The sequence below is a fragment of the Rhinoraja longicauda genome, chromosome 1 (assembly GCF_053455715.1).
Source record: "Rhinoraja longicauda isolate Sanriku21f chromosome 1, sRhiLon1.1, whole genome shotgun sequence".
In the NCBI taxonomy this organism is placed as follows: Eukaryota; Metazoa; Chordata; class Chondrichthyes; order Rajiformes; family Arhynchobatidae; genus Rhinoraja; species Rhinoraja longicauda.
Genome location: NC_135953.1, coordinates 140,863,450 through 140,924,805, shown reverse-complemented (window position 1 = coordinate 140,924,805; position 61,356 = coordinate 140,863,450). Strand labels below are relative to the sequence as shown.

The 61,356-nt window shown below is 51.8% G+C and overlaps 1 protein-coding gene across 1 annotated transcript; it reads left to right on the top strand.

Annotated features, from left to right (window-relative positions):
* Positions 1–40,739: 40,739 nt before the first annotated feature.
* Positions 40,740–60,782, top strand: LOC144601010 (uncharacterized). Its single transcript, XM_078412919.1, has 11 exons — positions 40,740–40,793; positions 43,980–44,018; positions 44,964–45,599; positions 48,715–48,780; positions 49,003–49,303; positions 51,748–51,869; positions 53,999–54,116; positions 55,587–55,723; positions 58,101–58,249; positions 59,482–59,630; positions 60,754–60,782. The coding sequence occupies exons 1-11, from the start codon at positions 40,740–40,742 to the stop codon at positions 60,780–60,782; spliced, it is 1,800 nt and encodes a 599-aa protein (XP_078269045.1).
* The last annotated feature ends 574 nt before the right edge of the window (positions 60,783–61,356 follow it).

Here is a 61,356-nt window from a genome sequence, read left to right as displayed (position 1 = left end):
CCTCCATCCCCCACCCCCTCCCCCTCCACAACCCCCTCCCCTCTCCCTACCCCTCCCCCTCCACAATCTCCCCACCCCCCCCCCAACCCCCACACTCCCCCTACCCCTCTCCCCATTCAACCCCCTAGCCTCCCCCTCCACAACCTCCCCTACTCCCCCTCTGCTCCCCAAACCTCCCTCCACCCTACCCCCCTCCTTCACCTCTACCCCTCCTAACCTCCCCACCCCTCCCCTCTCCCCCTCAACCCCCAACCTCCCTACCCTCCACCCTATCCCTACCCCCCTCCTCCTCCCTCCACCCTCTCCCTACCCCTCCCCCTCCATCCCCCACCCCCTCCCCCACTACAACCTCCCCCTCTGCTCCCCCAACCCCTCTCAACCCCTAGCCCCCTCCCCCATTCCCCCCATCCCCATTCCCCCATCCCCCTCCCCATAAACCCTCCCCCACCCTCTCCCTAACCCCCCTCCACCCACCCTCTCCCTACCCCCCTCCCCATATCCCTCCCCCACCCTCCACAACCTCCCCACCCATCCCCTCCCCCTCACCCCCCAACCACTCTCCCTACCCCTCCCTCCACCCTCCCCCCACCCTCTCCCTACCCCCTCCCCTCCCCACCCCCTCCCCTCACCTCACCCTCTCCCCACCCCCTCCCCTTGATTGCCACCATCTATTCCTCTCATGATTATAAGACTGTATGATCACCCCTCATCCTCCTGCGCCCCAAAGAATAGAGTCCTAGTCGGCCCAACCTCTCCCTGTAGCTCAGGCCCTCGAATCTTGGCAACATCCTCGTAAATCATCTCTGCGCCTAATCCAGCCTAACCTCCTTCCAATAGCGGGGGTGAGCAGAGCTGAGCACCGGGGCACAGTGGCACAGCAGGTAAAGCCACTGCCTCATCGCACTAGGGACCCCGGTCCTATTCCAAATTACGGGTGCTGTTTGTACGGAGTTTGCACGTTCTCCCTGAGACTACTTGGGCTTTCTCTGGGTGCTCCGGTTTCCACCCACATCCCAAAGACCTGCGGGTTTGTGGGATCATGAGCTCTCCGTACCTTGCCCCCTGTGTGTAGGGAGTGGATGAGAACTAGTGTGGATGGGCAATGAATGGTCGGCATGGACTCGGTGGGCCGAAGGGCCTGTTCCCACGCTGTATCTCTAAACGAAACTAAACCGCAAGTACTATCATAATGTTTAAGCGACGTTTTGACAAGTATACGGGTAGGACTGGTTAAGTGGGATATGGGCCAACCCAGGGCAGGTGGGATTAATGTAGATGGGGCATGTTGGCCGGTGTGGGTGAGTTGGGCTGAAGGGCCTGTTTCCACACTGTATCACTCTGTGACTCTAGTGTAGCTGGGACATGTGGGCCGGTGTGGGTGAGCTGGGCTGAAGGGCCTGTTTCCACATTGTGTGACTCTAAACTAAAGTGAACAGTACTATAAATCTGGCCTCACCAACGTCTTGCACAACTGTAATGTAACCTCCCGTAATGTAACCTCCCGTCTTGTACATTGTACCAAAGGCCTTCTTGCCCACCCTGTCCAGCTGTGATGGCACTTGCAGTGAGCTGTGTGAACCTACGGAGGTGGCGCGGGCTCGCTTCACGTCGATGATGCAGGGATCCGTCGTGGAATTCCAGAGGTGTACGAGGGTGGGGACTGGAGCAAGGTGGTGGGGGCCATTACTCTGTCTGAAAACTGATTAGGCAATAGTCTGGTTCTGCCGTCTGAAGTTTCAGACACTGGGGGAAGAAGAAACACAGCGCCAAAGTGTCAGGGAGCAAGGGTGAAGGCATCCGGAACCTTCCGTCCAACTCAATGAACAGCTGGAAAGGGTGCAGGGGAGATTTATGAGGGTCTTGCCGGGACTCAGGAGGGGTTGGACAGGCGAGGACTCTATTGGGAGCGCAGGACGCTGAGGGGTGGTCTCATAGAGGTGTCTAAAATCACCATTGTATGTTCGTTCTTAGTACCTGAACTGACGTACAGCACTTTGGTCAACGTGGGTTGTGTTTAAATGTGCTGTACAAATAAAATTGACTTGACTTGACGATGGGAATAGATTAGTTTAGTTTACTTCAGTTTAGTCCAGTTTAGTTTAATTTAATTTATTGTCACTTATACCAACATAGAAACATGGAGACATAGAAACATAGAAAATAGGTGCAGGAGGAGGCCATTTGGCCCTTCGAGCCAGCACCGCCATTCACTGTGATCATGGCTGATCATCCACAATCAGTAACCCGTGCCTGCCTTCTCCCCATATCCCTTGATTCCACTAGCCCCTAGAACTCTATCTAACTCCCTTTTAAATTCATCCAGTGAATTGGCCTCCAGTGCCTTCTGTGGCAGAGAATTCCACAAATTCTCTGGGCGAAAAGGTTTTTTCTCACTAACAAGGTACAATGAAAAGCTTTTTTGTAGTGTGTTATCCAGTCAGCAGAAGACTATCCATGATTACAATCAGGCTGTCCACAGTTTACAGATACAGGATAAAGGGAATAACGTTTAGTGCAAGATAGAGTCCAGTAAAGTGCACTTAAAGATAGTCCGAGGGTCTCCAATGAGGTAGATGGGAGGTCAGGACCGCTCTCTAGTTGGGGATAGGATGGTTCAGTTGCCTGATAACAGCCGGGAAAAAACTGTCCCTGAATCTGGAGGTGTGCGTTTCCACACTTCTGTACCTCTTGCCTGATGGATAGGGTAAATGAAAAGATATGGTGCATGCACAGAGTCTTTTACCCAGGATAGGGGAATCAAGAAGCAGAGGGTTTAAGGTGAGAGGAGAAATATTTAACAGGAACTCAAGGGGGCAGCTTTTTCCCCACATAGAGAGGCTGGTGGGGGTATGAAACGAGCTGCCAGAGGAGGTAGTTGAGGCATTTACAATACATTTGGACAAGTATGTGTGGATAGGATAGGTTTATACGGGCTAAAGGCTGGCAAAATGGAACTAGCTTAGAAGGGTTATTTTGGTCAGCAGGGGCGAGTTGGGCCGAAGGGCCTGCTTCCGTGCTGTATGACTGTCCTCGCATCAGCAACACAGAGGAAGCAAAAGTGGTTTCTTGTGCTCAAGGTGGAAATAGAAAAAAACACAAAAATCAGACTGATTGTTAACTGCAGGTAATTAAATACCAAGGTTTTCGAGATGGGCAGAATTGTTGAGAAGTTGGGAGTGTTCGTTCTCAAAATTGAGAGGCGATATCAGGTTTAATGTGAGAAGGGGAAAGATTTAATCAGATCGGATCTAATCCCCTCTAAGCTGGTGATGAGTGAATCTACCAATGCAAGAGGTTACAGATGTGAAATCTGTGCAGTCAGCAAAACTGAAATTAATTAAACCCCCACTGACTAATCAACAGTCACCAGCCAGACATCCTGTGGCTTCTGAACGCAGGACACAGACATGTTTACAGAGAGTGGTTTGTGAACAATTCACCAGATTGTTATAGCTTAGACAGACAGAGAGAGACCACAGCTCGGATCAAGAGTTGGAGATGGACTGAGGAAGGTAGAACAGTACAGCACAGGGCCACAATATCTGTGCCGAAGCAGATGCCAAGACCAACTCTTATCTGCCTGCCCGTGATCCATATCCCCCATTGCCTGCATATCCATGTGCCTCTCTAAACGCCTCTTCAATTTAGTTTAGTTTAGTTTAGAGAAACAGGCCCTTCGGCCTGCTGAGTCCGCATCGACCAGCGATCCCCGCACATTAACACTATCCTACACACACTAGGGCCTATTTACAATTAACCTACAAACCTGCACTTTTTTGGAGTGTGGGAGGAAACCGAAGATCTCGGAGAAAACCCACACAGGTCACGGGGAGAACGTACAAACTCCGTACAGACAGCGCCCGTCGTGAGGATTGAATTCAGGGTGTCTCTGGTGCTGTAAGGCAGCAACTCTACCGCTGCGCCACTGTGCCGCCCATTGTATCTGCCACCATCACCAACCTGGCTGTTAGGGCTGCCAACTATCTCACTCCCAAAAAAGGGACAAGGTGACGTCACCACGTGACCTCACCCAGCCAGTGGCCACGTGCTCCCGCTCCACCAATGGTGGCCGCCCAGGCCAGGAGGCGGGCTGCTACGCAACCTCCGATAGGCAGCGCCCGGGCCTCCGGGCCTACATTGTCCTGGCCTACGCTGTCCGGGCCTACGCTGTCCGGGCCTACACTGTCCGGGCCTACAGTGTCCGGATCTACACTGTCCGGACCTACACTGTCCGGGCCTACACTGTCCGGACCTACACTGTCCGGGCCTACACTGTCCGGGCCTACACTGTCCGGACCTACACTGTCCGGGCCTACACTGTCCGGACCTACACTGTCCGGTCCTACACTGTCCGGGCCTACAGTGTCCGGGCCTGCACTGTCCGGGCCTACACTGTCCGGGCCTACACTGTCCGAGCCTACACTGTCCGGTCCTACACTGTCCGGACCTGCACTGTCCGGGCCTGCACTGTCCGGGCCTGCACTGTCCGGGCCTACACTGTCCGAGCCTACACTGTCCGGTCCTACACTGTCCGGACCTGCACTGTCCGGGCCTGCACTGTCCGGGCCTGCACTGTCCGGGCCTACACTGTACGGGCCTACACTGTCCGGGCCTACATTGTCCGGACCTACACTGTCCGGGCCTGCACTGTCCGGACCTACAGCATCCGGGACTACAGCGCCCCCTGGGCCTAATACCCCCCAAGGGCGGTCCCTTTCGGGACAAACCAATTTAGCCCAAAATACGGGATGTCCCGGCTAATACGGGACAGTTGGCAACCCTAATTCCAACACACAAATTGTCTTAGAGTCATAGAGCTGAACGGTATGGAAACAGGCCCTTCGGCCCTCCTTGTTCATGCTGACTGAGTTTGCATTCTGGGTTTGTCCCATTTCCCTGCCTTTGGCCCATTTCTAAACCCTTCCTATCCATTTAACTGTCCAAATATCTTTCAAATGTTGTCATTGTATTCACTTCAACAGCTTCCTCTGGCAGCTCGTTCCAGATACGGATTGCCCTCTGAATGAAAAAGTTGCTCCTGAGGTCCACTCTTAAATCTCTCCCCTCTCACCTGAAGCCTGTGCCCTCTAGTTTTAGAATCCTCTATCCTGGGGGAAAAAGACTGTGAGTGTTCACTTTATCCGTGCCCCTCATGATCTTGTACACCTCAATAAGGTCACCCCTCAGCCTCCTACACTCCAAAGAAAAAGTGTCCTGGTCTAACCACATTATCCTTATAACTCAAGCCCACAAGCCCAGGTATCATCCTGGTGAACTCTCCTGCACCCTTTCCAACTTGATGACACCCTATAGCTGTGCAACCAGACCACCGTGGTGCAGCGGTAGAGTTCCTGCCTTACAGCGAATGCAGCGCCGGAGACCCGGGTCCCATCCCGACTACGGGTGCTGTCTGTACGCAGTTTGTACGTTCTCCCCGTGACCTGCGTGGGTTTTCTCCGAGATCTTCGGTTTCCTCCCTCACTCCAAAGACGTGCAGGTTTGTAGGTCAATTGGCTGGGTAAATGTAAAAATTGTCCCTTGTGGGTGTAGGATAGTGTTAGTGTGCGGGGATCGCTGGTCGGCACGGACCCGGTGGGCCGAAGGGCCTGTTACAGCGCTGTATCTCTAAACTAAATATCATCATGAGGCCCCAGCCTTTGTACTCAGTGCCTTTCCCAATGAAGCCAAACACCTTCTTCACCACCCTGTCCACCTGACTCGTCACTCTCAGGGAACCGTGCACCTGTAATCTTGGATCTCTCTGTTCTGCAATACTCTCCAGGGTTCACCAGAGCATTCACAGTGTGAGTGCAGATCTGTAGACGCAAGGAACTGCAGACGCTGGGATCTTCAGCAAAACACAGAAGTGCTGGAGGGACTCAGTGGGTCAGGCAGCGTCTGTGGAGGGACTGGGCAGACGGCGTTTTGGATCGGGACTCTGAATTACTGTTAAAGTCATTGTGCCATAACACCAGGATAAGTGCTCAAACAAGAAAAAACCAAGCCCAATGCCAAAGTAACATAGAAACATAGAAAATAGGCGCAGGTGGAGGCCATTCGGCCCTTCGAGCCAGCGCCACCATTCATTGTGATCATGGCTGATCATCCACAATCAGTAACCCGTGCCTGCCTTCTCCCCATATCCCTTGATTCCACTAGCCCCTAGCCACTAACTCCCTTTTAAATTCATCCAGTGAATTGGCCTCCACTGCCCTTTGTGGCAGAGAATTCCACAAATTCACAACTCTCTCGGTGAAAAAGTTTCTTCTCACCTCAGTTTTAAATGGCCTCCCCTTTATTCTGAGACTGTGGCCCCTGGTTCTGGACTCCCCCAACATTGGGAACATTTTTCCTGCATCTAGCTTGTCCAGTCCTTTTATAATTTGATGCGTCTCTATAAGATCCCCTCTCATCCTTCTAAACTCCAGTGAATACAATCCCAGTCTTTCCAATCTTTCCTCATATGACAGTCCCGCCATCCCAGGGATTAACCTGGTGAATCTACGCTGCACTGCCTCAATAGCAAGAATGTCCTTCCTCAAATTAGGAGACCAAAACTACGCACAATACTCTAGATGTGGTCTCACCAGGGCCCTGTACAACTGCAGAAGGACCTCTTTACACCTGCACTCAAACCCTTTCGTTATAAAGGCCAACATGCCATTAGCTTTCTTCATTGCCTGCTGTACCTGCCTGTTTACTTTCAGTGACTGGTGTACAAGGACACTCAGGTCTCGTTACACTTCCCTTTTACCTAATCTGACACCATTGAGATAATAATCTGCAAAGTAGCATCAAACCATACACACTTATGCTATAAGACAATAACTAACTTCACATTCAATGGTAGCCTTTCTACATGTTAAACACACAAGCTAAATGTTTAACCAAGTAACCCAATCCCAATGCCACATGAGATCTAAATGCCTTTATACAGTTAAACTATGGGACGAGTTTAGTTGAGTTTAGCTGCAGCATGGAAACAGGCCCTTCAGCCCACCGAGACCATCGCTCGCCCAGACACTAGATCTATGCTACACACCAGGACAATTTGCAGAAGCCAATTAACCGACAAACCTGCACGTCTTGGGAGCGCGAGAGGAAACTGGAGCACCCGGAGAAAACCCACGTGGTCACAGGGAGAGCGTAAAAGCTCCATACAGACAGCAGCCGTAGTCAGAATCTAACCCGGGCCTCCGGCGCTGCGAGGCGGCATCTCTATCGCTGCGCCACCGTGCCAACTCTTCTGGAGACTGACCTGGTTTGATGAGTCAAAGTGCAACGCGTCAGAGTTAGAGTTTGTCAGAGTTAAATTCCATTTGCCATTCCTTGGCCCACCTTCCCAAATGATCTGGATCCTGTTGTAAAGTAAGATATCCTTCCTCGCCCTCCGCGATACCACCAATTGTTCTGCCACATTATCAAACGTTTTCCCCAAGACTTGGCAACTATAACAGTGGCGCAGCGAGTAGAGCTACACCCTAACGGCGCCAGAGACCCCGGGTTCGATCCTGACCTCGGGTACTGTCTGCGCGGAGTTTGCACGTTCTCCCTGTGACTGCGTGGGTTTTCTCCGGGTGCTCCGGTTTCCCACATCTCAAAGACGTGCATGTTCGTAGCTTAATTGGCCCTCTGTAAAGTGCTCCTACTGCGAAGTGGATACGAAAACTGGATAATGAACTAGTGTGAATGGGTGAACAATGGTCAGCACAGACACAGTGCTGTATCCATGCTGTATCCATGCTGTATCCATGCTGTATCCATGCTGTATCCATGCTGTATCCATGTTGTATCCATGCTGTATCCATGCTGTATCCATGCTGTATCCATGCTGTATCCATGCTGTATCCATGCTGTATCCATGCTGTATCCATGCTGTATCCATGCTGTATCCATGATGTATCCATGCTGTATCCATGCTGTATCCATGATGTATCCATGATGTATCCATGCTGTATCCATGCTGTATCCATGATGTATCCATGCTGTATCCATGCTGTATCCATGCTGTATCCATGCTGTATCCATGCTGTATCCATGCTGTATCCATGCTGTATCCATGCTGTATCCATGCTGTATCCATGCTGTATCTCTAAACAAATCAATTCTGAGCAACATTTTGGTGCATCCTTCTGCATTCTATTGATCATCATAATCACAACCACAATCACACTTTATTGGCCAAGTATGTTTTGCAACATACGAGGAACTTCATTTCCCACACAGTCATACCAATAAAAAGCAACAGGACACACAAAATACATTTCAACATGAACATCCACCACAGTGACTCCTCCACATTCCTCACTGTGATGGAAGGCGAAAAACAAATCAATCTCTTCCCTTCTTTGTCCTCCCGCGGTCGGGGGCCTCGAGCCTTCCGTTGACGGGACGATCTTGACTCCCGTAGCCGGTGGTCGGGCCCTCACGTCGGGGCGATCAAACTCCTGCATCGGGGGGGATCTCAGCTCCCCCACGCTGGGCGATCTACCCCGGGTCGGGGCTGGTCGAACCTCGTGCGGCTTTTGGAGCTTCCCGACCTCGGTCTCTACCCGAGACTGCGAGCTCCACAATGTTGAAGTCCGCAGGCCGCGGTTGGAGCGTTGATCCCAGGCGAGGGATCGTGAGCTCTGATGGTAAGTCCACGCCCCGCGGTGGGGCTCAGAGTCAGTCCCGGGCAAGGCCGCCAGCTCCACGATGTTAGGCCGCAGAGCGACCGGAGATACGACCCGCAAAACAATCGCATCTCCGGCAAGGTAACAGATTGAAACAAGGTTTCCCCGACCCTCTCCTCCTCCCCCCCCCCCCCCCACATAAAATAAACCAGAGAACATGAACACCAACTTTTAAAACTCACTAAAAATAACAAAAGAGACGAAAAGACAGACAGACCGTTGGCGAGGCTGCCATCGCTGATGGCGCCACCCAGTGGAAACGACAACCCAGTGCAAAGATACCACATCTTTGTTGTATTGAGGTGACCAGAACTGTGCACAATACTCCAAATATGGCGCGATCGATGGTAAGCCCCAAATTACCTCGACCTACAAATTTAATATAGAGAAACGTGAAGTGTTGCATTTTTGAGAAGATTAACATGGGCAGGGCCTACACAGTGAATGGTAGGGCTCTGGGGAGTGTTGTAGAGCAGAGGGATCTAGGAGTGCAGGTACATGGTTCCTTGAAGGTGGAGTCGCAGGTAAATCGGGTGGTCAAAAAAAGGCTTGTGGCACAACGGCCTTCATCATTTGCAGTTTTGGTCTCCTAATTTGAGGAAGAACATCCTTGCTATTGAGGGAGTGCAGTGTAGGTTCACCAGGTTAATCCCTGGGAAGGCGGGACTGAATATGATGAAAGAATGGAACGACTGGGCTTGTATTCACTGGACTTTAGAAGCTTGAGAGGGGATCTTATAGTTGGGCCGAAGGGGCCTGTTTCCGCGCTGTATCTCTAAACTAAACTAAACTTTACCATCATCCAGGACAAAGCAGCCGCACGATCGCACCCCCCACCCCCCTTAAACACGTCCTCCCTTCACCACCGACCCACAGTGGCTGCAGTGTGCACTGTCACTTGCCAAGCTCCTCCTTTCTTTCAGCTTTCTCCCCCCCCCCCCCGCTACATTCAGTCTGAAGAAGGCTCCTGATCCAAAACGCCACCTATCCATGTTCTCCAGAGATGCTGCCTGACCCGCTGAGTTACTCCAGCACTCTGTGTCCATGTTCTCCACAGATGCTGCCTGACCCGCTGAGATACTCCAGCACTCTGTGTCCATGTTCTCCACAGATGCTGCCTGACCCGCTGAGTTACTCCAGCACTCTGTGTCCATGTTCTCCACAGATGCTGCCTGACCCGCTGAGTTACTCCAGCACTCTGTGTCCATGTTCTCCACAGATGCTGCCTGACCCGCTGAGTTACTCCAGCACTCTGTGTCCATGTTCTCCACAGATGCTGCCTGACCCGCTGAGTTACTCCAGCACTCTGTGTCCATGTTCTCCAGAGATGCTGCCTGACCCGCTGAGTTACTCCAGCACTCTGTGTCCATGTTCTCCAGAGATGCTGCCTGACCCGCTGAGTTACTCCAGCACTCTGTGTCCATGTTCTCCAGAGATGCTGCCTGACCCACTGAGTTACTCCAACACTCTGTGTCCATGTTCTCCAGAGATGCTGCCTGACTTGCTGAGTTACTCCAGCACTCCGTGTCTTTTTTCTGTAAATCAGCATCTGCAGTTCCTTGCTTCTACCGCCATCTGCAGGCTCCCTTGTGAATTGCATGCCATCCTGACTGAAACATATCACTGGTCTGTTATTGTCACTGGGGTCTAAGTTGTGGGAACACCTTCACTAGAAGGACTGCAGCAATTCAAGAAGGCAGCTCTCCCCCACATTAACCAGTGGATTAAAGACGGGCAGTAAATACTGGCCTCATCAGTGAGAAAGTCATAAGGTCATAAGGAATAGCCATTCGGCCCATCAGGTCTACTCCGCCATTCAATCATGGCTGATCGATCTCTCCCTCCTAACCCCATTCACCTGCCTTCTCCCCATAACCCCTGACACCCGTACTAATCAAGAATCTACTGTATCTGTCTCTGCCTTAAAAATATCCACTGACTTTCTGTGGCGAAGAATTCCACAGATTCACCACTACGGTTGCCAACTATCTCACTCCCAAATAAGGGACAAGGCGACGCCACCGCCCCACGCCCCACGTGACCTCACCCAGCCAGCGGCCACATGCTCCCTCTCCACCAATGGCGGCCGCCCGGGCCGGGAGGCGGGTTGCTACGCAACCTCCGTGAGGCGGCGCCCGGGCCTCCGGACCAACACTGTCCAGACCTACAGTGTCCGGACCTACAGCGTCCAGACCTACAGTGTCCGGGCCTACAGTTCTCCCTGTGACCGTGTGGGTTCTCTCCAGGTGCTCCAGTTTCCTCCCACACTCCAAAGGCACGCAGGTTTGTAGGTTAATTAATTGTAAGTTTGCTATGGTTCTGTAATTTCCCATCGTCTGCAGTGTCAGCAATAATCTCTGTGTTTCTCAATCATTTTATTTACCTGTGCTGCCACCTGCAGGAGTTCCTGGACTGTGTAGAAAGGAACTGCAGTTTCAGGTCGACACCCTTCTTCAGACTGAGAGTCAAGGAAGAGGGAGTCTCGTGATATGGAAGGGTAAGGTGTGAAAACAACAGATCAAAGCAGACGCTGGCCAAGGAAATGTAGAATGGTTCATTGTTAGCTGAGGGGAATGTGACAAGGAGGCAGACTATCAGTAAAACTAGACGGAGAACTAGGGTGGGGGAGGGATGGAGAGAGGGGGAAAGCAAAGGCTACTTGAAGTTAGAGATGTCAATGTTCATACCGCTGGGGTGGGCCTGTTCCACTTTAGGCGATTTTAAGGCGACTGCCGGCGACTGTCAAAGTCGTAGCAGATCACTGAACTTTTATTTTACCCGACGACAATGACCGTGACAGTGACCGCGACAGTGACCACGGCAATGACCACGGCAATGACCACGGCAATGACCACGACAGTGACCACGACAATGACCACGACAATGACCGTGACAATGACCACGACAGTGACCACGACAGTGACCGCGACAGTGACCACGGCAATGACCATGACAATGACCACGACAGTGACTACGACAATGACCACGACAATGACCGCGACAATGACCACGACAGTGACCGCGACAATGACCACGACAATGACCACGACAGTGACCGCGACAGTGACCACGACAGTGACCGCGACAGTGACCACGACAATGACCACGACAATGACCACGACAGTGACCGCGACAGTGACCACGACAATGACCACGACAATGACCACGACAGTGACCGCGACAATGACCGCGACAATGACCACGACAAAGACCACGACAATGACCACAACAATGACCACAACAATGCCGAGTCAGGTCGAGATTACACCGTCTTCGGAAACATCGTGAAATTCCCACGCTGTCAATGCTTCTGCGGTGTCCTAATTTTCGCTGAAATCACTGACAAGTCGGTAAGTACTTGAGAGTTTTGAACTATAACATCTTGTATCAGTTACTTAAAAACCAAGCTTCACTGTAACAAGGAATAAACTGGATTTACTTCCAGTTTACTAATAGCTGTAATAAAAAAATAATTTAAAAAGTGGTTAAGTGGATTTTTGTGAAAAGTGTGTGGGTATTCTTTGAAAATGTACGGGATATCTGGTTTCGGGGTTGCATATCTGGGTTGGGAGCCCACTTTAAATGTAATGGCTGATGGCCATAAACATCGCGAAATTCCCACGCTTACCTGACTGTCAAACTGTCACCTCCAATCTACCTGTCAAATGTCCTGATGGTAAATAAATTGGTTAAACACAAGCAGTTTTTGGTATTTTGAAATGACTTTACTTATTTTAATATAATGTGCTTCTAAATGCATCTAAGGCAACCTCGCAAACCTGGGGACACCATGCGACAGCGCCCGCAATAAGCAACGATACCTGGCGACAAGCCAGCTGTGGTCGAGAAATTTCACTCCGGATGATTTCTCCGCGACGCGCTGAGATTCACTACAAACCACTACGATCTTTGGAAGACTCCTCACGATCATGCCCGCGACACCCCGGCGAACTCTCGGCGACAGCCTAGTCACCAGCAGTCGCCTCAAAATCACCTAAAGTGGGACAGGCCCTTAAACTACCCAAGCTAAATGTGAGGTGCTGTTCCTCCAATTTGCGCTGGGCCTCACTGTGACAATGGAGAAGGCCCAGGACAGAAAGGTCAGGTTGGGAATGGGAGGGGGAGCTAAAGTGTTTAGCAACTAGCAGATCAGGTGGGTTTAGGAGGAGTGAGTGGAGGTGTTTAGTTTAGTTTAGTTTAGTTTAGTTTAGTTTAGTTTAGTTTAGAGATACAGCGCAGAAGCAGTCCCTTCGGCCCACCGGGTCCACGCCGACCAGCGATCCCCGCACATTAACACTATCCTACACCCACTAGGGACAATTTACACATACACCAAGCCAATTAACCTATAAACCTGGTATTTATTCACAAAATGCTAGAGAAACTCAGCAGGTCAGGCAGCATCTCAGGAGAGAAGGAATGGGTGACGTTTCGGGTCGAGACCCTTCTTCAGACTGCAAACCTACAAACCTGTAAGTCTTTGAAGTGTGGGAGGAAACCGAAGATCTCGGAGAAAATCCACGCAGGTCACGGGGAGAACGTACAAACTCCGTACAGACAGCACCCGTAGTCGGGATGGAACCCGGGTCTCCGGCGCTGCATTCTCTGTAAGGCGGCAACTCTACCGCTGCGCCACCGTGTTCCTGAAAATACTGTTGGTGTCCTTGGACGGAGTCGAGGGAGGAGGTACAGGGACAGGGGTTGCATCTCCTGCAACCCCCCGGTTCTGTGCGAGCGGCCGTATGGGACGAGGGGACTTCTGCCGCTCGGGGGGGGGGGGGGGGGGGGGGTCGTCGGTAGCAGCCAGACATTACAGGGGAATGCTTCAGTGTTGGAAACCCTCTGTGGCTCCAACACCCAGACCCAGACCCAGACCCAGACCCAGGCCACTGAGAGACAGCAACAGGAGGGGACATCGAGGATCGACAAGCAGCACCAAAGACTTCAACCACTTCAAAGGGCAGCGCAGCGGTAGAGTTGCTGCCTCACAGCGAACGCAGCGCCGGAGACACGGGTTCCATCCCGACTACGGGCGCTGTCTGTACGGAATTTGTACGTTCTCCCCGTGACCTGCATGAGTTTTCTCCGAGATCTTCGGTTTCCTCCCACACTCCAAAGACGTGCAGGTTTGTAGGTTAATTGGCTTGGTAAATGTAAAAATTGTCCCTTAGTGGGCATAGGACTGTGTTAATGTGCGGGGATCGCTGGTCGGCGTGGACCCGGTGGGCCGAAGGGGCCTGTTTCCGCGCTGTATCTCTAAAAAAAACGAAACTAAACCAAAAAGTCCTCCATAACTATCTTGACCAGATCTCTGGTCACTCCTGAAGTTGGTTCCAGTCACCAAGTATTGATTATGTAGGAAGGAACTGTAAGTAAATAACTGCAGATGCTGGTACAAATCGAAGGTATTTATTTCACAAAACGCTGGAGTAACTCAGCAGGTCAGGCAGCATCTCAGGAGAGAAGGAATGGGTGACGTTTCGGGTCGAGACCCTTCTTCAGACTGATGTCAGGGGGGCGGAACAAAGGAAGGATATAGGTGGAGACAGGAAGATAGAGGGAGAACTGGGAAGGAGGAGGGGAAGAGAGGGACAGAGGAACTATCTAAAGTTGGAGAAGTCGATGTTCATACCGCTGGGCTGCAAGCTGCCCAGGCGAAATATGAGGTGCTGTTCCTCCAATTTCCGGTGGGCCTCACTATGGCACTGGAGGAGGCCCATGACAGAAAGGTCAGACTGGGAGTGGGAGGGGGAGTTGAAGTGCTGAGCCACCGGGAGATCAGGTGGGTAGGCTTTTCCCTTTGAGAGTGGGGAAGATTCCAACAAGGGGACATAGCTTCAGAATTGAGGGACAAAGGTTTAGGGGTAACATGAGGGGGAACTTCTTTACTCAGAGGGTTGTGGCTGTATGGAATGGGCTTCCGGTGGAAGTGGTGGAGGCTGGCTCGATTTTATTATTTAAGAGTAAATTGGATAGGTATATGGATAGGAGGGGATTGGAGGGTTATGGTCTGAGTGCAGGTAGATGAGACTAGGTCAGGGAAAATGGTCGGCGTGGACTGGTAGGGCCGGACAGGCCTGTTTCCATGCTGTAGTTGTTATATGTTATATATATGTTATATGTTAAGGCGGACTGAGCAAAGGTGTTGAGCGAAACGATCGCCGAACCTGCGTTTGGTTTCGCCGATGTAAAGAAGTTGACATCTGGAACAGCGGATACAATAGATGAGGTTGGAGGAGGTGCAGGTGAACCTCTGTCTCACCTGGAAAGACTGTTTGGGTCCTTGGATGGAGTTGAGGGGGGAGGTAAAGGGACAAGTGTTGCATCTCGTGCGGTTGCAGGGGAAAGTGCCCGGGGATGGGGTGGTTTGGGTAGGAAGGGACGAGTGCACTAGGGAGTTACGGAGGGAACGGTCTCTGCGGAACGCAGAAAGGGGAGGGGATGGGAAGATACGGCCAGTGGTGGGGTCCCGTGGTAAGTGACGGAAATGTTGGAGGATGATTTGTTGGATCCGCTGGCTGGTGGGGTGGAAGGTGAGAACGAGGGGGATTCTGTCCTTGTTGCGAGTGGGGGGAGGGGGAGCAAGAGCGGAGCTGCGGGATGTAGAAGAGACCCTAGTGAGAGCCTCATCTATAATGGAAGAGGGGAAGCCCCGTTTGCTGAAGAATGAGGACATCTCTCACACCCTGGTGTGAAACACCTCATCCCGGGCGCAGATGCGGCATAGACGGAGGAATTGGGAGTAGGGGATAGACGTTTTGCAGGGTACCGGGTGGGAAGAAGTGTAGTCCAGATAGCTGTGCGAGTCAGTGGGTTTATAGTAGATGTCAGTCACTAGTCTGTTTCCTGTGATGGAGATGGTGAGGTCCAGAAACGGGAGGGAGATGTCAGAGATAGTCCAGGTATATTTAAGGGCAGGATGGAAATTGGAGGTGAAGTGTATAAAGTCAGTGAGTTCTGCATGGGTGCAAGAGGTAGCACCAATGCAGTCGTCGATGTAGCGGAGGTAGAGTTCGGGGATGGGGCCGGTCTGGAACAGGGATTGTTCGACGTACCCGACAAAGAGGCAGGCGTAGCTAGGGCCCATGCGAGTGACCATAGCTACGCCTCTGGTTTGGAGGAAGTGGGAGGAGTCAAAGGAGAAGTTGTTGAGGGTAAGAACCAGCTCTGCTAGGCGGAGGAGAGTGTTGGTAGATGGGGATTGGCGGGTTCTACGGTCGAGGAAGAAATGGAGGGCTTCGAGACCATCCTTGTGGGGGATGGAAGTGTAGAGTGACTGGACATCCATGGTAAAGATGAGGGAGTGGGGGCCTGGGAACCGGAAGTTATCGAGGAGATGGAGAGCATGTCAGGTGTCTTGGACGTAGGTGGGGAGGGACTTAACCAGGGGGGATAGGATGGCGTTGAGGTAGGTGGAAATAAGTTCGGTGGGACATGAGCAGGCAGAGACAATGGGTCTGCCATTATACAAGGAACTGCAGATGTTGGTTTAAACCGAAGATAGGCAGAAAATGCTGGAGTAACTCAGTGGGTCAGGCAGCATCTCTGGAGAACATGGACACAGATTTTCAGTTTCCTCCCACACTCCAAAGACGTGCAGGTTTGTAGGTTAATTGGCTTGGTAAATGTAAAAATTGTCCCTAGTGGGTGTAGGATGGTGTTAATGTGCGGGGATCGCTGGTCGGCGCCGACCCGATGGGCCGAAGGGCCTGTTTCCGCGCTGTATCTCTAAAGTGAACTACACTAAACTAAACTAAACTACTCCGAGACCAGAACACAAGGTGTGAGACACCCCATGGATTGTGAGCATGGATACCGGGATCAAGTTGTGGAGATGCCCTGGATCCTGTTCCCTCCAGGTGGCAGTGTCCCATAAGAAATGGAGGAACGTTCCAGAACAATTGAAAGGGGACGGAAAGAAATCGCTGCCTCCGTGGAATGTGAAACTTGTCAGGTAGACACAGAGTGCTGGAGTAACTCAGTGGGTCAGGCAGCATCTGTGGAGAACATGGGCACAGAGTGCTGGAGTAACTCAGCGGGTCAGGCAGCATCTCTGGAGAACATGGACACAGAGTGCTGGAGTAACTCAGCGGGTCAGGCAGCATCTCTGGAGAGAGGAATAGGTGATGTTTTGGGTCGAGACCAACATCACCCGTTCCTTTTCTCCAGAGATGCTGAGTTACTCCAGCATTTTGTGTCTATCTTTGTTTTAAACCAGCATCTGCAGTTCCCTTCTACACACCTCAGCCAGGTAGTTAGTTTAGTTTAGCTCAGTTTATTGTCACATGTACTGAGGTACAGTGAAAAGCTTTTGTTGCGTGCTAACCAGTCAGCAGAAAGACAATATATGATTACAATCGAGCCGTCCACAGTGCACAGATACATGATAAAGGGAATAACATTTAGTGCAAGATAAAGTCCGATAGTAGTTCAGGACCGCTCTCTAGTTGGTGATAGGAAGGTTGAGTTGCCTGATAACAGCTGGGGAGAAACTGTCCCTGAATCTGGAGGTGTGCGTTTCCACACTTCTGTACCTTTTGCCCGATGGGAGAGGGGAGAAGGAGAGACCGGGGTGAGACTGGTCCTTGATGACAAAATGGCGGCACTGCCCTAGCAGCTGCCGCTCACCTGCGGTCCATTTGTCTTTGTGTTTTTGTTGTTTTTTTTTGTCTTAATTGTAGTTGTGATGTGGTGTTTTTGTGTTTGTGTACTATGTGTGTATGTGGGGGGGAGGGGGAAACTAACACTGTAAATATGTGTCCCTTCAGAACGGAGACCCGACCTTTGTTTTCTGGGCCGTGTCTCCGTTCCATCTGCGGCCTACCATCAGCCCAACTCCTGGAGCTGTCGGCCTCCAGGGCTCTGGTTCGCTGAGCCCGCGGATCGGACTTACCACCACCGGAGCCGGCCGTCTTCGGAGGCTGCGGGAGCGGCTGCGACTCGCCTTAGGCTCGGGCCGCGTGGATGCCGACATCGGGAGCTCCGGCAGCGGCAGCGTGTTCGCCCGCCCCGGATCGCGGGGCTTGGGTCGCGGACATTTCACCGTCCGGCGCGGCCTAGGATGGCCGCGGGATATTTCTCTGCTGGGCGGGGGCTTCAATGTCGGGAGCCACGACCGCCCCGACGTGCAACAACAGCCGCAGCAGCAGCGTGTTCGCCCGCCCCGGATCGGACTTATCATCGGCGGAGCCGGCCGTCTTCGGAGGCTGCGGGAGCGGCTGCGACGCGACGCGCCTTGGGCTCGGCCCGCTGTGGACCGTCCGGTGCGGCCTGCAACCACAACAACCTGACTGCGGGCGAGGACAGCGGGAGAAGGGAAAGACATTGTGGCCTTCCATCACAGTGAGGAGAGAGAGGACTGGAGGAGACTCACTGTGATGGATGTTTCTTTGATGGATGTTTCTTTTTTTGTGTGTTTTTGGGGTTGGGTGGTTTGAGTGCCTGTTTGATGCTTTTATTGTTGGACTGTGTTTTTGGGGGTTTTGGGGTGTGTGATTTGAATGCCTATTTAATGCTTTTATTGTTGGACTGTGTTTTGGGGGTTTTTTGGGGTTGGGTAATTTTGGGTGCCTGTTTAGTGCTTTTATTGTTGGACTGTGGGTGATTGAATTAACATTTTGTTCAAGATGGCCGCGCCGTTGTGTTTGGCTGCCTGCCACTGTATGTTTCTTTTTTTTCCTGGTCAGATGTGCAGCACTTTGGTCAACGTGGGTTGTTTTTAAATGTGCTATACAAATAAATTGACTTGACTTGACTTGACTTGATTGTGCTGCTGGCCTTGCCGAGGCAGCGTGAGGTGTAGATGGAGTCAATGGAAGGGAGGTTGGTTTGTGTGATGGTCTGGGCTGCGTCCGCAATTCTCTGCGCGTTCTTGCGGTCGTGGATGGAGCTGTTCCCAAACCAAGCTGTGGTGCATCCCTGGGTGGCAGGCTCACTCTGAGCTGTCGTCTCCCCATCCCACCTGAACATCCCACAAAGCCCACAACATCACGGCAGACCTCTGCTGCATGCCTCTAGGCTCAACCACGGTGGTGCAGCGGTAGAGTTGCTGCCTTACAGCAAATGCAGCGCCGGAGACCCGGGTTCCATCCCGACTACGGGTGCTGTCTGTACGGAGTTTGTACGTTCTCCCCGTGGGTGACCTGCGTGGGTTTTCTCCGAGATCTTCGGTTTCCTCCCACACTCCAAAGACGTGCAGGTTTGTAGGTTAATTGTCTTGGTAAATATAAACATTGTCCCTAGTGTGTGTAGGATAGTGTTAATGTGCGGGGATCGCTGGGCGGCACGGACCCGGTGGGCCGAAGGGCCTGTTTCTGCGCTGTATCTCTAAATCTAAATCTAAAATCTAAAAACTAGTTAGTGTGGTTAACTAGTTAGTGGTTTGAGCTACAGTGGTTAGTGGAAAGGTTGTTAACTAGTTGCTGGTTAACTAGTTTTAATCGGTAATGCTGTCAACCAGTTAAAGTGGTTAACTGATTAATAGTGGTAAAGTGGTTAACTGGTTAGTGGTTAACTAGTTAGAGTGTTAAGGTTGCCAATTAGTTGCCAACAGGGGCGGCACAGTGGCGCAGCGGTAGAGTTGCTGCCTCACAGCACCAGAGATCCGGGTTCCATCCCGACTACGGGTGCTGTCTGTTCGGAGTTTGTACGTTCTCCCCGTGACCTGCGTGTGTTTTCTCCGGGTGCTCCGGTTTCCTCCCACTCTCCAAAGATGTGCAGGTGTGTCGGCGAATTGGCTTGCTAAAAGATCAAATTGTCCCTCATGTGTGGGATAGTGCTGGTGTGCAGGGATCGGTGGTCGGCATGGAGTTGGTGGGCCGAAGGGCCTGTTTCCACACTGTATCTCTAAACTGAAACTGAACTAAACTAGTCAGAATAGTAAAAACGGCATTCATTTGCTTGCATTCGTTGGCTGGGGCATTGAGCACAACAGTCAGGAAGTCATGATGCTGCTTTGGAGGACTTTGGTTAGGCTGCATTTAGAGAATTGACATAATATCAAGATGAACTAATCTCCACAACCTGCATATGATGCATATCCCATTATTTCCTGCATGTCCATGTGCCTATCCAAAAGCCTCTCAAAAGCCACTATCGTATCTGCCTCCACCACCACCCCTGGCAGCGCGTTCCAGTAGGGTGGCCAACTTTCTCACTCCCAAATCAGGGACAAAAGGTGACGTCACTGCCCCGCGCCCCACGTGACCTCACCTAGCCAGCGGCCACGTGCTCCCGCTCCACCAATGGCGGCCGCCCGGACTGGGAGACGGGTTGCCTCGCAACCTCCGTTAGGCGGCGCCCCGGCCTCCGGGCCTACACTGTCCGGGCCTACAGTGTCAGGGTCTACAGTGTCCGGGCCTACAGTGTCCGGGCCTACAGTGTCCGGGCCTACAGTGTCCGGGCCTACAGTGTCCGGGCCTACAGTGTCCGGGCCTACAGTGTCCGGGCCTACAGTGTCCGAGCCTACAGTGTCCGGGCCTACAGCGCCCCCCCAGGCCTAATAAGGGACAAGGGACAAACCAATTTAGCTCAAAATACGGGATGTCCCGGCCTATACGGGACAGTTGGCAACTCTACGTTCCAGGCACCCACCACCCTCTGTGTAAAACCTTGCCCCACACATCTCCTTTAAACTTTGCCCCTCTTGCCTTAAAGCTCTGCCCTCTAGGGTTGGGCATTTCCACCCTGAGAGAAAGGTTCTGACTGTCTACCATATCTATGCCTCTCAGTGTGCAGTTCTGGTCTGCCTGTTACAGGAAGGATGTGGAGGCTTTGGGGAGGGTGGCGAGGAGGTTTAACCAGAATGATGCCTGGCATAGTTGGTATTAGCTACAGGGAGAGGTTAGGCAGTCTTGGATAGTTTTCTCATGAAACGCCAGAGGTTGCAGGGAGACCTATATATAAAATTATGACAGGCATAGATAGGGCAGAAAGTTTAGTTTAGTTTAGAGATACAGCGTGGAAACAGGCCTTTCGGCCCACCGGGTCCGCGCCGACCAGCGATCCCCGCACATTAACACTATCCTACACCCACTAGGGACAATTTTTACATTTACCAAGCCAATTAACCTACAAACCTGCACGTCTTTGGAGTGTGGGAGGAAACCGAAGATCTCGGAGAAAACCCACACAGGTCACGGGGAGAACGTACAAACTCCGTACAGACGGCGCCCGTAGTCGGGATGGAACCTAGGTCTCCGGCGCTGTATAAGGCGGCAACTCTACCGCTGCGCCACCGTGACCGACCGTTAGAAAGTCAGAATGGAAAAATCAAATAGTTGAGGGCCCAGCTTGAAGGTGAGAGGTGCAAAGTTTAAAGCAGGTGAATGGGGCAGGCTTTTTTATACAGGAAATCTATATATTAAAACTCTCGTTTGTTTGTTTGTTTGTTCCTGAACTACAGCCAGTGTGTAAGATAGAAAGAACTAGTGCACAGGCGATTGTTTGTCAGCGAAGACTGAGTGGGCTGAAGGGCCTGTTTCCGCACTGTATCTCTGAACCAAAGGCAAGGCGTTTACTTATTGCACATTTCAGCAACAAGGCAATTCAAAGTGCTTTACATCTATATACTAAAACTCTCGTTTGTATGTTTGCTCCTACATCCAAAACGGTACACGATAGCGCGACCATTTTAGGCCCACCTGACTCACCGTCGTCCCTTTGGTGCTAATGGAAGAAGTTTCATTGAAATCGGTGTTACATTTTTAAAGTTATTCACATTTTAAAGTTTACATCTATCTCCTAGGGAGGGAGGGGGGAGGGGGAGGGAGGGGGGGAGGGAGGGGAGTGGAGGGAGAGGGGGAGGGAGGGGGAGGGGGAGGGAGGGGGAGAGGATAAGGGGGGTTGAAGGGGATGGAGTGGGGGGAAGGGAAGGGGAAGGGAGAGGGGAAGGGGGAGGGGAAAGGGAAGGTGGAGGGGAAGGGGGAGGAGGGAGGATGGGGGGGAGGGAGGGAGGTGGAGAGGGAAGGGAGGAGGGAGGGAGGTGGAGAGGGAGGGGAGGGGGGAGTGGGTGGGGGGGGGGGGAGAGGGTGCTGCACCAATGCAGGAGAGGTTTGGGCCCAACGGGTCCACTTTGTCCTTTTTAAGAAGGAAATCAGAAGGGCAACAAGGGGCCAGGAGATAGCTCTGGCAGATAGCAATAAGGACAATCCCAAGAGCCTTTATAAATACACAATGGGGAAAAGGGTAACTAGTGAGAGAGAGTGGGACCCCTCAGGAATCAAAGCGGTCACCTCTGCGTGGAGCCACAGGAGATGGGCAAGGTCCTCAATGAGTATTTCTCCTCTGTATTTACCGAGGAGAAAGACAGGGGGACTGGGGAACTTGGGGCAGTCGATGGAAGTGTCGAGAGCAGTCAGTGTTACGGTCGAAGAGGTGCTGAAGGTACTGTCGTGTATGAAGGTAGACAAATCTCCAGGGCCTGATCAGATATATCCAAGGACATTGCTAGAAACTAGAGAGGAAATTGTGGGAGCCCTGGTTGAGATTTACGAGTCGTCCTTAAATACAGGAGTGGTGCATGAAGACTGGAGGGGGGCAAATGTTGTGCCCCTTTTCAAAAAGGGCTGCAGGGAAAATGCTGGGAACTATAGGCCGGTGAGCTCAACATCTGTAGTTGGTAAGTTACTGGAGGGTATTCTGAGGGATACAGGTATTTGGATGGGCAAGAGCTGATAAGGGACAGTCAGCATGGTTTTGTACGTGGGAGGTCGTGTCTCACAAATCTAATTGAGTTTTTTGAAGACGTGACCAAGAGCTGTAAATGTTGTGTTAGTGGACTTCAGCAAAGCATTGGACATGGTTCTGCATGGTAGGCTGCTCTGGAAGGTTAGATCGCATGGGATCCAAGGAGAGATAGCTGAATGGATAGCAAATTGGCTCCATGGAAGGATGCAGAGGGTAATGGTGGAAGGTTGCTTCTCAGACTGGAGGCCTGTGACTAGTGGTTTGCCTCAGGGTTCGGTGCTGGGCCCGTTACTGTTTGTCATCTACATCAATGATTTGGATGAGAACACACAGGGCAAGATTGGCAAGTTTGCTGGTGATACAACAGTGGGCGGTTTTGCAGATATTGAAAATGGTTATGAAAAATTGCAGCAGGATCTGGATCGATTGGCCAGGTGGGCAGAAGAATGGTTGATGGAATTTAATACAGAGAAATGTGAGGTGTTGCATTTTGGGAAGTCTAACATGGGCAGGACCCACACAGTGAATGGCAGGCCTCTGGGGAGTGTTGTAGAGCAGAGGGATCTAGGAGTACAGGTGCACGGTTCCTTGAAGGTCAAGTCGCAGGTAGATAAGGTGGTCAAAAAGGCATTTGGCATCTTGGTCTTCATCAGTCATTGAGTATAGAAGTTGGGAGGTCATGTTGCAGTTGTATAAGACGTTGGTGAGGCCGCATTTAGAGTATTGTGTTCAGTTCTGGCACCGTGTTATCGGAAAAATGTCGTCAAGCTGGAAAGGATGTTGCCAGGACTAGAGGGTGTGAGCTATGGGGAGAGGTTGAGTAGGCTGGGACTCTATTCCTTGGAACGCAGGAGGATGAAGGGTGATACATTGAAGTGTATAAAATCATGAGAGGAATAGATCGGGTAGATGCACAGATTGCCCACAGTAGTTGAATCGAGGACCAGAGGACACAGGTTTAAGGTGAAGGGGAAAAGATTTAATAGGAATGTGAGGGGTAACTTTTTCACACAGAGGGTGGTGGGCGTATGGAACAAGCTGCCAGAGGAGGTAGTTGAGGCAGGTAGTATCACAACATTTAAGAAACAGTTGGACAGGTACATGTGTAGGGAAAAAAAACTGCAGATGCTGGTTTAAATCGAAGGTAGACACAAAACGCTGGAGTAACTCAGCGGGTCAGGCAGCATCTTTGGAGAGAAGGAATGGGTGATGTTTCGGGTCGAGACCCTTCTTCGTCACCCATTCCTTCTCTCCAGAGATGCTGCCTGACCCGCTGAGTTACTCCAGCGTTTTGTGTCTACCTTAGACAGGTACATGGATAGGACTGGTTTGGAGGAGTATGGGCCAAACATAGGCAGGTTAGGACTAGTGCAGCTGGGACATGTTGGCCGGTGTGGGCAAGTTGGGCCGAAGGGCCTGTTTCCACGCTGTATCACTCTATGACTCTATGAGAGTGTGGTGGGAGCACCTCAAGGCTGCGTGCTTAGCCCCCTGCTCTACCCACTCTACACTCATGACTATGTAAGCCGGACACAGTGCCAACTCCATCTTCAAGTTCGCCAACGACACCACCGTTGTTGGACGAATTACAGATGGTGATGAGTCAGAGTTATAGTAGTGAGATCGACCGATTGACCAAATGGTGCCAGCACAACAACCTGGCTCTCAATATCAGTAAAACCAATGAACTGAATGTGGACTTTGGAAGAGGAAGGATGAGGACCCATAATCATGTTTATATCAACGGGACGATGGTGGAGAGTCCTGGGTGTGCATATTTCTGAAGATCTTTCCTGGACACAGCACACTGATGCAATTATAAATGAAGCACATCAACACCTCTACTTCCTGAGAAGATTCCAGAGATTCGGTACGTCAGAGAGGATTCTCTAGAACTTCTACAGGTGTGCAGTAGAGAGCACATTGACTGGTTGCATCACGGTCTGGTTCAGCAACTTGAACGTCCAGGAGCGGAAAAGACCGCAAAAAGTTGTGAACACTGCCCAGTCCATCACCGGCTCTGACCTCCCCACCATCGAAGGGATTTACCGGAGTCACTGCCTCAACAAGGCAGCCAGCATCATCAGAGACCCACACCACCCTGGCCACACTCTCACTGACCCACACCACCCTGGCCACACTCTCACTGACCCACACCACCCTGGCCACACTCTCACTGACCCACACCACCCTGGCCACACTCTCACTGACCCACACCACCCTGGCCACACTCTCATTTCATCCCCGCCATCGGGAAGAAGGTACAGGAGCCTGAAAACTGTAACGTCCAGGTTCAGGATCTGCTTCTTCCCCACAGCCATCAGGTTATTAAACACCACAACCTCAAATAAGCTCTGAACTACAATAGACTATTATTATTATACTATGCACTACCGTTGTTTGTTTTTTGAGTATGTGTGCATGTGCATGTATATATATATATATATATATATATATATATATGAGTGTGTGTGTGGTGTGTGTGTGTGTGTGTGTGTGTGTGTGTGGGGTGTGTGTGTGTGTGTGGTATGTGTGGTGTGTGTGTGTGGGGTGTGTGTGTGTGAGTGTGTGTGTGTGTGTGTGTGTGTGTGGTGTGTGTGTGTGTGGGGTGTGTGTGGGGTGTGTGTGTGTGGTGTGTGTGTGTGTCTGTGTGTGGTGTGTGTGTGTGTGTGGGTGTGTGTGTGTGTGTCAAGTCAAGTCAAGTCAAGTCAAATTTATTTGTCACATACACATACTCGATGTGCAGTGAAATGAAAGTGGCAATGCCTGCGGGTTGTGCACAAAAATAATTACAGTTACAGCATATAAATAAAGTTAATAAGTTACTAAACATAGCACAAAAAGTGTCGACAAAAATTTAGTCTCTGGGGTTATCAAAGTTGACAGTCCTGATGGCCTGTGGGAAGAAGCTCCGTCTCATCCTCTCCGTTTTCACAGCGTGACAGCGGAGGCGTTTGCCTGACCGTAGCATCTGGAACAGTCCGTTACTGGGGTGGCAGGGGTCCCTCATGATCTTGCTTGCTCTGGATCTGCACCTCCTGATGTATAGGTCCTGTGTGTGTGTGTGTGTGTGTGTGTGGTGTGTGTGTGTGGGGTGTGTGTGGGGTGTGTGTGTGTGTGTGTCTGTGTGTGTGTGTGTGTGTGTGTGTGTGTGTGTGTGTGTGTGGTGTGTGTGTGTGTGTGTGTGTGTGTGTGTGTGTGTGTGTGTGTGTGTGTGTATGTGTGTGCGTGTGTACTTGTGAGTATGTGTACATACACACACTGAACGTTTTCTCTCTCGTTTATCATATTGTTTACAGTGCACTATGTTTCCATATTCTGTTGTGCTGCTGCAAGTAAGAATTTCATTCTTGCATCTGGGACACACGACAATAAAACACTCTAGACTCTTGGCTCTCTTGCCTGGAGCTTGCTCGAGAAGGTGGCAGTAAAAGTACCAGAAACCAATCAGGTTTGATGAGAAAGACTGAAAAATCTTTTGCCCAAAGGGCAATATCAACCAGAGGCACGATGGCGCAGCGGTAGAGTTGCTGCCTTACAGCGAATGCAGCGCCGGAGACTCAGGTTCGATCCCGACTACGGGTGCTGTCTGTACGGAGTTTGTACGTTCTCCCCGTGACCTGCGTGGGTTTTCTCCGAGATCTTCAGTTTCCTCCCACACTCCAAAGACGTGCAGGTTTGTAGGTTAGTTGGCTTGGTAAATGTAAAAATTGTCCCTAGTGGGTGTAGGATAGTGTTCATGTGCGGGGATTGCTGGGCGGCGCGGACTCGGTGGGCCGAAGGGCCTGTTTCCACGCTGTATCTCTAAATCTAAATGATTGAGAATGATCAGCCATGATCACATTGAATGGCGGTGCTGGCTCGAAGGGCCGAATGGCATCCTCCTGCACCTACTGTCTATTGTCTATTGACATAGGTTTAAGGTGAGAGGGGAAAAGATTAAAAAGGAACCTAAGGGGCGATTTTTTCACGCAAAGAGTGGTGGGCGTATGGAACGAGCTGCCAGAGGAGGTAGTTAAGGCAGTCACTATAATGACATTTAAAAGAACCCATCAATGACCTCCTCAACCCTGACCTTGATGATGACGTGAACTCTCCTGACTCTATTCCAGCCACTTTGGAAGAAGCGTACAGGAGTAAAGAGGGCCTTCTGCAGTTGTACAGGGCCCTGGTGAGACCACACCTGGAGTACTGTGTGCAGTTTTGGTCTCCAAACTTGAGGAAGGATATCCTTGCTATTGAGGCAGTGCGGCGTAGGTTCACCAGGTTAATCCCCGGGATGGCGGAACTGTCATATGAGGAAAGATTGAAAAGACTGGGCTTGGACTGGAGTTTAGATGGATGAGAGGGGATCTTATAGAGACATATAAAATTATAAAAGGACTGGACAAGCTTGATGCAGGAAAAATGTTCCCAATGCTGGGGGAGTCCAGAACCAGGGGCCACAGTCTAAGAATAAAGGGGAGGCCAATTAAAAATGAGATGAGAAAAAAACTTTTTTACCCAGAGTTGTGAATTTGTGGAATTCTCTGCCACAGAAGGCAGTGGAGGCCAATTCACTGGATGAATTTAAAAGAGAGTTAGATAGAGCTCTAGGGGCTAGTGGAATCAAGGGATATGGGGAGAAGGCAGGCATGGGTTACTGATTGTGGATGATCAGCCATGATCACAATGAATGACGGTGCTGGCTGGAAGGGCCAAATGGCCTCCTCCTGCCCCTATTTTCTATGTTTCTATGTTTCTAAGGAAAAACTGCCGATTCTGGAATTAGTTTTAGTTTGGAGATACAGTGTGGAATCAGGGCCTTTGGCCCACCGAGACCGTGTGGACCAGCGATCCCCAGACACTAGCACTATCCTACACACATTAGGGACAATTTACAATTCTTACCGAAGCCAATTAACCTACAAACCTGTCCGTCTTTGGAGTGTGGGAGCAAACTGAAGATCTCGGAGAAACCCCAGGTCACGGGGAGAACGTGCAAACTCCGTACAGACAGCGCCCGTAGTCGGGATGGAACCCGAGTCTCCGGCGCTGTGGGGCAGCATCTCTGGAGAACATGGACACAAAATGCTGGAGTAACTCAGCGGGTCAGGCAGCATCTCTGGAGAACATGGACACAAAATGCTGGAGTAACTCAGCGGGTCAGGCAGCATCTCTGGAGAACATGGACACAGAGTGCTGGAGTAACTCAGCGGGTCAGGCAGCATCTCTGGAGAACATGGACACAGAGTGCTGGAGCAACTCAGCGGGTCAGGCAGCATCTCTGGAGAGAAGGAATGGGTGACGTTTCGGGTCGAGACCCTTCTTCAGACTGATGTCAGGGGGGGGGGGCGGGACAAAGATAGGATGTAGTCGGAGACAGGAAGACTGGTGGGAGAACTGGGAAGGGGGAGGGGAACCAAGGGCTATCTGAAGTTAGAGAAGTCAATGTTCAAACTGCTGGCGTGTAAACTACCCAAGCGAAATATGAGGTGCTGTTCCTCCAATTTGCGCTGGGCCTCACTCGGACAATGGAGGAGGCCCAGGACGGAAAGGTCAGTGCGGGAGTGGGAGGGGGAGTTGAAGTGCTGAGCCACCGGGAGGCTGCACCACCGTTCTGAATGCCGAGGAAAACCCTGTAGGAACTCAGCAGGTCAGGCAGCATCGGTGGAGGGGATCGACAGACGACATTGCGGGTCGGGACCCTTCAAAAGACTCAAGACTTTGGCTTTGAAGAAGTCAAGGTCCGCGTGGCCAACTCAAAGGTTCCACGTGCCGAGAGAGCCTCAGCGACAGCCTCGCTGGCCACATCTACGAGAGGGTGGACATCCCATGGGAACCCGGAGATGCTGGGACCGTGGCCCCATCCATGAAAGGAGACAAGTCCGGGTGGCACGGTGGCGCAGCGGCAGAGTTGCTGCCCTACAGCGAATGCAGCGCCGGAGACCCGGGTTCCATCCTGACTACGGGCGCTGTCTGTACGGAGTTTGTACGTTCTCCCCGCGACCTGCGTGGGTTTTCTCCCAGATCTCCCAGAGAGATGAGAGGAGATCTTATCGAAACGTATAAGATTATTAAGGGGTTGGACACGTTAGAGGCAGGAAACATGTTCCCAATGTTGGGGGAGTCCAGAACAAGGGGCCACAGTTTAAGAATAAGGGGTAGGCCATTTAGAACTGAGATGAGGAAAAACATTTTCAGTCAGAGAGTTGTGAATCTGTGGAATTCTCTGCCTCAGAAGGCAGTGGAGGCCAATTCTCTGAATGCATTCAAGAGAGAGCTTAGTAGAGCTCTTAAGGATAGCGGAGTCAGGGGGTATGGGGAGAAGGCAGGAACGGGGTACTGATTGAGAATGATCAGCCATGATCACATTGAATGGCGGTGCTGGCTCGAAGGGCCGAATGGCCTCCTCCTGCACCTATTGTCTATTGTCTATCTTTGGTTTCCTCCCAAACTCCGAAGGGTTCTTTTAAATGCCTTTATGGTAACGACCTCAACTACCTCTTCCGGCAGCTCGTTCCATACACCCACCACTCTTTGCGTGAACAAATTGCCCCTTAGGTTCCTTTTCAATCTTTCCCCCTCGGACCTTAAACCTGTGTCCTCTGGTCCATGTTCCCCTTTCCTCTGGCTAAAAGATACTTCAGGCATTCTCATCAAACAGGTTTGTAGGTTAATTGGCTTGGTAAAATGTAAAAAGTGTCCCTAGTGGGCGTAGGATGGTGCTAATGTGCGGGGATCGCTGGTCGGCGCGGACCCGGTGGGCCGAAGGGGCCTGTTTCCGCGCTGTATCTCCAAACTAAACTAAGCTAAACGTCCACCTGTGGCCCATCTGCAGAGAAGCCTCCCTGATGTCGGCCACCGGTTGCCCTAGGTCTTCCTCACCCCCCAGCGGGTAAAGCCGTTGCCCCAAAGCGCCCGAGACCCCAGTTCAATCCTCACCTGGCAGAGGTTCTGCCGATCGTTCAATTATCATTCAATGCATTGTACAAATGGGATTCAACTAAACTAATACCCTTCACCCTTCCTGTAAAAAGGTTTCCCCTCGGGTTCCTATGTAATCTTTCCCCCCTCTGTTTAAACCCATGTCGTCTGGTTCTCGATTCCTTGATGTCCAGGAGGTTCTGGCTATCAGTATCATTCATTGCATTGCACAGATTGGGCAACTTTACCCACTAGTGCCGATAACATCATCCATAGAGTCATAGAGTCATAGAGTGATACAGTGTGGAAACAGGCCCACTGGCCCAACTCACCCACACCGGCCCACATGTCCCAGCTACACTAGAGTCATAGAGTGATACAGTGTGGAAACAGGCCCTTCAGCCTCAACTCACCCACACCGGCCAACATGTCCCAGCTACACTAGTCCCACTTGCCTGCACTTGATCCATATCCCTCCAAACCTGTCCTATCCATGTACCTGTCCAACTGTTTCTTAAACGATGGGATAGTCCCAGCCTCCGTACACCCACCACCCTCTGTGTGAAAATGTTTCCCCCTCGGACTCCTATTAAATCTTTTCCCCTTCACCTTGAACCCATGTCCTCTGGTCCTCGATTCCCCTACTCCGGGTAAAAGACTCTGCACGATCTATTCCTCTCATGATCTTGTACACCTCTATAAGATCTCCCCTCATCCTCCTGCGCTCCATGGAATAGAGACCCAGCCTGCTCAACCTCTCCCTGTAGCTCACACCCTCTAGTCCTGGCAACATCCTCGTAAATCTTCTCTGAAACCTTTCAAGCTTGACAATATCTTTCCTATAACACGGTGCCCAGAACTGAACACAATATTCTAAATGCGGTCTCACCAAGGTCTTATACAACTGCAACATGACCTCCTAACCCTTGTACCACCTGTCCGTACAATCTGGTGTTTCCCACTTTCCAATGGAGATGAACCTCCAGTGTACAGGGCGCTGGTCATCAACAAACTAACCCACAGCCATGAGATTCCTCTGATCTTACCTCTGGGGACGCCCACTGTTCTCAGGGCTAGGATGGGGTAGAATTTGTTAACTTCTTTCAGGAAGATTTTGGGGTGGCACGGTGGCGCAGCGGTAGAGTTGCTGCCTCACAGCGCCAGAGACCCGGGTTCGATCCCGACCACGGGCACCCCTGTACGGAGTTTGCACGTTCTCCCCGTGACCGCGTGGGTTTTCTCCGGGTGCTCTGGTTTCCTCCAACAATCCAAAGACGTGCAGGTTTGGCCTCTGTGAATTGTAAATATGCGTAGGACAATGCTAGCATGCGGGGTGATCGATGATCCACGTGGACTCGGTGGGCTGAAGGGCCTGTTTCCACGCTGTATCTCTAAAGCCTAAAGATTCTCAAAATCAGTATGTCAGGGGGAAAATCGTGACCTCTGCTTGGGAAGTAGGGCAGGGCAGGTGACTAAAGTATCAGTGGGTGACCTTCATTCTATTAGTTATTGTTGGAGGGAATCATTTTGTTTAGTTTAGTTTGGAGATACAGCGCGGAAACAGGCCCTTCGGCCCACCGGGTCCGCGCCGACCAACGATCCCCACACACTAACACTACCCTACACCCACTAGGGACAATTTTTACATTTACCAAGCCAATTAACCTACAAACGTGTACGTCTTTGGATTGTGGGAGGAAACCGAAGATCTCGGAGAAAACCCACGCAGGTCACGGGGAGAACGTACAAACTCCGTACAGACGGTACCCGTAGTCGGGATGGAACCCGGGTCTCCGGCGCTGCATTCGCTGTAAGGCAGCAACTCTACCGCTGCGCCACCGTGCCACAAAATCATGTTTGACGGGTACCCTGAATCTGGCTTTCACCTGGGGTCCAGTCAGCCACTTACCTATGGCTCAGATTGGGACAGAACATGAAGGAAATGTCAAACAGCAGGGCTGAGTTTCTCAAACAAGTCAGTCTATTCAAACTCCACTCTTGCCCCCCCTCCCCCACCATTTGTAACAAGGACAGAGTCCCCCTAGTCCTCACCTTCCACCCCATCAGCCCCGTACAGCACATCACCCTCTGACATTTTCCTCCACCTCCAACCGTATCCCAATACTAGCCGAATAAAGACCCCGACAGTCTTTTCAGTTGAGACAGAGGTTCCTCCAACCTCATCTACTGCATCCGCTGTTCCGGGTGTGGACCCCTGTACATCGGCGAGACCAAGCGCAGGCTCGGCGATCATTTCGCTGAACACCTCCGCTCAGTCCGCCTAAAACTACCTGATCTCCCAGTGGCTCAGCACTTCAACTCCCCCTCCCATTCCCACACTGTCTTTTCTGTCCTGGGCCTCCTCCATTGTCAAAGTGAGGCCCAGCACAAATTGGAGGAACAGCACCTCATATTTCGCTTGGGCAGTTTACACCCCAGCGGTATGAACATTGACTTCTCTAACTTCAAATAGTCCCTGCATTCCCTCTCTCTCCGTCCCCTCCTCCTTCCCAGTTCTCCCACCAGTCTTACTGTCTCCAACGACATTTTATCCCACCCCCTCCCCTGACATCAGTCTGAAGAAGGGTCTCGACCTGAAACGTCACCCATTCCTTCTCTCCAGAGATGCTGCCTGAGTTACTCCAGCATTTTGTGTCTTATCTTCGATTTAAACCAGCGTCTGCAGTTCCTTCCTACAGGAATACTTCGGCACATCCCAAAGACGTGCGGGTTTGTAGATTAATTGTCTTTGGTAACAATTGTAACTTGTCCCTGGTGTGTCGGATAGTGCTAGTGTACGGGATGATCGCTGGTCAGCGTGGACTATGTGGGCCGAAGGGCCTGTATCTCTAAACTAACCTAAACTAAACTCATGAAAGGCCTGGATAGAGTGGATGGGGAGAGGATGATTCCACTCGAGGGAGAGTCTAGGACCAGAGGGCACAGCCTCAGAATGAAAGGACGTGCCTTTAGAAAGGAGATGGGGAGGAATTTCTTCAGTCAGAGGGTGGCGAATCTGTGGAATTCATTGGGGGGAGGGGGTGGGGAGGGGGAAGAGGGAGGGTAAGGAGGGGTTGAGGGAGATGGAGTGGGGTGGAGGGGAATGGGGAGGGGGTGGGGAGGGGGAGGTGAGGGGGAGGGAGGTGAGGGCGAGGGAGGTGGGGGAGGGGGAGGGAGGAGAGTGGGGGGAGGGGAGGGAGGGGGGGGAGGGGAGGGGGGGGGGAGGAGAAGGTGCTGCACCAATGCAGGAGAGGTTTGGGCCCAACGGGTCCACTTGGTCTAGTATGACAATAATACACTCTTGTCTCACAGGGTGTCACCATGTCTTATGGTTGCCCCTGTCTGCTGACCTGGTCAGGGTTCGGGAATAATCACAGTGTGTTTTGTACCGGGGTGGGGTGGGGTGGGGTGGGGGTGTGGGTGGAGGGAGTGAAGAGTTTTGTGACACATCATGGTAACAGGCGGCTACGTCTCTCCTTGCCACACCTCACTCAGTGGTCAGCCAGGCAAGGAGTTCACCAGTGTTTTGTTCAGCACAACAGCTACTCACAGGCAATTAGGGACGGGCACTGATTGCAGGCTTGGAAGCCAACATGGAGATATGACAAACAAACAAACAACATTGGCTGTTCCTCACATTTCACAAACAACGCTGAGGGCGAGGAGATCGCATTAAGCCCATTTTTGAGGAGAGGATTAAACAGAAAATGCAGTAACTTTTTTAGGTTTAGTTTAATTTAGTTTAGAGATACAGCACGGAAACAGGCCCTTCGGCCCACCGGGTCAGCGCCAACCAGCGATCCCCGCACATTAACCATATAACCATATAACAACTACAGCACGGAAACAGGCCTGTCCGGCCCTACCAGTCCACGCCGACCATTCTCCCTGACCTAGTCTCATCTACCTGCTCTCAGACCATAACCCTCTAATCCCCTCTTATCCATATACCTATCCAATTTACTCTTAAATAATAAAATCGAGCCTGCCTCCACCACTTCCACCGGAAGCCCATTCCATACAGCCACCACCCTCTGAGTAAAGAAGTTCCCCCTCATGTTACCCCTAAACTTTTGTCCCTCAATTCTGAAGCTATGTCCCCTTGTTGGAATCTTCCCCACTCTCAAAGGGAAAAGCCTACCCACGTCAACTCTGTCCGTCCCTCTTAAATTTAAAAAACCTCTATCAAGTCCCCCCTCAACCTTCTACGCTCCAAAGAATAAAGACCCAACCTGTTCAACCTCTCTCTGTAGCTTAAGTGCTGAAACCCAGGCAACATTCTAGTAAATCTGATGCTCTGATTTATAAAGGCAAGCATACCAAACGCCTTCTTCACCACCCTATCCACATGAGATTCCACCTTCAGGGAACAATGCACAGTTATTCCCAGATCCCTCTGTTCCACTGCATTCCTCAATTCCCTACCATTTACCCTATACGTCCTATTTTGATTTGTCCTACCAAAATGCAGCACCTCACACTTATCAGCATTAAACTCCATCTGCCATCTTTCAGCCCACCCTTCCAAAAGGCCCAAGTCTCTCTGTAGACTTTGAAACTCTACTTCATTATTAACTACACCACCTATCTTAGTATCATCTGCATATTTACTAATCCAATTTGCCACACCATCATCCAGATCATTAATGTAAATGACAAACAGCAGTGGACCCAACACAGATCCTTGGGGTACTCCACTAGACACTGGCCTCCAACCTGACATACAATTGTCAACCATTACCCTCTGGTATCTCCCATTCAGCCATTGTTGAATCCATCTTGCAACCTCACTATTAATACCCAACGATTTAACCTTCTTAATCAACCTTCCATGTGGAACCTTGTCAAATGCCTTACTGAAGTCCATATAGACAACATCCACAGCCTTGCCCTTATCAATTTCCCTGGTAACCTCTTCAAACAATTCAAGAAGATTAGTCAAACATGACCTTCCAGGCACAAATCCATGTTGACTGTTTCTAATCAGGCCTTGTTTATCCAAATAATAAACATTATCACTATCCTACACCCACTAGGGACAATTTTTACATTTACCAAGCCAATTAACCTACAAACCTGTACGTCTTTGGAGTGTGGGAGGAAACCGAAGATCTCGGAGAAAACCCACGCAGGTCACGGGGAGAACGTACAAACTCCGTACAGACAGCGCCCGTAGTCGGGATGGAACCCGGGTCTCCGGCGCTGCAAGCGCTGTAAGGCAGCAACTCTACCGCTGCGACACCGTGACCGCCCTGAAAGAACTTCTGAAAGAAAATAGAATAATTTTATCGTGCGCAGCGGTAGAGTTGCTGCCTCACAGCGCCAGAGACCCGGGTTCCATCCTGATTGTACAGTGCTGTCTGTGCGGAGTTTGTACGTTCTCCCCGTGACCTGCGTGGGGTTTCTCCGGGTGCTCCGGTCTCCTCCCACACTCCAAAGACGTGAGGGTTTGTAGGTTTTCCCTCATGTCTTTCTCCACAGTGAAATAAAACAAAACACTTGAGAAATATCCGTTCAATACTTGGCCCATGTCCTATGCCTCCACACTCAGGGACAATCTCATTGATAAGTGGCCCTATCCTCTCCCTAGTTACTCTTACTAGTTACCTAGTTACCTTACTTAAGTAAAGTTATCACTTTTACTTTAGAGACACAGTGTGAAGACTGGCCCTTTGTCCCACCTTGTCCGTGCTGACAAGCAATTGCAGCACACTCACACAACCCCACACACGAGGGGCAGTTTACAGCAGACAATTAACCTACAAACCTGCACGTCTTTGGAATGTGGGAGCACGCGGAGAAAACCCACGCAGGTCACGGGGAGAACGTACAAACTCCGTACAGACAGCACCCGTAGTCGGGATGGAACCCGGGTCTCCGGCGCTGTGAGGCAGCAACTCTACCGCTGCGCCACCGTGCCAACCTTGGAGAATCACTCTGCAGTCGCCTGCCAAAGATATCTCTTGCCCTGGATTTATCCTCCTGACTTCCCTCTGAAACGTACCCCTGTATAGATTATATAGATTCCTCATGGGATCCCTTGGATTGCAGCTTCTGACATATGCATCCTACGTTTTGTTGACCAGAACCTCAATCTCTCTTGTCATCCAGGGTTCCCGGCTCCTGCCGGCCCTGAACTCTCCCCAGCTCACCTATAAAAGCCTCCGACTTACCAGACACACCTTTACCTGCAAACACCCTCCCCAAGCACGGTGGCGCAGCGGTAGAGTTGCCGCCTTACAGCGAAGGCAGCGCCGGAGACCCGGGTTCCATCCCGACTACGGGTGCTGTCTGTACGGAGTTTGTACGTTCTCCCCAATACCTGCGTGGGTTTTCTCCGAGATCTTTGGTTTCCTCCCACACTCCAAAGACGTACAGGTTTTGTAGGTTAATTGGCTTGGTATAAATGTAAAAATTGTCCCCAAAATCTTCCTTTAAGATGCAGGAAAAATGTTCCTGATGTTGGGGGAGTCCAGAACCAGGGGTCGCAGTTTAAGAATAAGTGGTAGGCCATTTAGGACTGAGATGAGGAAAAACTTTTCCACCCAGAGAGTTGTGAATTTGTGGAATTCTCTGCCTCAGAAGGCAGTGGAGGGCAATTCACTGGATGAATTCAAGAGAGGGTTAGATAGAGCTCTTAGGGCTAACAGAATCAAGGGATGTGGGGGGGAAAAGCAGGAATGGGGTACTGATTGTGGATGATCAGCCTTGATCACATTGAATGGCGGTGCTGGCTCGAAGGGCCAAATGGCCTCCTCCTGCACCTATTTTCGATGTTTCTAGAAGGTACAAACTCCGTGCAGACAGCACCCGTAGTCAGGATGGAACCCGGGTCTCTGGCGCTGTGAGGCAGCAACTCTACCGCTGTGCCACCGTGCCACCCCAAAATCTTCCTTTAAGAACTTAACAAATTCCACCCCATCCTAGCCCTGCGAACAGTGGGTGCCCAGAGGTGAGATCAGAGGAAACACACGTCTGTGGATTAGTTTGTTGATGACCAGCGACCTGTGCACTGGAGGTTCATCTCCATTGGAAAGGGGGAATTACCAGATTGTACGGGCAGGTGGTACAAGGGTTAATGTTATTGGTTTAGACAGAGGGGGGGACGGTTTCATAGGAACCCGAGGGGAAACGTTTTTACAGAAAGTGTGGTTGGTACTGTATTAGTTTAGTTGAGCTGAGTTTATTGTCATGTGTACCAAGTACATTGGAGAGCTTTTTGTAGCATGCTGTCCACTCAGCATCAAGACTAGACATGATTACAATCGAGCCGTCCACAGTGTGCAGATACAGGATGAAGGGAATAACGTTTAGTGCAAGATAGAGTCCAGTAAAGTCCGATTAAAGATAGTCCGAGGGTCTCCAATGAGGTAGATGGGAGGTCAGGACCGCTCTCTAGTTGGTGATAGGACGGTTCAGATGCCTGATAACAGCTGGGAAGAAACTGTCCCTGAATCTGGAGGTGTGCGTTTCCACACTTCTGTACCTCTTGCCTGATGGGAGAGGGGAGAAGAGGGAGTGACCGGGGTGAGACTGGTCCTTGATTGTGCTGCTGGCCTTGCCGAGGCAGCGTGAAGTGTCGATGGAGTCAATGGGAGGGAGGCTGGTTTGTGTGATGATCTGGGCTGCCAGAGGAGGTAGTTGAGGCAGGCGGTTTCATGAAGTTTAAAAAACATTCAGACAGGTACATGGATAGGACAGGTTTGGAGGGATATGGACAAAACGCGGGCAGGTGGGACTAGTGTAGCTGGGACATTGTTGGCCGGTGTGGGCGAGTTGGGCTGAAGGGCCTGTTTCCACACTGTATCACTCTGTGACTCTATGACTGTGACATATAGGCATGTTAAGGCCAGGTGAGAGGCAGTCCAAGTTGCGACATGGTGTTGTTGGGATGAAGTGAGTGCTGATGAGTGTAATGAGTACTTTACACAGTGGACAAGTTGTGACTGGGGAGAACGCTGCCACTCCCATTGGCTCAGAGTGCAGATTGTACGCCCGCCACAACCCCAACCCTGAAGAATGATTGGCTGCACCCAACCCTTCCCTGAGCGGCGATTGGGCGGGCAGGGACGGGCTGGGGTATAAAGTGAGGAGCCGGGAGTGGTGGCCCCACAGTGTCCGCGCCTCACCCGGCTCCGACACACAGGTAATGGCAGCTGGGCAAATGTGTTGGGAACTTGGGGACTTGGGGACTTGGGGACTGGGGGACTGGGGGACTGGGGGACGGGGGGACGGGGGGACGGGGGGACTTGGAGATTGGGGACTTGGGGAGTGGGGGACTTGTGGACGGGGGTTGGGGAGTGTGGACTGGGGCTGCGACTGGGACACTTGGGGACTTGGGGACTTGGGGAGTGGGGGAGTGGGGGACTGGGTCTGGGACTGGGACTGGCACTGGGGACTATTGAGGGCGTGCAGCGTAGGTTCACCAGGTTAACCTCGGGATGGCGGGACTGTCATATGTTGAAAGACTGGAGGGACTGGGCTTGTATACACTGGAATTTAGAAGGATGAGAGGGGATCTTATTGAAACAAAAAAGATTACTAAGGGATTAGACACGCTAGAGGCAGGAAACATGTTCCCAACAAGGGGCCACAGTTTAAGAATAAAGGGTAGGCCATTTAGAACGGAGATGAGGAAAAACTTTTTCAGTCAGAGAGTTGTGAATCTGTGGAATTCTCTGCCTCAGAAGGCAGTGGAGGCCAATTCTCTGAATGCATTCAAGAGAGAGTTAGATAGAGCTCTTAATGATAGCGGAGTCAGGGGGTATGGGGAGAAGGCAGGAACGGGGTGCTGGCTCGAAGGGCCGAATGGCCTCCTCCTGCACCTATTGTCCATTGTGTATTGACTGGGGACTGGTATGTGTGAGGGAGCGCGGGGGGGGGGGGGGGGGGGGTGAGGGAGCGCAGGGAGGGTGAAGGATGTGGGGGAGTGCGGTGTGTGTGTGTGTGGGGTGTGTGTGTGGGGTGTGTGTGGGATGTGTGTGGGGTGTGTGGGGTGCGTGTGTGGGGTGCGTGTGTGTGTGTGTGTGGGGTGTGTGTGTGTGTGTGTGTGTGGGGTGTGTGTGTGGGGTGTGTGTGTGGGGTGTGTGTGTGGGGTGTGTGTGGGGTGTGTGTGTGTGGGGTGTGTGTGTGTGTGGGGTGTGTGTGTGTGTGGGGTGTGTGTGTGTGTGTGTGGGGTGTGTGTGTGTGTGTGTGGGGTGTGTGTGTGTGTGTGGGGTGTGTGTGTGTGTGTGTGTGGGGGGTGTGTGTGTGTGTGTGGGGTGTGTGTGTGTGTGTGTGTGTGTGTGGGGTGTGTGTGTGTGGGGTGTGTGTGTGTGGGGTGTGTGTGTGGGGTGTGTGTGTGGGGTGTGGGTGGGGTGTGTGTGTGTGTGTGTGTGTGTGTGTGTGGGGGGTGTGTGTGTGTGTGTGGGGGCGTGGGGTGTGTGTGTGTGTGTGTGTGGGGTGTGTGTGTGTGTGTGTGTGTGGGGTGTGTGTGTGTGTGTGTGGGGTGTGTGTGTGTGGGGTGTGTGTGTGTGTGTGTGGGGTGTGTGTGTGTGTGTGTGGGGTGTGTGTGTGTGTGTGGGGTGTGTGGATGAGCGCGGGTCGAGCAGCGTCTGTGGAGGGAATGAACAGGCGATGTTTGGGGTCGGGCCCCTTCTCCACGCTGATGGTGGGGAGAGGCAGCTGGAACAAACCCTGTCGGCACCAACACTGACCACAGTCTGCAGACGCTGTCTAATCTGACACCCCAAACATCCTGCACACACAGTGGGCCGGGCAGCCTCTGTGGAGGGAGAAGGGTTCACGTTTCGGGGGGATGGGGGGGGGGGCTGTGCACAATCTGTGCCCTCTCCTCGGGCGGCGAGGGGGGGGTGTTTTACCCCCAGGGTGGGGGCGGGGATCCCAGCGACCACTGTGACAGGACAGGGAGCTCGATGTTTCCTCTGTCCCTATACCTCCCCCCTCGACTCTGTCCAGGGACCCCCGACAGTCCTTTCAGGTGAGGCAGAGGTTCACTTGCACCTCCTCCAACCTCATCTACTGTATCCGTTGTTCAAGATGTGGACTCTTACACATCGGCGAGACCAAACACAGACTGGGCGATCGTATCACGGAACACCTTCGCTCAGCCCGCCTGAACCAACCTGATCTCCCGGTTGATGGACACTTTAATTCCCATTCCCATTCCCATTCCCATTCCCATTCCCATTCCCATTCCCACACTGACCTTTCTGTCCTCGGTCTCCTCCATTGTCAGAGTGAGGCTAAACGCTTTGGTTGGGCTGCACACTTTGCTTTTGCACTATTTGGTTACATATCTTACAGTGATTTATTTATTGTATTACTGATTATTTTATTTCCGTACTGCGTGAATGCATTAATAGGGCCATTAAGCTGCAGCAGGTAAGGATTTAATTGTCCTTTCATCTGTACACGTAACAATTAAACTCTTGACTTCACTGCAATCATCGCACAAGGTGCCTTCGTTTGTTCCTTCAAAGATCAGTCTTGCTTGGCCCAATACCAGGCGTGACTGGGTCTGACTCTGGCCACTTTGTCTTCTCCCCAACTCCCATTACTGCCTCGGCAAGGCCAGCAGCACAATCAAGGAACAGTCTCACCCCGGTCACTCCCTCTTCTCCCCTCTCCCATCGGGCAAGAGGTACAGAAGTGTGGAAACGCACACCTCCAGATTCAGGGACAGTTTCTTCCCGGCTGTTATCAGGCATCTGAACCATCCTATCCCCAACTAGAGAGCGGTCCTGACCTCCCATCTACCTCATTGGAGACCCTCGGACTATCTTTAATCAGACTTTACTGGACTTTACCTTGCACCAAATGTTACAAGACTGGAGCGACTAGGCTTGTATACGCTGGAATTTAGATGGATGAGAGGGGATCTTATCGAAACGTATATGATTATTAAGGGGTTGGACACATTAGAGGCAGGAAACATGTTCCCAATGTTGGGGGAGTCAAGAACCAGGGGCCACAGTTCAAGAATAAGGGGTAGGCCATTTAGAACGGAGATGAGGAAAAACTTTTTCAGTCAGAGAGTTGTGAATCTGTGGAATTCTCTGCCTCAGAAGGCAGTGGAGGCCAATTCTCTGAATGCATTCAAGAGAGAGCTAGATAGAGCTCTTAAGGATAGCGGAGTCAGGGGGTATGGGGAGAAGGCAGGAACGGGGTACTGATTGAGAATCATCAGCCATGATCACATTGAATGGCGGCGCTGGCTCGAAGGGCCGAATGGCCTCCTCCTGCACCTATTGTCTATTGTCTATTGTCTATTGTTATTCCCTTTATTCTGTATCTGTACTCTGTGAAAAGGATGGCTTGATGGTAATCATGTATGGACTTTCTGTTGACTGGATAACAAAGCAGCTTTTCACTGTACCTCGGTACACGTGACCTCCTTGCCACAGTGTTACCTGTGACAGCGTCATCTGCTGATGAAGATTACTCCTATTTTGCAGGTGATTCTTGGCGAAGATGATTGTGGTGATTCTCAGCAGCTGCCTCCTGGCCCTGACCTTGTCCAGTCCGGTAAGCCATCTCTCTCTCTCAATACAATACAATACAATATATCTTTATTGTCATTGTACAGGGGTACAATGAGATTGGGAATGTGCCTCCCATACGATGCAATAAATTAATTAGCTAGTCAGTATTAATTTAAACAACAACAACCCAATGAAACAAATTGTAACAGTTTTAAAACAGAATAAAGTGCAAGTAGATCTGTGCCGGTTCACTGTGCGATGTGACCATCCGGCTCAGCAGGACCGGTTCATAGCAGCTATGGCCCTGGGGATGAAGCTGTTCCTGAGTCTGGAGGTGCGGGCGTAGAAGGCCTTGTATCGTCTGCCCGATGGTAGAAGTTCGAACAGACTGTTCTAGGGGTGTGAAGAGTCTTTGTGGATGCTGGTGGCTTTTCTGAGGCATCGTGTGTTGTAAATGCCCTCCAAGGCTGGTAGCTGTGTTCCGATGGCCCTCTGAGCTCTATGGACTACCCGCTGAAGAGCTTTCCTCTCTGCCTCCGTGCAGCTGAGGTACCACACAGGGATGCCATGCGTTAGGATGCTCTCTATGGTGCAGCGGTAGAATGTCATCAGCAGCTGTTGGGGTAGACCAGACTTCTTCAGTGTTCTCAGGTAGAACAGTCGTTGCTGTGCCTTCTTGACCAGCGCAGCAGTGTTATTGGACCATGTTAGGTCCTCTGAAATGTGAGTGCCCAGAAACTTGAAGCTGGACACTCTCTCCACACTGTCCCCGTTGATGAGGATCGGGGCGTATTCCCCGTTATGTGACCTACGGAAGTTGATGATCAGCTCCTTGGTCTTGGTGGTATTTAGGGACAGGTTGTTATCAGAGCACCAGTCCGCCAGGTTCTGCACCTCCGCTCTGTATTTTGTTTCATCACCGTTGGTGATCAGCCCGATCACCATGCGTCTAAATGAAGTTGCTTTTACACGTCTCTTTACTCTTGCTTCAAGTAAATGAAGTTTCAGACAATGGTTTAAAAAATGATTCAAACAAATCAATTGACTTGGATTTTGTTTTTGTGGATCAGATCATGAGAGGAAAAGATCAGGTGATCTAATCCGCACATGACCCAGAGTTTTAACCCGACACTTTACCCAGAGTAGGGGAATCAAAGACCAGGGGACATGGGTTTAAGATGAGAGTGGAAAGATTTAGACAATAGACAATAGGTGCAGGAGGAGGCCATTTGGCCCTTCGAGCCAGCACCGCCATTTAATGTGATCATGGCTGATCATTCTCAATCAGTACCCCGTTCCTGCCTTCTCCCCATATCCCCTGACTCCGCTATCCTTAAGAGCTCTATCTAGCTCTCTCTTGGAACCATCCAGAGAATTGGCTCCTTTCCTTCACTGGAACAGTGACGGAGGCACAGGTAGAGGGTGGGAGTGGGACCAGCAGCTCAGGGTCACGGTACAGAGGCCACTGCAACAGGGCCTGGTTCATCAGTGTACAGGAGTCCACTTCAACGCTAATATGTTTGAGTTTGAGTTTTAGAGATACAGAGTGGGAACAGGCCCTTCTGCCCACCATCCACGCTGACCAATGATCACCTACGTTCGTTGGACAGGTTGTGTGAGTGGGCGGATGCATGGCAGATGCAGTTTAATGTGGATAAGTGTGAGGTTATCCAGTTTGGTGGTAAGAATAGGAAGGCAGAATATTATCTGAATGGTGTCAAGTTAGGAAAAGGGGACGTACAACGAGATCTGGGTGTCCTAGTGCATCAGTCACTGAAAGGAAGCATGCAGGTACAGCAGGCAGTGAAGAAAGCCAACGGAATGTTGGCCTTCAAAACAAGAGGAGTTGAGTATAGGAGCAAAGAGGGCCTTCTGCAGTTGTACAGGGCCCTAGTGAGACCGCACCTGGAGTACTGTGTGCAGTTTTGGTCTCCAAATTTGAGGAAGGATATTCTTGCCATTGAGGGCGTGCAGCGTAGGTTTACTAGGTCAATTCCCGGAATGGCGGGACTGTTGTATGTTGAAAGACTGGAGCGACTGGGCTTGTATACACTGGAATTTAGAAGGATGAGAGGGGATCTTATCGAAACGTATAAGATTATTAAGGGAATGGACATGTTAGAGGCAGGAAACATGTTCCCAGTGTATCACAGATAGTCTGAGGGTCTCCAATGAGGTGGATAATAGTTCAGGACATCTCTCTAGTTGGTGATAGGACGGTTCAGTTGCCTGATAACAGCCGGGAAAAAACTGTCCCTGAATCTGGAGGTGTGCGTTTCCACACTTCTGTACCTCTTGCCCGATGGGAGAGGGGAGAAGAGGGAGTGAAGGAATGGGTGACGAAGGGTTTTGACCCACAACGTCACCCATTCCCCCTCTCCACAGATGCTGCCTGACCCGCTGAGTTACTCCAGCACTCTGTGTCCATGTTCTCCAGAGATGCTGCCTGACCCGCTGAGTTACTCCAGCACTCTGTGTCCATGTTCTCCAGAGATGCTACAGTGGAAGGAGAGCTGGATAGAGCTCTTAAAGATAGCGGAGTCAGGGGGTATGGGGAGAAGGCAGGAATGGTGTACTGATTGAGAATGATCAGCCATGATCACATTGAATGGCGGTGCTGACTCGAAGGTCCAAATGGCCTCCTCCTGCACCCATTGTCTATCCCTGGGATCATCCGTAAACATCCTCTGGACCCTCTCCAGTACCACCCATCCTTCCTCTGTGTGTCCCACTCTTTCTCCCCTTTCCTTTTGTGTGATTGTACTTGTGTATTTTTTAGATACAGCGCAGAAACAGGCCCTTCGGCCCACCGGGTCCGCACCGCCCAGCGATCCCCGCACATTAACACTATCCTACACCCACTAGGGACAATTTTTACATTTACCAAGCCAATTAACCTACAAACCTGCACGTCTTTGGAGTGTGGGAGGAAACCGAAGATCTCGTAGAAAACCCACGCAGGTCACGGGGAGAACGTACAAACTCCGTACAGACGGCGCCCGTGGTCAGGATCGAACCTGAGTCTCCGGCGCTGCATTCGCTGTAAGGCAGCAACTCTACCGCTGCGCCATCGTGCCCGCGTAAGCACGTGAAACAAAGCTGTTCACTGCATCTGCCGGTACACGTGCCAATACCAAACTAAACCAGGGATTGAGAATGTGATCCAATGGTGACCAGACACGCGTCCATGTTCAAAGATCTCAGTCGTTTTTTATGTTTCATTTCCCAGGTGCGGATTGCCCGAGATTTGAACAGTGGCAGTGATGAGGTAACTTGCTCTGTGATTGATCGATTCATTGAAACGGCTCCTTTGGCCCACCGAGTCCATGCTGAAACCATCGAGTGAAATCACCCCTCACATTGGCTGTGATCACATAGAAACATAGAAAATAGGTGCAGGAGGAGGCCATTCGGCCCTTCGTGCCAGCACCGCCATTCATTGTGATCATGGCGGATCATTCTCAATCAGTAACCCGTGACTGCCTTCTCCCCATATCCCTTGATTCCACTAGCCCCTAGAGCTCTATCTAACTCTCTTTTAAATCCATCCAGTGAATTGGCCTCCACTGCCCTCTGTGGCAGAGAATTCCACAAATTCACAACTCTCTGGGTGAAAAAGTTCCTTCTCACCTCAGTTTTAAATGGCCTCCCCCTTTATTCTTAGACTGTTTGGCCCCTGGTTCTGGACTCGCCCAACATCGGGAACATTTTTCCTGTATCTAGCTTGTCCAGTCCTTTTATAATTTTATACGTCTCTATAAGATCCCCTCTCATCCTTCTAAACTCCAGTGAATACAAGTCCAGTCTTTCCAATCTTTCCGCATACGACAGTCCCGCCATCCCGGGGATTAACCTGATGAACCTACACTGCACTGCCTCAATAGCAAGGACGTCCTTCCTCGAATTAGGAGACCAAAACTGCACACAACGCTCCAGATGTGGTCTCACCCGGGCCCCGTACAACTGCAGAAGGACCTCTTTACTCCTGTACTCAAATCGTTTTGGATACTCCAAACGTGGCCTCACCAATGCCTTGTGCCTCTGTAAAATGTTCTCTGGAGATGCTCCCTGACCTGTTGAGTTACCCGAGCAAGGCTTTCCTGATCTGTATCCCAGCCTCATTTCTCTCTGATTTAATGCGCCTTTTAAACTCCTGATTTAAACTCGTCATTTCTCTCTGATTTAATGCGCCTTTATATTTTACCAAATGCAGGCCATGTCAACCCAAATGCAACTGGTCAACGCATTGATGCTCCAACGCATGATGCAAAGTCGCCGACTGAACGCCTTTCCCAATTCCAACCGTTTCCGGGACTGGAACTACATGGCCTACCTCAACAGGCTGGGGCAATCCCCGTGGCTTAACAACTACGGTCCCTCGGTGGCCAATGGGATGAACGTTCTGGCGCAGACCGGCGTTGGCATGACCTCCCTCAGTGCCGACATGTCCCTGGAAGACATGGGCGGTACAATCCAGCAGATGCTTGCGACCCTCGGCCTGCCTGACTACGGCCTGCCTCTCGACCCGACGTACGACGATCCCTTCGGACCGGGGCTGGATACAAACCCGTTCGGGTTTGACCAGAAGAACCCAGGAGGTGCGGCTGCCAAGGGGGTGGATGCTCAGCCTCCAGCAGCGGCGGTCCTGCCATTCCTGGACCCCCTGCAGGGCACAGACGTGGTTGGATTGAACCTGGGAGATGATCGGACGGACGCAGGCAGTAACCAGACTGCTGGTCATCTTGCAACGGGCGTGGACTTCAATCCTGGGGATCTTCTGCCTAATGCCGGATTATTGAGCCAGCCATGGCCTGTTGAAGACTTGCTTCAGGCACCCCAGTCTGCACAGGTTTGGCTCTTCGTCACTTTACAACATTACTCCTCCGTTATCTGGCATTGCCCTGGCGTGTTGTAGAGCAGCGGCATCTTGGAGCGCAGGGCACATCTAAATACCAAAACTCTCGTTTGTTTGTTTGTTTGTTTGTTCCTGAACTACAGCCAAAACGGTACATGACAGCTCGACAATTTTGGCCCACCTCACTCACCGTCGTCCCTTTGGTGCTAATGGAAGAAGCTTCATATAAATCAGTGTTATATTTTTTAAGTTATTCACATTTTAAAGTTTATATCTACCTAGGGAAGGAGGGGGAGGGAGGGAGGGAGGGGGGTGGAAGGAGCGGAGGGGGGGGAGAGGGAGTGGGAGGAGTGGGGAAGGGAGGGGGGAGGGAGAGGGGGGATGGGGGGAGGGGATGGGGGTAGGAGGGGAGGGGTGGAGGAGAGGGTACTGCACCAATGCAGGAGAGGTTTGGGCCCAACGGGTCCACTTGGTTTATAACTCCCTAAAACTAGCATCAAGGTGTCAATAACATTTTCGGTACATTAATCCTCATCAGTCAGGATATTGAGTATAGAAGATAGACACAGAGTGCTGGAGTAACTCAGCGGGTCAGGCAGCATCTCTGGAGAACATGGACACAGAGTGCTGGAGTAACTCAGCGGGTCCGGCAGCATCTCTGGAGAACATGGACACAGAGTGCTGGAGTAACTCAGCGGCTCAGGCAGCATCTCTGGAGAACATGGACACAGAGTGCTGGAGTAACTCAGCGGCTCAGGCAGCATCTCTGGAGAACATGGACACAGAGTGCTGGAGTAACTCAGCAGGTCAGGCAGCATCTCTGGAGATGCTTTCGGGTCAGACTTAAACATTCCAACCTAACCAAAACTGAAATGTCACCCATTCCTTCTCTCCAGAGATGCTGCCTGACCCGCTGAATTGCTGTGACATTTGGTATCCATCTTTGGTGTAAACCAGCATCCTAAACATAAAAGTTTGGATGTTCTGTTACATTCGTACAAGATGTTGGTGAGGGCACATTAGATACATAGATACATAGACAATAGGTGCAGGAGGAGGCCATTCGGCCCTTCGAGCCAGCACTGCCATTCAATGTGATCATGGCTGATCATTCTCAATCAGTAACCCGTGCCTGCCTTCTCCCCGTACCCCATGATTCTGCTAGCCCTAAGGGCTCTATCTAACTCTCTCTTGAATACATCCAGTGAATTGGCCTCCACAGCCTTCTGAGGCAGAGAATTCCACAGATTTACAACTCTCTGGGTGAAAAAGCTTTTCCTCATCTCAGTTCTAAATGGCCTACCCCTTATTCTTAAACTGTGGCCCCTGGTTCTGGACTCCCCCAACACCGGGAATATGTTTCCTGCATCTAGCGTGTCCAATCCCTTAACAATTTTAAATGTTTCTATAAGATCCGCTCTCATCCTTCTAAATTCCAGTGAATACAAGCCCAGTCACTCCATTCTTTCATCATATGGCAGTCCCGCCATCCTGGGAATTAACATCGTGAACCTAGGCTGCACTCCCTCAATAGCAAGAATATCCTTCCTCAAATTAGGAGACCAAAACTGCACACAGTACTCCAGGTGCGGTCTCACTAGGGCCCTGTACAACTGCAGAAGGACCTCTTTGCTCCTATAGTCAACTCCTCTTGTTATGAAGGCCAACATTCCATTGGCTTTCTTCACTGCCTGCTGTACCTGCATGCTTCCTTTCAGTGACTGATGTACTAGGACACCCAGGTCTTGTTGCACCTCAACATTTCCTAACCTGACACCATTCAGATAATACTCTGCCTTCCTGTACTTACCACCAAAGTGGATAACCTCACACTTATCCACATTAAACTGCATCTGCCATGCATCCGCCCACTCACACAACCTGTCCAACTCACCCTACAACCTCATAGCATCTTCCTCACAGTTCACACTACCACCCAGCTTTGTATCATCTGCAAATTTGCTAATGGTACATTTAATCCCTTCATCTAAGTCATTGATGTATATTGTAAATAGCTGCGGTCCCAGCACCGAACCTTGCGGTACCCCACTAGTCACTGCCTGCCATTCTGAAAGGGACACGTTAATCCCTACTCCTTGTGGGTGGCATGGTGGCGCAGCGGCAGAGTTGCTGCCTGACTGCATTCAATCCTGGCTGACCTATCCAGCTCTCTCAACCCCATTCTCCTCCCCATAACCCCTGACGCCCTTACTAATCAAGAACCTGTCCATAGACGCCCCTTAAAAACACAGAATGACTTGGCCTCCACAGCCGTCTGTGGCAATGAATCCCACAGATTCACCATTTTGTGCTGGGCACAAAGTGCTGAAGTAACTCTTGGGCAGCGCGGTGGCACAGCGGTAGAGTTGCTGCCTCACAGCGCTAGAAACCTGGGTTCCATCCTGACTGCGGGTGCTGTCTGCACGGAGTTTGTACGTTCTCCCCGTGACCTGCGTGGGTTTTCTCCGGGTGCTCTGGTTTCCTCCCACAGCCCAAACGACCTACTGGTTTGTAGGTTAATTGGCTTCTGTAAATTGTCCCTAGTGTGTGGGATAGTGCGCGTGTACGGGGATCACGGGTTGGCACAGTTTCGGTGGGCCGAAGGGCCTGTTTCCCAGCTGTATCTCCAAACTAAACTCAGCGGGTCAGGCAGCATCTGTGGAGGACATGGATAAGTGATGTTTTAGTTTAGATTAATTTTAGCGATATAGTGTGGAAACAGGCTCTTCGGCCCACCGGGTCGGCGCCGCCCAGCGATCCCCGCACATTAACACTATCCTACACCCACTAGGGAGAATGTTTACATTTACCAAGCCAATTAACCTACAAACCTGCACGTCTTTGGAGTGGGAGGAAACCGGAGATCTCGGAGAAAACCCACGCAGGTCACGGGGAGAACGTACAAACTCCGTGACAAACTGTACAAACTCCGTACAGACAGCACCCTTAGTCGGGATGGAACCCGGGTCTCCGGCGCTGCATTCACTCCAAAGGCGGCAAGTCTACCGCTGCGCCACCGCGACCACCCATTTTGGGCCGGGACCAGTTGTACTTGCGGCAGCTGCATCACTGGGGCCCGTTTGTTGACATCTCGTTCCTTTGTCTGTAGGCCCAGGGAGTTGACGGAGCTGTGTCTAGTGTTGGTGCCGCCATGGAAGGGCAATCGATGGACGATGTGGACACCAACTCCATGGCAGAGTCGCTGGCGGGCGTGGAGACCATGGCCAACTTGGCAGAGTCGCTGGCGGGCGTGGAGACCAACTCCATGGCAGAGTTGCTGGAGGGCTTGGAGACCATGGCCAACTTGGCAGAGTCGCTGGAGGGCGTGGACACCAACTCCATGGCAGAGTCCCTGGAGGGCATGGAGACCTTGGCCAACTTGGCAGAGTCGCTGGAGGGCGTGGACACCAACTCCATGGCAGAGTCGCTGGAGGGCGTGGACACCATTGCCAACTTGGCAGAGTCGCTGGAAGGTAGTATCTCTGCCTCCGATGAGGCCGACCTCCTTCGGGTTGACTTGGCGGATGCCACCGGAGATGGCGCAGCGGACCACGGGTACGACGCCAACCTCGATGCCCACAACGAGGTGGACCTGGGCCCAGCAGGCTCCAGCGAGGACGATGTCTACTTGGACCACAGATACGCCGGCTTCAACGGAGCCACTTTCGATCCCAGTGACGACACGCTGAACAATATCGGTGAGCATGGGTATTGGGTGGGTTGATTGGTCGTGTGGGCAGGTTGAGGTGCTGCCTCTTGGCGCCAGGGGCCCGGGTTCAATCACGACCTCGGGCTCTGTCCGTACGGAGTTTGCACGTTCTCCCCATTGACCGCGTGGGTTTCCTCCGGGTGCTCCAATTTCCTCCCACTTCTCAAAGACGTGCGGGGTTTGTGGGTTGATTGGCCCTCTGTAAAGTGCCCCCAGTGTCTAGGGAGTGGATGTGAAAGTGGGACAACACAGAACTAGTGTGAACAGGTGATCGATGGTCAGCGTGGACCCGATGGGCCGAAGGGCCTGTTTCCGTGCTGTATCTCGAAACTAAATACTAGCTAATCATGACAGTATAAACCATAAGTGGGCTGTGCAACTAAAGACACAGATTATAGGTCAGTGATGTGTGGTGTTCAAGAACCTGATGGTTGCTGGGAAAAATCTGTTCCTGAACCTGGAGGTCACGGTTTTCAGGCTCCTGTACCTTCTCCCCCATGGTAGCAGCGAGATGGGAGTGGCCAGGGTGGTGTGGGTCAGTGAGAGTGTGGCCAGGGTGGTGTGGGTCAGTGAGAGTGTGGCCAGGGTGGTGTGGGTCAGTGAAAGTGTGGCCAGGGTGGTGTGGGTCAGTGAGAGTGTGGCCAGGGTGGTGTGGGTCAGTGAGAGTGTGGCCAGGGTGGTGTGGGTCAGTGAGAGTGTGGCCAGGGTGGTGTGGGTCAGTGAGAGTGTGGCCAGGGTGGTGTGGGTCAGTGAGAGTGTGGCCAGGGTGGTGTGGGTCAGTGAGAGTGTGGCCAGGGTGGTGTGGGTCAGTGAGAGTGTGGCCAGGGTGGTGTGGGTCAGTGAGAGTGTGGCCAGGGTGGTGTGGGTCAGTGAGAGTGTGGCCAGGGTGGTGTGGGTCAGTGAGAGTGTGGTCAGGGTGGTGTGGGTCAGTGAGAGTGTGGCCAGGGTGGTGTGGGTCAGTGAGAGTGTGGCCAGGGGGGTGTGGGTCAGTGAGAGTGTGGCCAGGGTGGTGTGGGTCAGTGAGTGTGTGGCCAGGGTGGTGTGGGTCAGTGAGAGTGTGGCCAGGGGGGTGTGGGTCAGTGAGAGTGTGGCCAGGGTGGTGTGGGTCAGTGAGTGTGTGGCCAGGGTGGTGTGGGTCAGTGAGTGTGTGGCCAGGGTGGTGTGGGTCAGTGAGTGTGTGGCCAGGGGGGTGTGGGTCAGTGAGAGTGTGGCCAGGGGGGTGTGGGTCAGTGAGAGTGTGGCCAGGGGGGTGTGGGTCAGTGAGAGTGTGGCCAGGGGGGTGTGGGTCAGTGAGAGTGTGGCCAGGGGGGTGTGGGTCAGTGAGAGTGTGGCCAGGGGGGTGTGGGTCAGTGAGAGTGTGGCCAGGGGGGTGTGGGTCAGTGAGTGTGTGGCCAGGGGGGTGTGGGTCAGTGAGAGTGTGGCCATGGGGGTGTGGGTCAGTGAGAGTGTGGAGGTCTCTGGCGCTGCATTCGCTGTGAGGCGGCAACTCTACCGCTGCGCCGCCGTGACCGCCCTTCTACCACCAACATCTTGACTGCCCCTCCCCTTTCTGCGTTCCGCAGAGACCGTTCCTTCCGTAACTCCCTGGTCCACTCGTCCCTTCCTACCCAAACCACCCCATCCCCGGGCACTTTCCCCTGCAACCGCAGGAGATGCAACACCTGTCCCTTTACCTCCCCCCTCAACTCCATCCAAGGACCCAAACAGTCTTTCCAGGTGAGACAGAGGTTCACCTGCACCTCCTCCAACCTCATCTATTGCATCCGCTGCTCTAGATGTCAACTTCTCTACATTGGCGAAACCAAACGCTGGCACGACGATCGCTTCGCTCAACATCTTCGCTCAGTCCGCTTTAACCAACCTGATCTCCCGGTGGCTGAGCACTTCAACTCCCCCTCCCACTCCCAGTCTGACCTTTCTGTCATGGGCCTCCTCCAGTGCCATAGTGAGGCCCATCGGAAAATTGGAGGAACAGCACCTCATATTTCGCTTGGGCAGCTTGCAGCCCAGTGGTATGAACATCGATTTCTCCAACTTTAGATAGTTCCTCTGTCCCTCTCTTCCCCTCCTCCTTCCCAGATCTCCCTCTATCTTCCTGTCTCCACCTATATCCTTCCTTTGTCCCGCCCCCTCCCCTGACATCAGTCTGAAGAAGGGTCTCGACCCGAAACGTCACCCATTCCTTCTCTCCTGAGATGCTGCCTGACCCGCTGAGTTACTCCAGCATTTTGTGAATAAATACCTTTGATTTGTACCAGCATCTGCAGTTATTGTCTTACAGTCCCTGGGAAGAGACATCACATCTGCCCATGGACCTCTTGCCACCACAGAGAGCCAGACAGCCGTGCCACCGTGCCACCCACCAGCCATTTAACCATCGTAAACTCGTGAGCAAGATGGTTGACCTGTCCTTTGGTTTTGTTCCATGTTTAGACCCGTGTAGGATGTTCCACTGTGGACGTGGGGAGGTCTGTGAGCTCGATGTGGGGGGGAATCCTCTTTGCCTGTGCCAAGATATTTCAACCTGTCCCACCAACGTCCCAGATCTACAGAACGTGAGTATCTTCTCCCCCTGGGTCAGCCTCTCATGGTCCAGGCTGACCTGCTCCATCTCCATGACCCAGGAAGGGGAAATGCCCAAGGATTGGTTTAGCTTTTGTTGGAAGGAATCATTTCGTTTCGTTTAGTTTGGAGATACAGCGCGGAAACAGGCCCTTCGGCCCACCGGGTCCACGCCGCCCAGCGATCCCCGCACACTAACACTATCCTACACCCACTAGGGACAATCAGCTCCTTAGTTTTTGTGACATTCAAGAGGAATGTAGACAATTTTTACATTTGCCCAGCCAATTAACCTACATACCTGCACGTCTTTGGAGGGTGGGAGGAAACCGAAGATCTCGGAGAAAACCCACACAAGTCACGGGGAGAACGTACAAACTCTGTACAGACAGCACCCGTAGTCGGGATGGAACCCGGGTCTCCGGCGCTGCATTCGCTGTAAGGCGGCAACTCTACCGCTGCGCCACCGTGACCGCCCTAGGCTTGCCTTGTGATTGGTGAGACCAGGGCCCATGTGTTTGACAATTCCCACTCGTGGGAGAGTCTTGAACCAGAGGGCACAGCCTCAAAATAAAAGGACGTATCTTTAGAACGGAGATGAGGGGGAATTTCTTTAGCCAGACGGTGGTGAACTGTGGAATTCATTGCCACAGATGGCTGTGGATTCTTGATTAGTACGGGTGACAAAGGGAAAGCAGGGGAATGGGTTTGAGAGGGAGAGATGGGTCAGCCATGATTAAATGGTGGAGCGGACTCGATGGGCCGAATGGCCTAGTTCTGCTCCACTGCCTCATGGTCTTTATCCATTGGCAAGAAAGTCCAAGATGGTGGGATGCACAGACACGACACATGCGGAGATATGAGATGGGCTGGAACTAATTTCCCTGGAGCACAGGATGCTGAGGAGTGACATAGAAACATAGACAACAGGTGCAGGAGGAGGCCATTCGGCCCTTCGAGCCTGTACGCACCGCCATTCAAATGTGATCATGGCTGATCATCCACAATCAGTAACCCGTGCCTGCCTTCTCCCCATATCCCTTGATTCCACTAGCCCCGAGAGCTCTATCTAACTCTCTTTTAAATCCATCCAGTGAGTTGGCCTCCACTGCCCTCTGTGGCAGAGAATTCCACAAATTCACAACTCTCTGGGTGAAAATGTTTCTTCTCACCTCAGTTTTAAATGGCTGCCCCTTTATTCTAAGACTGTGACCCCTGGTTCTGGACTCCCCCAACATTGGGAACGTTTTTCCTGCATCTAGCTTGTCCAGTCCTTTTATAATTTTATATGTTTCTATAAGATCCCCTCTCATCCTTCTAAACTCCAGTGAATACAAGCCCAGACCTTCCAATCTTTCCTCGTATGACAGTCCCGCCATCCCAGGGATCATTCTCGTGAACCTACGCCACACTGCCTCAATTACAAGGATGTCCTTCCTCAAATTAGGAGACCAAAACTGTACACAATATTCCAGATGTGGTCTTACCAGGGCCCTGTACAACTGCAGAAGAACCTCTTTACTCCTATACTGAAATCCTCTCTTTATGAAGGCCAACATGCCATTAGCTTTCTTCACTGCCTGCTGTACCTGCACGCCAACTTTCAGTGACTAGTGTACAAGGACACCCAGATTTCATCCCACACTCCAAAGACGTGCAGGTTTGTAGGTTGATTGGCTGGGTAAATGTAAAAATTGTCCCTGGTGGGTGCAGGATAGTGTTAATGTGCGGGGATCGCTGGTCGGCGCGGACCCGGTGGGCCGAAAGGGCCTGTTTCCGCGCTGTATCTCTAAACTAAACTAAAGACTAAACCAAATGCACTAGCGTGTTCCCCTGCAATAGTGGGTACAAGTGAGACACGGTCAGTGGTCGAGACTTGCACTGTCTTCATGGTTTTGAACTTGGCTGCTGGACCATCTCACCGTCTTGCCTCTAATTCAAGAGGGAGCTAGATAGAGCTCTTAAGGATAGCAGAGTCAGGGGGTATGGGGAGAAGGCAGGAACGGGGTACTGATTGAGAATGATCAGCCATGATCACATTGAATGGCGGTGCTGGCTCGAAGGGCCGAATGGCCTCCTCCTGCACCTATTGTCTATAATTGTTGATCGCTTCCTGTTCCAGGTCTGTAGCACCAACAACGAGACTTATGAAAACCACTGCCAGTTTTATGCCTCCAAATGTGCGCTTGAAAGCACGACGGCACACAGGATTCACCTGGACTACGTAGGACCCTGCAAACGTAAGCACTTGCCTTCGGCCGAGAATGTCGGATTCCAGGGGCGGCAGAGTGGAGCAGTGGGTAGTGCCACTGCCTCGGCATTCCAAAGTCCCGGCTTCCATCCTGACCCCTGCGGAGTTTGCACGTTCTCCCCGTGACCCGCCTGGGTTCCCTCGGGGCGCTCCGCGGAGATCCCTCCCACGTCCCGAAGACTTGCGGGTTTGTGGGTTTGTGTCAGGTGCAGGGAGTGGATGGGAAAGTGGGGATAACATAGACCTAGTGTGATCGGGTGATCGACGGTCTGTGTGATAGTCGTTCCAAGTGGACACGCCGGATATGAGGAATAACTTTTTCAGTCAGAGAGTTGTGAATCTGTGGAATTCTCTGCCTCAGAAGGCAGTGGAGGCCAATACCCTGAATGCATTCAAGAGAGAGCTAGATAGAGCTCTTAAGGATAGTGGAGTCAGGGGGTACGGGGAGAAGGCAGGAACGGGGTACTGATTGAGAATGATCAGCCATGATCACATTGAATGGGGGTGCGTACAGGCTCGAAGGGCCGAATGGCCTCCTCCTGCACCTATTGTCTATTGTCTATTGCATGTTTCCTTCCCAGAACATCGGCGACATGTTATACGAATGCAGAGTCTTCAAGCATGGAGCACGGCTACAAACACCCAGCCAAGGCCTGGGTTGAGTGGATGTGGAGAGGATGTTTCCACCTGTGGGAGAGTCTAGGACCAGAGGGCACAGCCTCAGAATAAAAGGTTGTACCTTTAGAAAGGAGATGAGGAGGAATTTCTTCAGCCAGAGGGTGTTGAATCTGGAATTCATTGCCACAGACGGCTGTGGAGGCCAAGTGATTCGGTATTTTTATGGCAGAGATTGACATATTTTTGATGACAATAGACTATAGGTACAGGAGGAGGCCATTCGGCCCTTCGCCGAATGGCCTCCTCCTGAATGTGATCTTGGCTGATCATCCTCAATCAGTACCCTGTTCCTGCCTTCTCCCCATACCCCCTGACTCCGCTAGCATTAAGAGCTCTATCCAACTCTCTCTTGAAAGCATCCAGAGAATCGGCCTCCACTGCCTTCTGAGGCAGAGAATTCCACAGATCCACAACTCTCTGGGTGAAAATGTTTTTCCTCATCTCCGTTCTAAATGGCCTACCCCTTATTCTTAAACTGTGGCCCGTTAGTGCGGGTGTCGGGGGTTATGGGGAGAAGGCAGGAGAATGGGGTTTGGAGGGGGAGATAGACCAGCCATGTTCGAATGGCGGAGTGGACTCAATGGGCATTGATTGAATGGCGTAGACTCGATGGGCCATGATTGAATGGCAGAGTGGACTCGATGGGCATTGATTGCAGAGTAGACTCGATGGGACGCGTGGCGTAATTCTGCTCCTGTGACCTGTGGGCTCGGGGTGCTGGGCACGTTGCTCCCTGCAGCGGTGGGAACAGCAGTAACAGGCGTGCTCTGGTCCCACACAGATATGGCTCCGTGCCTGGACACCCAGCTGGACGAGTTCCCGCTGCGCCTGCGAGACTGGCTGAAGACCATCTTGGTGCAGATGTACGAGCAGGACCGGCAGTCTCCCGGCATCCTTTCCCCGGCAGAGCGAGCGACGGTAAGGTTCGCGTTGTGGGGGGGGGGACACACAGGGACGTGGCACGCCTGCACGCGGCACACAATCCAACTCCGGGTCATTGTCTTTACACTTTACAGATACAGCACGCAAACGGAGCCCTTCGGCCCACTGCGTCCGTGCTGACCGCCATCACCCCGTACACTAGCACTATCCTACACACCAGGGACAATTTACAATTAATCCACACACCTGCACGTCATTGTGGTGTGGGAGGAAACCGGAGCACCCGGAGAAAACCCACGCGGTCAGAGGGAGAACTTGCAAACTCCACACAGACAGCACCCGTGGTCAGGATTGGACCCGGGTCTCTGGCGCTGTGAGGCAGCAACTCTACCACTGCGCCACCATGTCCATGTTCTGCAGAGATGCTGCCTGACCCACTGAGTTACTCCAGCACTCTGTGTCCATGTTCTCCAGAGATGCTGACTGACCCGCTGAGTTACTCCAGCACTCTGTGTCCATGTTCTCCAGAGATGCTGACTGACCCGCTGAGTTACTCCAGCACTCTGTGTCTATTCATTATTTAGACTGCTAGATCTTTGTGATTTATCCATTACGGCAGCAACAAGTGTGCTGTAATATTTCCAGGGGGGGGGGGAGGGAGGGGGGTGGGAGGGAGGTAGAGGGGTGAGGTGGGTCCAGGTGGGCTCTTCACCTGAATATCCCCTTTCTTTTAAATTTGATTCATTGTCACCTGTACCGAGGCACAGTGAAAAGACTCTGGGCCGAATGGCCTCATTCCGCTCCCATGACCTCCCAACACCTCTCAATGGTGTTGGAGGCTGGATCATTGGATATATTTATGACATGTATTTGAAAAATGAGAGGAATCGAGGGCGATTGGGGATGTGCAACGGGAGAGGAGCTGGGGCCAGTACAGACCAGGCGCGAGGGGCCGAGTGGCCTGCTGCTGCAATTATCTCCAGAGTTGTGGACGCAGCCCAGACCATCACACAAACCAACCTCCCTCCCATTGACTCCATCTACACCTCACACTCCCTCGGCAAGGCCAGCAGCACAATCAAGGACCAGTCTCACCCCGGCCACTCCCTCTTCTCCCCTCTCCCATCGGGCAAGAGGTACAGAAGTGTGGAAACGCACACCTCCAGATTCAGGGACAGTTTCTTCCCAGCTGTTATCAGGCAACTGAACCATCCTACCACCAACTAGAGAGCGGTCCTGACCTCCCATCTACCTCTTTGGAGACCCTCGGACTATCCTTGATCGGACTTTACTGGCTTTACCTTGCACCAAACGTTATTCCCTTATCATGTATCTGTACACTGTAAATGGCTCGATTGTAATCATGTTATAGAGCCATAGAGTGATACAGTGTTGAAACAGGCCCTTCGGCCCAACTCACCCACACCGGCCAACAATGTCCCAGCTACACTAGTCCCACCTGCCTGCGTTTGATCCATATCCCACCAAACCTGTCATATTCATGTACCTGTCCACTTGTTTCTTAAACGATGGGATAGTCCCAGCCTCAACTACCGCCTCTGGCAGCTTGTTCCATACACCCACCACCCTCTGTGTGAAAAAGGTACCCCTGGGATTCCTATTAAATCTTTTCCTCTCCACCTTGAACCTATGTCCTCTGGTCCTTGATTCCCCTACTCTGGGTAAAAGACTCTGAATGGCGGTGCTGGCTCAATAGACAATAGACAATAGGTGCAGGAGGAGGCCATTCGGCCCTTCAAGCCAGCACCGCCATTCAATGTGATCATGGCTGATCATTCTCAATCAGTACCCCGTTCCTGCCTTCTCCCCATACCCCCTGACTCCGCTATCCTTAAGAGCTCTATCTAGCTCTCTCTTGAATGCATTCAGAGCATTGGCCTCCACTGCCTTCTGAGGCAGAGAATTCCACAGATTCACAACTCTCTGACTGAAAAAGTTTTTCCTCATCTCAGTTCTAAATGGCCTACCCATTATTCTTAAACTGTGGCCCCTGGTTCTGGACTTCCCCAACATTGGGAACATGTTTCCTGCCTCTAACGTGTCCAACCCCTTAATAATCTTATACGTTTCGATAAGATCCCCTCTCATCCTTCTAAATTCCAGTGTGTACAAGCCCACTCGCTCCAGTCTTTCAACGTATGACAGTCCCGCCATTCCGGGAATTAACCTAGTAAACCTACGCTGCACGCCCTCAATAGCAAGAATATCCTTCCTCAAATTTGGAGACCAGAACTGCACACAGTACTCCAGGTGCGGTCTCACCAGGGCCCTGTACAACTGCACACAGTACTCCAGGTGCGGTCTCACTAGGGCCCTGTACAACTGCACACAGTACTCCAGGTGCGGTCTCTTGTCTATTGTCTATTGTCTATTGTCTGTGCTTGTGTTGCAGATGAAGAGGCTGTACAATGAGCAGCATCTCCTCCCTCCTGGTGCCCACTCTCCACAGATGCTGCTCGACGACTTCACCCACAACTACCACCACTTCACCTACCCTGTGCACTGGCAGTTCCACCAGCTGGACCGGCACCCCGTGGACGGGTAAGGGGCGCTCCGCCCGTACGGCACGGGAACAGGCCATTCGGCCCCCTGGCCCATCCGCACGCTCGCCCCGATCCTAGCCCTCGCCTTACTGCACTGACTGCAGCCAATTAACTCACTGGCGTGGGGGGGAAACGGGAGCACCTGGTTGGAGGTGGGGGTGGGGTGGGGGGGACCCACGCGGTCACGGGGAGAAAGTGCAAACTCCACAGACAGCTCCCGAGGACTGGGTCGCTGGAGGCACATTCCCTCCCCTGAAGTGGCTCTCTACTCGTTTTGATTCCCCGGGCGATTCGGTGGCGCAGTGGTAGAGTTGCTGCCTCACAGCGCCATGGACCCGTGTTCCATCCCGACTACGGGTGCTGTCTGTACGGAGTTTGCACATTCTCCCCATGACCACGTGGGCTGTCTCTGGGTGCTCTGGTTTCCTCCCGCACCCGGTCAAATGGCGAGCGTACAAACTCCGCACAGACAGCGACCGCACGCAGGATGGAACCCGGGTCTCTGCCGCCTGTAAGGCAACAAGGATTGAGACCTTAAATAGGAGGCCACCATCGACTCCACAGTCAAAAAGGCCCAACAGAGGATGTACTTCCTGCGGCAACTGAAGAAACACAATCTGCCACAGGCAATGATGGTCCAATTCTATACTGCTATCATTGAGTCCGTCCTCACCTTCTCCATCATGGTCTGGTTTGGCTCGGCCACCAAGCACCACATCCGGAGGCTGCAACGGATCGTTTGCACAGCTGAGAAGGTTGTTGGCTGCAACCTTCCCCCCATTGACGAACTGTACACTGCAAGGGCCAGGAAGTGAGCGGGCAAGATCATCTCTGACCTCTCTCACCCTGACCACAAACTCTTTGAAGCACTTCCCTCTGGAAGGCGACTCCGGACTGTCAAAGCAGCCACAGCCAGACATAAAAACAGCTTTTATCCACGAGCATTAGCTCTACTTAACAACCAGAGCCTGTAGTCTCTTTTTGGTCTGGTTTATTTCACTCACATGTTTAAACTATAATGTTGTATTCGTAATGTTTGAATGTTTTGTGCTTTATTCTTGTTTGCTGTACGTTCGTGTTGTTACTTGCGAGCGGAGCACCAAGGCACATTCCTTGTGTGTGAACATACTTGGCCAATAAACGTATCCAATTCATTGCAACTCTACTGCTGTGCTGCCACTGATGTCAAAACCTGCCTCGCTGCTTCTGATGCTCTCGATTTCCTTGCAGTTACCTGACGCACTCTGAGCTAGCCCCGTTACGCGAGCCTGGAATTCCTTTGGAACACTGCGCGACCCGGTTTTTCACGGCCTGTGATACCAGCGGCGATGCGCACGTCTCCCTCCGAGAATGGGCCAAGTGCTTCGGCCTCAGAGAAGGTGAGACACTGACAGGATCACAGTGATACAGTGTGGGAACAGGCCCTTCGGCCCAACTAGTCCACACCGGCCAACATGTTCCGGCTACACTAGTCCCACCTGTCCATATCCCTCCAAACCTGTCCTATCCATGTACCTGTCTAACTGTTTCTTAACCATTGTTATAGTCCCAGTCTCAACTACCTCCCCTGGCAGCTTGTTCCATACACCCACCACCCTCTGTGTGAAAACGTTACCCCTCGGATTCCTATTAAATCTTTTCCCCTTCACCTTGAACCTATGTCCTCTGGTCCTCGATTCCCCTACTCTGGGTAAAGGACTCTGTGCATCTACCCGATCTATTCCTCTCATGATTTTGTACACCTCTATAAGATCTCTCTCAGAGGTTCACCCCACCGGCCTCCAATACATCATGCTAGGGAAGACCCAAAGTTAGAAAGAGTACAGGGAAGATATACGAGGATACTGCCAGGACTCGAGGGCCTGAGCTACAGGGAGAGGTTGGGCAGGCTAGGACTTCATTCCTTGGAGCGCAGGAGGTTAAGGGGTGATCTTAAAAAGGTGCATAAATCGTGTGGAGAATTGATCGGGTGAATACATGCTCTTTTACCCGGGTGGGGGAATCACGGTGGCGCGGCGGTAGAGTTGCTGCCTTACAGCGAATGCAGCGCCGGAGACTCAGGTTCGATCCCGACTACGGGCGCCGTCTGTACGGAGTTTGTACGTTCTCCCCGTGTCCTGCGTGGGTTTTCTCCGAGATCTTCGGTTTCCTCCCACACTCCAAAGACGTGCAGGTTTGTAGGTTAATTGGCTGGGCAAATGTAAAAATTGTCCCTAGTGGGTGTAGGATGGTGTTAGTGTGCGGGGATCGCTGGGCGGCGTCCAAGAAGGGTCTCGGCCCGAAACGTCACCCATTCCTTCTCTCCCGAGATGCTGCCTGAGCCGCTGAGTTACTCCAGCATTTTGTGTCTACCTAAGGTTTAGAGGGATATATATGGGCTAAATGGGATTAGCTTAGATGGGGTGACCTGGTCAGCATAGGCTAGATGGGCAGAAAGGCCTGTTTCTGTGCTGTACGACACTAATTTCCTCCTCAATATTGATTTTGTTTTTCTGCTTACAGAGGACATTGACGCCAATTACATCTTCTAACACGTCCACTGGAGGTGTGGACCTCAACACTGATCTCATTTGAAGTCCATGATCAGTCACGATATGGCAGCTGGACTCTCCACCAGCACAAGGAATGTTATGGGGAAAAAACTTTCATCTGCTTTGAATATTTTATTTGGGGTTACCTTTTGCTGGTTGGTGTTGTGTGGAAAGCTACAAAATGCTGAAACGTCCCTCATTAGAGCCCTGCTCTGCTATTGATTATAACCCCTCTAGTTTCCCCCCAGCTACCTGCTCCCAACCCATCTCCAAGGACACCACCACCCCTTCCACTCAGTTTCCCTGTCTCCACTACACTTGTTCTTAAGATGGAGTGGACCGTGAAAGGCCTGGATGGAGTGGATATGGAGAGGATGTTTCCACTAGTGGGAGAGTCCTGGATCAGAGGGCACAGAAGTAAAAGGACATAGCGTTTAGAAAGATGAGGAGGAATTTTGTTAAGTCAGAGGGTGGTGAATCTATGGAATTCATTGCCACAGACGGCCAAGTCAAAGGATATTTTTATGGCGTAGAGTGATAGATGCTTGTTCAGTACAGGTGTCTGGGTTCCGGG

Bases quoted from the DNA above. Each gene is read 5' to 3' on its own strand.
- LOC144601010 (XM_078412919.1), top strand. From the start codon at position 40,740: ATGATTGTGGTGATTCTCAGCAGCTGCCTCCTGGCCCTGACCTTGTCC. The intron at 45,600-48,714 runs GTTTGGCTCTTC...CTTTGTCTGTAG, and splicing joins AGGCACCCCAGTCTGCACAG to GCCCAGGGAGTTGACGGAGC. The intron at 49,304-51,747 runs GTGAGCATGGGT...TTCCATGTTTAG, and splicing joins CGACACGCTGAACAATATCG to ACCCGTGTAGGATGTTCCAC.